Below are 60,948 nucleotides of genomic sequence, written 5' to 3'. Positions count from 1 at the left end.
ACCGGACTCACATGCCCGACGCAAACCAACCCGAGATTGATCCGCGTTACGGTGTTGAGAAACGCCTCGTTCCAACCGGTCCAAACCCATTGCACCATTAACGAGGTTCACATATTTTTTTTTTTTCTTTTTATTCTTCACCGTCATATATATTGTAATTTTTATGTATTCATAAAGGAGAATTTGTCTAGTTCGGGTAAAAAAAAAATTGTTATATATACATATTTTCCGCTCTTCATAAACTCGTTATTATTTATATTATATCTTTTTGTGTACATGTGTGCGATGAATATTATTATATATATATCATTCATATATAAATGTATACTTCTCTGATCTGTTCATGTTTTTAATTTAGAATTTGCGCCATGATTGATCCAACGAGAAGCATTAATTTTGGAACTATATAGTTAGGTTTTGATGTCCTAAAGCAGCATACTAGATACATCGATATCGAGATGCTTAAATATTATGCGATATTGATAGAAGAAATAAAAAAATACTATATTCATATTCATTGGTAGTGGTTGCGACGGCACGGCACATCAAGGAAGAAGAAATTTACAATGTATCGGAAAAGAAATGCATTTTAATATTGGTGTTAGTTATGATAATAAGGGTGTTTGAAAAAAAAAATACATGTGATCGTGCAGGGATGTTAGAAAAGGGTTGACTTTAAAGTTCTTATACATGATAGTCATTTTACCATAAAATTCACAGTTTTTAGGGCTCAATGTCACATTCCATCATTTTCTATAGTATTTTATTTTGCTCTTTCTAATTTCAACTGGGTGGGTATTAGATTGAAGAAGTTTAACCACTTCATTTTGATCCCCACAATTTCCATGTGAGCTTTAAAGCTGAATGGTTGAGCGATTGGAAGGACAGTGAAATTAGGCCTCTTTTTGGTCTGTTTGGTGGAGTGGTTAATTGTGGTATTATTGTGCTCTTATTGTGCCTGGGGACCTCTCTCCTTTCTTTTTTTTCATTCACCCTCTCAAAACCCTTTCAAATTTTGTTACTTCAAATAATATATTCAAATTAAACAAAGTTTTAATATATAATTTTTATGCAAATTAGTGTGATAAACTTTTCTTCTTCTCGCAATGTACGATTCTTGTTTTACACATAAATAAATGATATGAAATAAAATATAACTTAATCACCAATAACATCAATTTTTTGTCTTGTAAAAAAGTAACGTCAAAAGTTGAGAGAGTTGGGATTCAAAATATGCATTTGACCCTCCAAGAATGGAGACTCCACTTTTGGGTTTTGATATATTTTTTCTTAATGTTTTTATGATTTTATTACTATCACTTTACTGTGCCTCGTGTCTTGAAGCTTTAGATGTTGAGCTAACCCATTTTCATAGATTAATTGGACTAGTTTTAAGTTATATAGTTAAAAAAATTAAGCATACTTATAGGCCCAAGTCAACACGTAAACATGTAACACAAATAATTACCAATTTTATCTTTTTCAATTATTTAATGTATTATAAAAATAATAATTGAATGGAGGAATAAATACCAGACATGTCAAAGTAAGCTAATCTGACTCACCACCACGATCTGCTTTGAAAATGAGAGAACTTAATCCGGCTCACTTTATAGTGAGTTGGAAATTTTGTAACCTAACTCAACCCATCACGGATTGATATGGGTTAAGTAGGTTGACTCACCAATTCAATAAAAAAATATTTATTTATTTATTTTTAAGTATTCAAATATTTAAATAATTTTTTAAGCAACTCATGAGATGATAATCACAATAAAATCACTAATCAATGTCTTAACTATACTCACCACTAATATATGATGAATTATTTCCAAAACAAATGTTCATAAAGTTCAAGAAAACATACTAATATTACATATTTTCTGTCATATTAATATATCAACAAAATATTACATATTTTATTTATATCAACAAAATATAAATAAAAGAACTACACATTTTTGTCATGCTACTTTAAAAAAATTGTTTATAAGACGATTGCTTGAGTAATTTATTATAAAAATTATTGTTAGAGATTAAAATATCAACGTATATAACTTGTCAATCAAATTAATTAAACATTCAAACTATTCAAATATTATTGAACAACATTCTAGCATTTAAAAATATGAATTTGTAAACTTATAAAATTAGGAGTAGTAAATAACTATTAAAAAAAATAAAAAATAAAAAATGTAAAAAAATATTGGTGGGTTTAAAGAGTCAACCCACTTTCAACTCGACTCGAACCCGTGGGTTAATTGAGCTGGGTTGAGTTCAACCCACTTTTGAAAAAACTAAAGTTTTCTAAATCCAACCCAACTTAAACTCATAGTGAGCCGGTTTGGCTTACGGGTTGAAACTCATTTTCACATCTCTAATAAATACATAAAATATTTAATAATATGTTCAATTACTAGATCAATTATCTTAAAAAGATATAATTATGTACAGAGAATAATTAAGTTATTCTTTTTTAGTAATTTAAAGAGTGTTGTTTTTCATCTTCACCATCAATGTTCTTAAAATCTAATGGTTTTAGTAAGTAATATTGATTTATATAGAACTTTAAGGTAAATTTATACATCTAGTCATTACAGTTAGTGGTATTAGTTGATTTTTATTTATTTTTATACATTTTCTCTCTATTTAAGATTGATGTAGGTAACTAATTCATTAGTTACATCCCTAAAGTTGAGGTGTTTCCCGTTTTCCTTATTTTTTCACGTTATTATAATAACTTATTCTCTGTGTAACCTTTGGTAAATTACAATAACGACTCCACTTCTAGAATCCAATAAAAGTAACTATTGGGTGAATAACACTTTATATTTATAAGATAAATTATACACTTTTATGTGTGAGATTTCATAAACTTATAGGTAATTATGTTATTTTTAGTATTTTAATCTATCATTTTTACTTATTACTAGTGAGATATGATTTTATACGTATAAATTAAAAAAATGTGAATATTTATTTATTTTAATTTCTAGAGTGTTACATCACGTTTTAATTCAGATTATGTAAACAGGCGTTAGTTTTAGTTATTGCTGTTCAAATAATTTGAACACATACGAGAATGATTGTTTTTTTCAGACACCATTAATGTAAAGATTCTTACATTGTTAATACTGTTGTTAACAAATGTAAAGGAAGTTTATAAATAAGTGAAATGTATCTTGCATTTATTTACAAAAGGCTTTATTGATCATACTCATTTAATTTTTTTTTAAGTATCATTTAAGCTTTTTTTAAAAAATCAGTAAATAAATAAGTTATTTTCAATAAAACATTTATAAAATAATTTTTAATCTTTATTTAAATATCACAATATATCAAGTAGTTAAAAATTAAATAAAAATAAAAAAACAGTTCAAATTGTCTTGAATTTTAAAAATCACTTTGAAAAACGTCAAAGAGTAACACAGTTGGACTACACAGAAACTCATGCACGAACTCATTAAATGTTGGATAACATCTCAAGTCCATGAATTAATACGTGACATAAAACAAATACGTAATGTTTTATGGGTTTTAATATAAAATTGTATTATATTTCCTCTTTCAGTAATTATTTACGGAGAGTGTTGGACACATTTTAAAATTAAAAATTCAAAATAGCGCTTAAATGCCCTTTTAGAATGGAATTCACTTAAAAAAATTAAAGTTTTAACCTGGTTTGTGAATCTTTTTCAGCAAATTAATTTGGAACGTGATAAGAATTTTTTTCAAAATTAAGTTATCATAAAAATACATATTACATATCTAATATTTCCAAATAAATATGTTCATATGTGGTGCAATTAGTTAAATCCAAAAGGTTTGAAGAAACCTCAAACAGTGGCAATCTTTAGTCAACAAAGAATTAGGATTGTCAAAACGGGCCAGATCCGACAGATCGGTCCGTTGGTTCGCAAAAAAACTGGGTCGGGTTAAGAAATAGAATCCGTCAATCCGTATCAATCTAGCTTGTTAACCCGACCGGCCAATCCACGGGTCAAAACGGACCAACCCGCAGGCCATCTAAGTTTTGAAAAAAGTACATATACAACATGTGGTTCAAGGTGAGAAAAAACACCATCTGCTAAAGTGCAAAAAATGTCATAAATATTCATTTACGCCAATTAAATCTAGGAATAAATTTCATTTTGAGTTATATATGTACACAACTACAACATTCAGATCAAGTATAAGTTTTTTAGTATTTTATCTACACTAACCAACAATCATAACAAAAGTTTTGTTTTGTTTTGTTTTTTGTTTTTGCAGGTATGAATCTTCTTAAATTTTACATATTTATTAAATGATTCTAATATTTTTCCTACACTAAATATTGGGTAAAACTATTTTCATTTTTTTTATTTTTGCGATAAACATTTCCATATGTAAAAGCATGTAGGTCTATCTGTATTACTATATCAGATTTTGTCATTACATTAATTAAAATCAACATTGTTAACACAAATAATTGATGAAAAAAAATGATTTGATAAAGAATAAGACAACAATTTTTAGACCTCCAATTTTTTTCTATAAAATAGTCAAAACTGGTATGCAGGCTAGCCCGCCAATTCACAAACTAAATTGAATAAACGAATCTAATTTTCATTTACGGATCAGTCTGACCCGATCCATTTATAATGGACCAAAAATAGATCGCGTCAAAACGGGCCCGTGGCCAGTCCTACAAAGAACAACAATAAGCCTCATGAAATAATATAATGATAGGAGGCAATTTCTTATTGCCCCTCCGTATGTTTTCTTCCCCCTTCATATAAAAAACTTTACATTTTATCTTTTTTGAATTGTATAATTAGAAGTCAGAAATAGTTTCTAAAAATTGAAAGCTATTTTTAACTTATGGATTATATAATTCAAAAGGGTAAAATGGGAATTTTCTTAAGGAGATGTCTTTTTGCACCAGGTATTTTCCTTGTACACTGCACCAGGTATTTTCCTTGTACACTCCATAAATATATAATTTTTCACTTTGTTCTTAGAACAGATAACTTTTGATTTTACAATTCCGAAGATATTTTTTTAAAATATTTTCTTTTTCTAAGTTAGATAATTCAAAAAAAATTATTATTCAATGTTTCTACGTACTTTTGACTTCTAGACTTTATAATCTAAAAATTAACTTTTTGTATGAAAAAAACTTATGGATTATAAAATCTAGAAGTTTTTTTATGAAGAATAATAATTTTGGATTGTATTGTTCAAAAATAAATTTTTATAGCAAAAAAACTTTCAAATTATGTAATTTGAAATTGTATTCTATATTTTGCACAATTTAAAAATCATTATTTTACTTCTTAATCAAGAATCCAAAAGTGTCTTGCATATTACACAATATACAAGTTTTTTTTTATGTAAAAAAATAATTTTTGAATTATACACTTCAACATGTTTTCTTCCTTAAGTTCATCCAAAACATAACACACAAATAAATAAGGCTGACGTGACAGTGACGATAAAGGAAGAATAATTAAAAGTGGGTGGTGAAGGCAAGGGAGCGATAATGACAGTGGTTCGAAGTTTGGTCTCTTAACCATTCTCACGAGATGCACATGAAACTATGGGGTGCAGAAAGAAATGGCTCCGACTCAACTATCTTATTGGGTTAAAAATATGGGCTTAACTGAGTTTTGAGAGCTGGGTATAAAAATATTCAAGTCCATAACTAATACTAAGTCGGAGTTGCTTTTTGCACCCTCAAATTTTCTTTTTCCTTCAGTTTGTTTTTTTTTTATCATTCATATTGGCCATTCCGAAGTAGAATTTTAATGGAACAAATAAATTCCAAAGATAACAAATTCTTCATTAACGTGAGGAGAATTTTATTAAATATAAAAGACAACTACCTACTACATGTCAATTTAAAAAAATAAAAAAACATTTGATTGTGATCGTATTTTTCCAATACAATAACTAAGTTATCCATAAAAGTAACACTGTATCATAATCTCTTTTTACAAACTACTTATTAGGGTTTTCAAAGATACATGGTGGAACAGGACTTCCAATGCAAATTTATTCTAACTTTTATCCTTTTGCATTATCACGTTAAATAGTTATGAACATCACTTAATAATGCTGCATGCGAAGTTTAGTAATACTAGAGGAGATGAGTGAAATAAACAGAGCATAGAAAACCAATAGAAAAGCGTGACTAGAGTTTAGATTTTGTGGATGAATGGAATGAGAAAGAGGAGAAAAAAAATTCAAATAAAATCATGTTATATATTGTTATGAAGTTTGACATCTTAATTATCGTGTCATTATAAAATTCATCGATTACTTGTCATCATGTAAAAAATTATTAATAAAAAATAATAATATAATATAAAATATGAGATATCACATCAAATTCATAATAAGAATTATATTTCTCAAAACATAAATAAATTATACATATTATAAAAAAAGTCAATTAAAAAAATCAGTTCCTCATTTATTTATTAAAAGGGAGACGAAAAAAATAAATGAAATGTAAAAAGGGAAAATGTTATTTTTATAAGACAAAAAATCCTTTACGTGTACATTGATTTCATACTTAGTTATAGTTTTCTTTAATGCTATTTTATATTGATTTTTTTCCTTTGACTTTATTTCAAAATCAAACATAAAGAAAAAAAACTTTTTTATTTTTTTATTTCCTTTCTTATCAAACAGTTTACAGAATTATATATCATTTTCTAACTTCTTTTTTATTTTTTTTCTTTTCACTTACATTTATTTATTTATTTTTAAATACCATTCAGATTTTAGACATTAATCTTGTAAAACAAAAAAATATATGAAGGGACAAATTGTATATTATTGTTTGTCTAGAAAATGTTACAAAAGATGTGTTATAACACACAAATCTTGAAGTCACAAGTAAATGAACCTAAAATATGAATCTATGCTAACACCTCTCAAACTAACAATGTTACAATTAGATGCATTGAGAATTTGTCAAGTAAAAAAATGAAAACTTGAAATGGAGTGCAGCTTATATGCAATGGCGAACCATTGTTGTGACAGAGGGAGTCGTGGCTCTCCCAAAAAAAATTTTTTTTTTTATATATGTTATATATATTTTAAAATTATATTATATATTATGATTTTATTTATATTAAATTTAATAAAAACATTTATTATATCACTTATTTTATTTATATATTAATATATATATATATATATATATATATATTTATTGTTTAAAAAATAAAATAAAAACCAACTTGATGGACATTGGTTAATAAAACTTAGTACGATTTTGTCACAAGATAGGGTTCTTTTACAATAAATCATTAAGAAGTAATGAGAGTAGAAAAAAGGTAAAGAGATAGATTAGGAAACAAAAGATTGAAAAAACACAATATTTCTCATGAATCGAGGTTAGTATCTCATTATGAGTGTGTTTATGATTCTCTTATTACGATGTTTTCTCAAATTAAGTTTTTTCCAATCTAGTATGCCTAATTATGATTGTAGGGATTCTTTTATGAAATTGGCACAAACTCTAATTATATTTTTCCCAAAATTAGTATAACCTAAATTATGAAATTTAGAAATTTTTTATTTTTTCGTTGCATATGGTAAGATTTGTAAAATGTTATGGATGTATCTTGGGTTGCACTACAAATTTTGTTGTATATAATGAATTAATTGAATAACCTTGAATTGGAGTAGAAATTAGAATGCGCAGGTTACATTAATTCAATAAATTAGAAAGAATTTCAAGTCATTTTATTTAATTAGAAAAAATAATTTATATATAAAAATCTAATTTGGCACCCCTAAACTTCTTTTGTCCAAGTTTCGTCACCACATATATGCAATTCGTAGACCCGAAGGAACAAATAGTAACCAATGCAGCCAAATAATCTCATAGGTAGTCAAAGTCATGATGCGATACTAAGTTTTTGTGGACGATCCAAATTTAACATCTTGTTTATTACTCTTACAAGGTACAAGTGAATTACCAAGAAAAAATACACCACCTAGTAGTGGATTTCTGATCATTAGGATCACCATTCCAATATGCATCATAATAGACACGCAAGTCTAAAGACGACGTAAAAGAAAAATAAAAGATTGAAACTAAGTGCCCCAAAGATACCTGAGAATATGAAGATATGAACAACATATGCAATATTTGGACGAATTACACTAAAATAAACCAGACTCCCAACAATAGTTCGATATAAAGTAAAACCAATCAAATGAACATCATCTGATAGGAAATATTGTACACTCATCTCAAGAGAAGTATCAACACTCTTATTATCAATAAGTTAAACACGTTTAAATAGGTCAACAATAGTTGGACTGTAACAAAAGATAATCTTTGACAAAAGAAACAACCTCAACCCCAAAAAATAATGCACTATACCTAAATCTTTCATAACAAAATAATGAAATAATGCAGATTTCAAATATACAATTACATCATATTTTATATATATATATATATATATATATATATATATATATATATATATATATATATATATATATATATATAAAATGAACACTAAGTTCTTTCGGCCTATTCACAACAAAAATATTTTGTACAAATTTATATAATAAATCATTCTACTGCCATCTACATTAGAAAAATTGTTGTTATCGCCACCTGTCTTCTAACTTTTTTCTAATATTTAAACAAACATGCAACTTACACGTTTTAGTTTCATTTAGTTGTCGTAAAACTGTGATAATAAGATTTCGATTTTCTAATATTAAATAACTCATTCTATTTACATTAAGTTAATTCCTATATTTATACTAAGAATGTATTTCTCTTTTTAGCTTTTCAATTTTTTATTGGTTTATAATAGGGACATATGCGACCAGCTTTGACCTTGGATAATAAGTAATTTTTTCCATGCAAAGAAACAAAGTAAGAAATAGACAAAAGGTCCAATGATCATATAACAATCGAATGAAGGGTTAATCAAGTTATTTAACATACTAAAAATGATGAAGCATGAATCAGGTTATTTAAGTACGCGACATTTTTTGAGATTAGAAATTTGAAAGATGGCAAATTAGATATATAATAACATTGACAATACACATACCCAAAACAACATAACTACCATTATTATGAGTGAAGTCATAATCTTGGTTTGTTTTTTATCTTCTTGTTTTAGTCTTATTCTTTCTTATCATTATTATTTGAATTTTCATATGTAATTTTCAAAAATAGTATAAAAATATTATGCCAATTAAAATTTTAAAATAACATTTAAATACTATTATTTTAAAATTTATGTTCCATCGATTATAAATAAGATGAATTTATCATATACAAGTGAATACAAATATTGTTTTAAAAGTCGAATTTGTAAAGTTGAATTAGACTTAAAACTCACCTCTTGATATGTTATACGACTCATTCCAAGATTATCATAACAATATTTGCCGTTTGTTAGGTCTATCATGTTACTTACTATTGGGCCACTATCATACCACCCTTTAATATTTAGTCTCACGCTCAAGATATATATGTTTCGACACAAGAGAAATGTGTTGAACATTTTAATCGATTATATATAAGAAAAAATTATAATATATAAGTTGGTGCAAACTTTACCTTACAATTGAATTTTGTAAGATTGAGAAAACTTAAAAGTTCATTTCTTAAGAATATATAACATTAATAAAGTTAGTGTAAAAATAGAACTTTAAGAATGAGTGGTATTGTATAATGATTCATACAAGTGTAAGGTTGTATTTCCTTTAGGGAGTTGATTTGAGGGAGATCAACCAAATAGATATGAGGGAGAATAGAGAATAAATTGAAGTTGTTTGTTTTAAGGAATTTAAAAGTGAAAGAGAAGATATTTGAAGAAAACATTTGTGAATAATTTAATTGGTGGGACAAATAAAAAAATGTTTTAATAAATTAAGGGTTAAGACTACATATTTTCTCTTATGCTTAAAACTATTAGAAAATGAAATGTAATTAGTTAAAATTATTTTAAAATAAAACTTGGATGATTTGTTTATATAAAAAAAACTTATAGGTGTAATTACTTTAAAATATAAAATAAAATTTGATTGGTTACAAAGAGTTTTAATTAAATGTTAAATTATAAAATAATAGTATTATTAATTAATTATTTTATCATTATAACTTTTATTAGTATTTTATTTATTTGTTGTATTATTTCTACATTAATATTATTCTTAAATGCTTTATACTTCACTATTATTAAATTATTATTTTTTTTGTTATTATGATTATTATTTATCATATATTTATTATTTTTGTTATTATGATTATTATTTATCATATATAAATGACTGTAAATTTCATAAAAAGTCAATGACTAATTTGGTAATTATATTTTTCATCCATTTGAATCATCTCAATATAGATTTGCCTTAAATACTTTTCCTCATTTACCCATTGCTCGAAAGAAACATACATTAAATTCTTACTCATTATCTCAAAAAGAGTAAATCCATGAAAGGAATACACCTTAAAAGATTAAATATGATTAGATAAAGTTAAGTAATTAATTCAAAATTGTTCTAGCCAAAAGGTAAAAAATTTAATCATTTAAAACATTCAAAGTATGATCTTTCTTTTTGTCATTTTCAAGAGTCTCTTTCATTTTCCTATATTCCGACCCTCTAAATTCTTATCATATCTAGTATTCCAAAAACTCCTCATTTATTACAATAAAATACTTTTATGCTATGTTTTTTTGAGATGAAGGATCGGAGGGAGAGGAAGAAATTGGAAGGATTATAGGTGAAGTTGGTGTTGTTTCTTTTAAGGGATTCAGAGATATTTTAGAGAGTAAAGTTTGTGTATGAATTGACTTATGTGACATATTAAAAAAAAATTAATAAAAAAAGTAGATTATCAAAATGTACCTATTGTTATACATAATATAAAATTATATATAAATAATTTGAAATTATTTTATAAATTTTATTGAGTGATTGAAAATATAAAAAAAATATTTATAAAAAAATGAATAATATAATATATTTTGTATGAAAATAAATTTAATATATAAGGTGAAAAATAAATTATGTACATGGAAACTTTTTTTTCTTTTTAATAGTAATTTTGAATTAATAAATTTTTATTATAACCATAATAAATTATTGTTACAGTTAACATAGAATTAAAAAAGTGGATTGAAACCACCTATATTGATTTTAACAACTAAACCACATGCATCAAAAATTAAATAATGAAGGGGTAATTTGGTAAATCCAATTGTATCACCCTCTAATCTCACTATGGATAGTGGGATTGAATTTTCAGTGAATCTCCCTAATCATCTTGTCCCATCACCTTGTATTAGCTCTAAAAGAATATGCTACTCACTCCCTAGTCATTGTTTCCCATTTCTTGTGAATAGTAAATTCACCCAAAAGAACAATATTAATGTATCTCTTCTATTATTTAGTCATTTATCTTATATGTATAACCACCCTACTGATTATAATCTAATCGACATTTTACTTATCATTGACCCAATCTAGGTTTATTGACCCAATCGACATTAGACATAACACCACACAATCTCCTTAGCCAACCCCCTTAGCCTTAGCATCGTAAACTAAAATTTTTTAGGTGAATTACCCAAGAGCCATATTGGATCAACTAGAACAAGAACAATTTGTTCATCAAGCGAATTAAGGCCACCAACTAAAATGTTTGGCTCATCATTAGATTGAATTATTGCATTTATATGCTTCATTCTCCAATTCTTAGTAAGATGATCAATGTGGTGTAGTAGAAGTGTAGTTCGTCTTCTTCCTAATGATATTTTATCATCTTTTTTTTTTTCTGATTAGATGGATCTTTCCGCTTTAGGATGATATTTGGTCATCTTGTTGTTGATCACATGATTTTTAATCACCATTTAGAATGATACTTAATCATTTTTCTCCTTTAGGTTGATACTCAATAATCTTTTTACTAATATGATGTTACTTGTTCATCTTTGTTTTTATCGGACAATTCATAATCGACTTTTGTAGTTTGTAAGTTGAAACTCTTGTAGCTTGTAAGTTGATGTTGTAATTTCCCATTTGTACATGTCTCATTGAAATCCTTTCACAAAAACTTTGTAAGTAAAATAATACATACATGGATATAAACAAAATATTATCAAATATACTAAAATAAAAATTGGTAACATTCCATATTAAAGGTTCTTGGGATGCCTCTTTCATTAGTATCTCTAATTGATAAGTCTCCCTTCCAAAACTTTGCGTTCTCAATAAAAGTTTCTATATTGATGATAACTAGTTGAATCATGAGTCCCTCCAATTTCTATTTGAACTTATTGACTCAATCGACATTATATCCAATATCAAAAAATAAAAATAAAACTAATGCGATTATGATTTAATGTTTGAGCCGCAAATAGTAATTTATTTATCCTATGATTCGTTGACCATGTTGTGTGTACATAAGGAAGGCAACATGTGAAGAAGGAGAGAGGTGTTGATGAATGATTATGACATGATGCTGAATTCAAATGATCCCTACAAATGCTCCTTTGGAATCATTAAAAGGGTAGGTCGGAGTCCATGGACCCAATTAAACTTGCGTATGCAAAAGGGTTTACTTTCTTCTTCATTTAAATATTATTTATTAGTAATTGATTTGGCAAAAGTTGAACCATGCATGACGATGACAGGGATGGTGGGATTCTAGTGGAACAAACAACACACTTCTCTTTGACCAAATCAATAACTCATCTAATATTCCTTGCAATTGGAAGCTAACCTACCAATCAATACCTAAGACTCTTCACTTTATCTCATCATCCTCTAATACCAAATCAAATTTCAATTTCTTTACTTTACATAAAATAATATTAATACATGCTCATACACTCAATAAAAGTTTTAGTTCCCAAAAACCAAAAAAATAATTAAAATTTATAAGAAAGTTAAAATTTAATTGTCTAATATAAAATTTTAAAAAGTCTAAAGTCAACCATCCTGCTTCAGTGAGCAACTTGTTTCCACCTCCCCGTTGATTCCACAACTTGTTTTAACTTTCGCACACTGAATGGCTTCGATGCTGACATGGCCAAATCATAATCTCAGTTTTGGATTCACTAACAAACTTGCTTTTAATAATTAACATTTTCATTTTGTTTTTAGATGTCAATTATATACTGTAAATAAGTATTTTAAGAATCATGTCCGATGATTATAGTAAGAAATTATGCTCTATTTCTTTTTTTCAATTTTCATTTGGTTTCTAAACTTTTTAATTTGGTATACGTTACATAGACATAATAGAAGGTGTCAAAAATTTAAGTGTGAGTCTAAATTTTATATTGGCTAAAAATGAGAAAGTAGAGTATTATACAAAGATAAAGATCCATAAACTCATTATCTTAAGATTTTGGGTTGAGAATGATGTTAATGCCTTATGTGATTAAATTCAGGTATCATTGATATTATATCTCTAAAATAAAATCCCCTAAAGCTGACATAAGCTCACCTAAAAAAAAGAGACCGAAATTTTTATCTTTATAAAGAGTAAATAAAGTTACTAATGAAAGACAAGAAAATATTAGCTTACACAATGAGATGCACTTTCAATAATTTTCTTTCTTTTCTGTATTTCACTTACTAGCCTATCATCAATTCATACTTTCATAAAATATTTTGTTGTTTACTCAATTTTTTGCTATAACTTACTTTTATACTTGAAAACACTATATTTTTTGTATATTAAAATAATACATAAAAAATTTAAAAATAATATGTATAAAAACTAAAAAATGTTTTCGAATTGAAAAAAAAAAACTTTTTGCGGTTATAGTGATCAAATGACTAATAATGTTTTTTTTATATATATGTTTTGAAATTGGATTAATTGTCCTATTTTATAAAAACTTAAGAAAATAGGTTTGACTAATTCACAGCGTAAAAGTAAAAGTGAACAAACAGAAACAAAAACCTGTAAACTTAAATGATACCACCACTACCAACCCTATTTAACTATATATTAATTTTAAATTAACGTAAATTTAAACAAATTAAACGGGGTCGATTTAATCTATCTAAATATTTAAATTAATTGTAAGTAACTTCCGATAAAAATATAAATATATCAAACGTGTGCATATATCTATCTATCTATCTATATATATATATATATATATATATATATATATATATATATATATATATATATATATATATATAGTAATGATGAAATTAAGTAAAATAGATACATGAGATGAGATGACATTGTAATCAGGTTATAGTTACGATATTTAGTAAATTAATTCATTAAGAAAAAAATATATCTTAATTATAGTGTTGAAAATCGAATAATTCAAAAAATAACTAAAATCATTCCAAAGTATAAACAAATCAGTCAAAATTGATTTTTAGCTTTTCTAGATCAAATAAATAGTTTGAATAAAAATGGAAAACAGAAATAAATAAATAATTTATTACATTTAAATATAATGTTATATATTCAATGTTAATTAACAACTAATTATATATATATATATATATATATATATATATATATATATATATATGTATGTATAATATGTATTTGATATTATTTTACAATTTTCTCTTATTTTATTTAAAATATATTTATATTTGTAAAATGATAAATCTGTATCACAATATTTAATTGTATATTATATGATGTATTTATACATGCGATAAAATTAAAACTATTTATATAATAATATCAATCATATAAAAAGATTCATAACATATTTTATTCTACTTGACAAATTTTAATCATAAAATGTTTAATAATTTCTATTAAAAAAAGTTTACAAATTCTTGAAAATGTTTAATAAACGCGAATCATTTTTCTTTATATTTTCTAAAAATGACTATTAAAATAATAATATCAAACTGGGTTGCAAACATATGTAATTGTTCAAATAAAGAAAACTATAAAACTTGCTAACATGACAGTCTTATCTTTAAAATACCATAACAATTTAATTATTGATTAATTCAAAGTAATTTATTATTTACTTTTCAAAGAAAGGTAACTAATTAGTGTTGGTTAAAAAAACTAATTAATTATTCATTAACTAAAAAAATTCATCAATAAAAAAAATTAAAACTAACTCAAAAGTCCAAACATTTATTCCTTTAAAAAAAGTCCAAATATTTATCAATTTGTTCTTAAATACGTCTTCAAATTCATTTCTTGTTTACCCAAAACAAACCACATTTGGTAATAAGAAACCTACATATGTCATTGTCATGTAATTAGCAGACGAAATCCTAAGAATGGCGTGCATTGTGCATCATGCAGTATTTTAAAATATATCTACAAAAAAAAATTGAGATCATTATTCATCAAACAAATCAATAAAGTATTTACATTTTTATTTTTATTTTTTATAACATTAATTACCATTTCTCGAACATCTAATATATCTTTTCATTCAAAACCTGAAAAAAAAATCTAAAAACCTGATGGATAAGATAGTGCATATATTTGTTTATTTATTTATTCTTACGATATAAAAAAAAAAGTTAAGAAAAAGAATAGTGTTTAACAAAATCCCCTGAGTAATAGTAATTTAATAGGAATAAGAAAAGAGAGAGCGAGTCAACTCAAACAATGATGGACTCTCTCGTGGTTCGAATTCCACTTGCACTCAGACACCTATATATAACACAACCAATCCTCACTCAAACAATGAGTGTAAGAGAAACAAAAACGCCATGGTTGAGGAAGCTGCTACCTCGAACTCGCCGAAGCGCCAAAACCACGGCTTCATCGTAGCCATCTCAGCGATCCTAGCGCTGTTGACGAAGCGCGGCGGCCGCAAGCCCAAGCAGAACAAGGACGATGATTGGAAAATGGATCCAAAGTCGCAGAAATCGAAGCCTAAGAAGCTTCTCAGCAACATAAGCAACAAAGCGCTTTTTCACAACCACAAGAAGTGTAACAACAAGCAAAGCAGCATGGAGGAAGAGAACGACGGAGGGTGGGGAAACGGCGGCGTTTGGCAGAAGGAGATTCTCATGGGTGGCAAGTGCGAGCCGTTAGATTTCTCCGGCGTTATTTACTACGACGGAAACGGGAAACAGCTCAGCGAAATCCCGCTCAGGTCGCCACGCGCCAGCCCCTTGCCCGGTTACCTCACGCGCCTCACCCCGCAACGTACCCGCTGAATTTTCCTTCATCGCCACCACGCGGCGCGTCGCTCTTATTTTAGATTTTTAATTTTCACATCACTGTTTGTTTTGCTAGCGTTGTAGTCGTAGGTGGTTGCTTTGTTTTGGTTGGTGAAAACATTTGTACAGGGTTTTTGCACGCAGCCTCCTTCTGCTTAATCGTGTGAGATATGAAATTACAACTTCTTAGGTTTCATTTTACCATCAAGCTTCACTTAGTACTCAACAGATTTTATTTAAAATTGAAAATATTTCTAAATTTAAAAAGAATTAGTCTCTGCCTATCTTTTTTACAAAATATCTGTTTACTTTGTGCCTAAAGTTCGTATATTTAAAAAAAAAAACAAGTTAAATTATAGTATATATATTCATCTCCTCTGAATTTTATCCTCGATTTTAGTCCTCTAATTTTAGAGAATGATCAAATTCTCAATGTTATATATAGTCATTGTTGATTAAAAAATAGTTTAATTAACAAAGGGAGCGAAAAATACAATTTGGAGAAACGGCGCAGCTTATGAGATGATGATGGGTAAAAAACAAACAGAGAATTTTTGTATGAACTTTATATTTGACAAGGATGGAAGAGGAATTACAAACAATTATTAAGTGTTTATTTGAAAAATAAAATAGAGATAATATAATGAAACATAAGTTTAAGAAAATGAATGGATCAGAGAAGACGGTTTTATTTAATTATAGATTTGGTGATTCCCTTGCGAGTAAGATATGCATAAAAAAAATGCAACAGTGTATTTGATTAAGTCTAATCCGAATTTGGTTTGATCACAGTGACAATGGCATGAAGTGATATTTAAAGATTCAGTAAGAGAAATGGAAGATTTGTCAAATTGGTGTTTGGTCGGGTACAAGTACTACCCATTATGTCATTCAATAATGTCCTTATATGGAAACAAAATAAAGATAGCTAACAAAGTAATAGTATACAATTTATATGGATTAAAAACATTATATTGTATAATTTATTAGTTTTATGTTTTCATTAATTGTTAATAATTGTTATGCCTTTATTCTTTTTTTATTTATTCATATTATGTATCTATTCAACTGTTCTAATTAATATATCCATTCCATATTTGAATCTTCTAAATTGTTAGTTTTCTTTTATTCTGTGAAATCTCTGTTTTTAATTAATTCATTTATTTTCTTAGACCAATAGTTATTACTCCATTCAATTGTTACATAAATGTATGATTTAATATTAATTGACTAATTTTCTATTTTATTAATTGTATCATCCCTGATTAATGAATTTCACCTTTTTATATGTGTCTAAAAGCAACTAATTGTTATAGTTTTGTCGATTGGTCTGTACAGATTTTTAGCTAGTGTTTTCATTGTTGCAAAAGAAAACTATTTTTATTCATTAATTCAGAGTAATATCTATTGTTCTGTTCATTTTTTTTCTCGTATGAAATATTTAAAAGAGTCATTTGATTATAATTATGTTTATTGAATGTAGTAACAGATTTGACTGATAATCTTAAAGATACAAGTCCGCAGATATAATAAGGTATAAAAAAATGATAAACAACATAGAAGAAAAATGTAGTTAACAAATTACGTATATGACAAATGGCATATAAATTTGTGAACGTGATCTACAATCATAAAATAAAAGCATGTAAAGATAAACATTAATAAATATGAATATGAAAAACGATAGTTGACTTCAAATCATGTCTGACCCATTCAGCGATAATACATAAGTCAAATGTTCAAAACTTTGACACTACTGTATGTGTTGTGAATATCGCTTTTAGATTCGGTGAATAATAATAATAATAATAATAATAAATAATAATAATAATAATAATAATAATAATAATAATAATAATAATAATGATAATAATAATAATAATAATAATAATAATATATAACAATATATAAAGAGGACGTCTTTTTTGTGTCTTTTGTCTCTACATTTCAAAATATCAATTTTACCCTTTAAAATATAATTATTTATTGAAATTTTAAAAATTGACCGTTATTTTTAATTTTTTTTTTCTGTTTATCAATAATTATTCTTTTATCTTTTCTTATATATTTCACTTTATTTTTAATAAATATAATTTTATTTTATATATTAACTTAATAATATTATATTATCATCACTTATTAATATAATATCATACATATTTAAAAGATGCGTACACACATGCACAGTGTGTACGAAGTCATATCAGAGTTGAGAGAATTGATCCATCGATAAGAAATTGCAAGGAAAAAATTTACCTTTCACAAGCTAAGCCTTTGTATTATTTTTGAAAAATAGAAAGACATCATCACATTTACAATCAAAGAAATTATGGTAGAAACGTGAGTTTGATCCCATGACTACTACTACTAATAATAATAATAATAATAATAATAATAATAATAATAATAATAATGTTATTCTTATGACTACGGCTATAAAAAAATAAACATTATCACTTTTAAATATGAAAATAACTGTATCACATTATGTTAATAGGTATTATTATTATTATTCATCTCAAATTGAATAGTTGAATATTTTGATAAAAATTTGATAATTTTTATGTGTTCAAATTTTACTTAATCAACTCATTTAATCCGGTAAGTTTTACGTTATTTTTATACATAAAATATCAATAAAGATACATGATATTTAGATTATTTATAAATAAAATATATTTTTTTACTATTCTTTTAAATAGAATAAATTATTTTTTCATTTAGATAAATTAATTAATTTTCTTTTTAAGATAGAATTTCATTTTTAAAATATGTATTTTAAAATTATAATTTACAAAAATATTATTCAAATAATATTCAATAATTTTTTAATATTTATGTGAGTATAACATATAAAGAAAGAGTGATTAATCGTGAAATATAATTTTTTTAATAGATTCCAAATTTTATTTAAATTAACTCATTTAAAACACACAACCCATCTAATTAAATGTTCATGTCTCATGGGAGTAAATGGTCTCAACACCTTTAAAGCTTATAACTTTAATAAATTAAGTTGACCTGTTTCCACACCGCATTCAAGTTAATAGGACAATGGATCCCGTACTAAAAGGAAAAAAAAAATTATACTTTTTTTTTGTATACATTTTTTTTTATTTTCATCTTTTAGATAACTACTTTTAAAATTAAAATAATTATTTTATTCAGTTAAAATAACCGTTTTCTAAAATTTATTCACTTTTTATTTCACTGTTTTAAATTTAAAACAACTATCGATAGTACAACTCTAAAAAATATTTATATTTATTTTTATAATGATAAAAAAAATTTATTGTTTTTATCAACACACATACACAATGGATGTGTTTTCACTATAATTAATATATATATATATATATATATATATATATATATATATATATATATATATATATATATATATATATATATATATATATATTCGTTTATATTTTTTAATTTAAAATTTTGTTTTAAAATTTTATTTTTTAGTTTTAATTTTTTTAATACATTATATTAAAAATACTTAAGAAATAAATTAAATTAAAAATACTTAAACTTTATATTAAAAAAATATTAATTCTGTTTTAACTAAATTTTAATTTTATTTAAAGTTTATGTTTTCTAAATTTTAAATGTTTTTTTTAGTTTATTTATTTTTTATGTTTTTATATTTTTTAATATATGTTTGAAAAATAAAATAAAATATCAATATCTATATATAAAATTTTATTTTTATTTAATGTATTGAAAAAATAAATATAAATATAAAAATAAATAAAACAAAAATATTATTAAACTTTAAATAAAAAAAATGAAAAATAATTTTTTTTAATTTAATTTTGAGTTGTGGAAGTCAACATATATATTAAATTTTGGAAGTCGATTTCGGGTAATATATATTGAATTTCGGAAGTCAACTTTCGGTAATATGTTTTGACTCTCGAAAGTTGACTTTCAGTAATATATTTTGACTTTCCGAGAGTTAATTTTCGGTTATATATTTTAACTTTCAGAAGTAATTTTCATCCCAAGTCGACATTCAAAAGTAAATTTAGGGTGTGATGTTCGTGACTTAAATGATTAAAATGTATTTTTGTGATTGAAACTTTTGTTTTAAAGGAGTAGAAGATGCGTTGGAGGTGCAGAAAGAAAGAACCCATATTTATTTAGTCAGACCGAATGTTAAGTTAAGGAATGATTTGAATCCCGTTTTTTGTTTCCACCACCCCACAGTATCAGGACAAAAACTTCAACAACCTTCATCATTATCCCCAGAAGGATATTTTAAAATACTTGTTTGGAAAGATATTATATTAAATACACTTAAAAAAAAAGTTAATTTTTGAAATTATATTCTGAAAAATCTTATATCAGAATACAAAAGTATTCTGAATGTTCTGTTCCGAAAATCTCGTTTTAGAAATCTTATTTTAAAAATTTAGAAAAATTTATTTTAGAAAGTTCCCACAACATGTAATTGGAAAGTTACTTTCGTAGAAGATAAAATGGTTATTTTGAAAACTTAGGTGGTGCACGGAGAAATTGTGGGGATATGGAGGTGCGTGAAGTAAAAAAACCTTTCTTAAAAGAATGTACTTTTAAAACTTAAATTATATCAATGATTTTGTTAAAATTTTAAATATAATGATTTTATACATAAATTATAATACATACGTATGATCTAATAAAATATTTTTATAACCAGAAATCAGCTAATCTTATGTTAAAATATCAAATAAAAATAATTTTATTCAATATAAATTATAAGAGTTTTCATCTAACTTAAAACTGTTTTACGAATTATTTTAGTTAATAGACAAACATTTTGACAGTTGTGGTAATTATTGCGATAACTATTTATATTTACGTAATATAATATCTATCAGTGAGAATGAACCACATCAAATATAACCTGACTCATTTAAAGTCTTAATTTTCTTATTTAATAAAAAAGTTCTAGGCTTAGACTATATAAAAATACCTGTTTAATTACACTAAGCCTAAACTTAAAAAATACATATGAATCCAGATGGGGTGATTTGTTTATTTATTTATTGAAATTTATATGCATATTACATTTTGTTAACTTTACGCTTTAGAACTATATTAACCTAGATATGTTGTAATCAGAAAAAGATTTGTACATAAACTAATAAGTCGTCAGATTTTTTAAAATGCCAAATCAGAAAGGAAAAAACATTAACTAATTAATCAAATCAGACATTAAATTTTTATACTATATTTATTTATGTTAAGTCTAAGATATTCTCATACTTGAGCATGTGCTCCACTCTGATGTATGTGTTTTGTGTTAGTTAATAATATTATAACAAGTTTTTTTTTTTTCTGACATTCAAGTTTGGAATGAGAAAATTTAGATGCACTTGTTCGACATATCATCTTTTTTAAATAATATTTTTCTGCACTTTCATTATCTTGCTTCCTCTTTCTATTTCTCAAGTTTTTTATTGAATAATAATTAGCTCGAGCTAACTAATTAATTATTATAAATTCATCGAAATACATAGAATAGAAGTGCCGTTTTATGGTAACCATGGGAAAGAAACTTGTCATCATGCACATTTCTTCCATTTCATTTCTGCATTATTTCACTTTTCATGGTTTTCATGAGTAAAAAAAAAAAAAGCAAACCAAGTTTATATAACTGACAACTACATTTTGCATTGAGAAATCTAAAAAAACATAAGGAGAGGGATAACCGACAGAGACAGACGAAGCAGACACACAGACACGTGGCACGTGATTCTGACTCAGACGAAGCTAAAGATACACGTGGAGGGAATAATTAAGCATATCACAAACAGCATCATAATAACAATAACAGGAAGTTAAGATAATGGAGTTACAGAGTTACATCGGGTGGGTGGTTCAGGCGCCGGGCGCTGCATCCTTGACCTTGCTCTGCAAATAGCCACCGTATTCTCTGGCGTAGTCTTTGACGTGGCTGGCGGTGTCGTATATGCGGCTGCGGGCATAGTCGACCCGGTCGGAACCGGGTGGGTGGAGGCCTCTGAAGTAGCGGTACATCCAGGACAAGGCGGCGACGAGGGAAACCGCGAATCCACAGACGGAGAAGAAGCCCGCGGTGACGACGAACAAGATGATGGTGGCTGGGACCCAGACGGGGCTTGAGACGATGATGAGAGGCGTGAAAAAGATGAGGCCGAGAATGGCGCCTGTGAGGGTGAGGCCCGCGAGGAGGAGAAAGACGGAGGCGGTTACGAGAAGGGTGAGGATGCCGCCGAGGTGGGCAGAGTTGGGGGCCCGGTCTTGGAGCTTTTGGAGGAACGCCGCGGAGAGGGAGGGTGTCTGGGCCTGGGCTTGGGCCGGGGTTGGATATTGGTCCGCCATGGGTGAAGGTTTGAACGTGTTGTGTTGTGTTGTGTGTGTGGATGCGTGAGAGAGAGAGAAGGAAGAGTGATTGAGGGAAAAGAGAGGTAATGAAGGAGAGTTGTGGTGTGAGATTGAGAGGGTTATTATGGTGACATGCAAGAGGATACGTGTTGGATCACTGCATTACATTCAGACTTTTTCTTTTCTACTTTTTCTCCTACATCCATCTTCGCTTCCTCCCTCTTCCCTCTTTCTAATACTACTATATTCATTTTTAGATGACATGACAAACAATTTTAAATTCCTACACATTACAAGGAATTAATTCCCAACTTATATATGCTCTAATTAATTCCTACTCATATGTACTAATTAATTCCTACATATGGATATGCAACTAATTAATTTTTTTATTCAACCACTTCAGACATAGTTAAGGTAACATCCCTCAAAATAGTACATATGCATGTAATATTCGTACTAATATATATGTTCAAGATTTTTTTTCCCTCTGCTGACTTTATTTGTTTTCATATCATATGCTCGTATTATATAAATTACTATAAAATGTAATTTATCTCCTGAACTAAATGTATAAAATATACCATTGTATATCAAATATACAATTAAGTATATATATATATATATATTGTTGTAAATTTTATATTAATTGAATAGGTAAATTTTCAATATATAAATAGGGTAATTTTTATCTTAAAAAATGTATTCTAAAGAGTTCATTTGTAAGGTTCAATTCAATTTAAATTCATACCAATTATGCTTACTATAAGACTTAGGGATGGCAACGGGTCGGGTCAGGCACAGATAGTATGATACCCGTACCCGACCCGCTAAAAAAAAATCCGCCTGTTACCCGTCCGTTTATCCGTTGGGTATCCGTTTAAAAAATACTCGCGGATATTTTTAAAACCCGCGGGTACCCGTGGATATCCGATACCCGCAAATATTTAAAAAAATATGAATTTTATAAATTTTTTAATATAAAATTATAAAAATAAAATATAAATTAAATTAAATTATAATTATAATTATAATTATAATTAAATTTGACATAATAAAATATACTGTTACTTCTAATTTTAATTAAATTTAACTTAATAAAATATAAATTAAATATTAATTTTAATTTTTTGCGTGTAACGGGTATCCGCGGGTACAGATAGTATGATACCCGTACCCAACCCGTTTATAACCGGGTATTAAAATACCCGTTACCCGCTACCCGTGGGTAATAAATACCCGCGGGTAGTAACTATCCGTCGCGGATTTTATCCGCGGATATCTGCGGACACGGGTATTTTTGCCATCCCTAATAAGACTTAAACTTATTTTGATTTCTAATAATTTCTTTTCAAATCTCACATATTCTTTACAATTATAATAGAAAATTATACTTAAATATGAGACTTAAAATTATAATTGAATTTTTAACAAGCAAAAAGACAAATATTTCCCTTCAAACAAAAATACTTTTAATCAAAACTTTTGATACATGGACCATCGACTCCAATATTATCGATAAGTCTTTTCTAATGGAAGAATCATGATGAAAATTACAAATGAGACACAAATCAAATTCATACATGAAATTGACAATATTTTCAATTCAATTCTTAAGTAATTCCTAAGTATAATGAATCTGTAAATTCTTTTGCATATTACTCAATTTTATCATTTGTATTTTTAATGTGAAACTTATACTTATTCAAATTTTTGGATTATATATATATATATATATATATATATATATATATATATATATATATATATATATATATATATATATATATATATATATTCAGTGTGTTATTAATCCTGTTGTGACATATGGTACGAGTGAACCAGGACAACGAAACCATTAGTATTTTATTCTACTTACTATAAAGCTTATGCTCAAGACTCACATATCTTAGGTTTTTTTATAGAAGATATTTTGTAGAATCATTATATATATTTTTTTAACATTTATCATCAACTCCAGCTCTAAGAAGCTTAATATGTTTTATTTCTTATTTTCATTTTTATTTTAGTTTGGTGTATTAATGATTAGAATTTGCAACCAACTTTGTTATGTATCTTTCTTTAAACTATTATAATTTATAATATTTAAATATTTGAAAGAATATTATTTGGTTGGTTTGTATTTTTAAAACTTATCTTCCCATTTTAGGTGAGAAAGAGTTGAATATACAATACTAAGAGAGCAAAACATAAAGAAACATTTGGTATGGAATATTGCCTTTTTTGTGTAATTTGTCAACAGTAGATGTGTTTGGCAAAATTGGCTGAAAACAGAGACCTAGTCATTTTGGGAATTCAATCAAATAATGAAATAGATTGAAAAATTTAATGAAAACAAATACTTAAGACCTTCTCTGATTGAGAAATTTATGGAAACAGATACTTAGTACTTTTTGACAGTTTATAATGGTAAAGAAATGATATATTTTGATGTGATTTTTATTGTCTGTAATATATTTTGTGATAGTTTTTAATTATTAAAATATAATATATTTTGTGATGATCTTTATTTGTTAAAATATAATAAAATATTATTAAATTAAAGTATATTCTGTAACAGTTTTTTATTGTTATTATATATTTTTTCTGACGATGATTAAAATATTTTTGTCAAACATTTTTTATATGTGTAATTATGATCGTTATTTTAATAGTAGAAAATTTTATTAATGATCGCTAAATTTATAATTTTAACTTTCATAAATATAAATATTATTTTAAATAATTTATTTCTCTTTAATATTATAATAATATTATTATTATTATTATTATAAGAAATTAATAATGTAATTAGAAACATGTAATGTAAGACCCACTTTAATTTTGTCCTAAAATTTAAGGACCTCTCTTAGTCAGTTGGGCCTAAGGTTGGCCCATAAGGCATCCCAAAACCCCTAAACCAGCCTAACCCTCTCATGTTCTGCCCATTTTGCAAAAATCAGTCATTTTACTCCTCTTTTCCCCTCAAACAGTGCTCTGCTAGGGCTCGAAGCTCATTCAGATTCAAGTAAGCTCAATCTCATTCTCTGATCCACCTCTTGAGTATGCTCCTAAAGCTGTTGGGTTCGTTGTCGTAGGTGCCTGTGCTTTCCACTAGCATCTATCCAGGTGAGGGAAGCTAGGATTTTTCATGCTTTTATAAATAATGTGTCTTTTTGTTTCTGTTGGGTGCTCTTGATAATTTGATGTACTTTTGATAGTGTGAAAATAATTTGTGTATTGTTTCTGGATGGATTTTTGGCTTTGCATGCGTGAGAGCAGGTGAGATCTGTTATGCTCGCCTAAGCGAGTTGTTTCTCGCCCAAACGGGAAGCTCTCGCCTAAGCGAGGAGCTCTTACCTAAGCGAGAATGACAGTAACTCGCACCCTTTTATTTTCGAGTGCTCGCCTGAGCGAAGGCCTCTCGCTTGAGCGAGATGAGCTAGCTTGAGCGAGAACTCGAAGTACTCTTTGTTTTCAATCTCGCTCAAGCGAAACTCGCTTGAGCGAGAGACCTTGTATGCTCCCATAATTGATTTGTTTACTCTTTTAAAGCATGAAATATGATGCCAACGTTTTATACAGCGTGATTGTGTTTTCTTAAATTTTTTTTATGTTTGGGATTTTGTGTTTTTACATGTTGAAATCATTAAAAAGCTGTCAGTTTAGCTTAAGCGAGGAATTTTAGCTTAAGCGAGAATTTCTAGCTTAAGCGAGATCAGTCTAGCTTAAGCGAGAATTTCTAGCTTAAGCGAGACCAGTCTAGCTTAAGCGAGACCAGTCTAGCTTAAGCGAGAATTGCTGCAGAATTTTAATTCCTTACTTGAACTTGTGGATTGATTCAATTACTTTTAAAAGCATGAATTGGGCGAATGGGTATGAGTAGAATGGTTTAAGGTCTGTGATTGATAAGTTTAACATGACCTTGGCATGTGACTTGTATGAGATGGTTGGTAATCAAAGTGGCATAGTGTCGGTATGAATTACATTTCTATATTCATGAATTGGGAAGGATGATTTGGAATGGATTCAACATGGAGCATGTATAAGGATGGATTATAAAGGTTGGCATGAGATTTATAAGCATGATAAATATTACTGTTTGTTTGAATATGTATAGTTTGTGGTCAGTACGTAATTCCTTGGAATTTCTAGGTGAGATTTCAGGGTTGTGTTTCAGTGGTCGGGACGTAATTCCATGGCCCCTGTTAGTGGGTGTCCATGGTGGTGCCCCATCTATATAATTTGGTAAGGATTCAAGGTAAGGATTGCATCCTGAGACTCTAAAGAGTCAGTTAGTCTCACTTAGAGCGGACTGACTCTTGTGGTGAGAGTAGCAGGATGCCTGAAACTCATTAAGGGCTAACCTTGTGTGTGGGGGATTGATTCATTGTAACACTTGTAACACATAGCTCGGGGGTGAGCAGAGGTATCCACCACAAGTGCAAGCATCCGTTGAATCCGACCAGGTTATATGTATCCGGATGAGTCAAGTCGAGTCTTAGTGTATTGATTGGAAGGTCATAACATGCTTGGATGATTGTATGCATATTGGACTGTGAAAGTATATCTGATTGCATGATAAAATCTTTTTGGCTCTAGCTTACCCTTGCTTGTTTGATTGCCTTGTATGTTGTTCTTCTACCTTTGCGATGATCATCAATGTATTGATGAGAGCAGATGCGAGAGGTACTCGAGGTCAACAGGAAGGGATGATTCTGCTACACAGTCTACCTGGGCTGGACTTCATGTTTTATTTGGACTTTTCTTTAGGGCTAAGGTCCGTGTATTGTATTACCCCCAAGGCTTTATTTCGAATATCGACTATCTCTTACTCCTTTTGGGTTGTAGGCTTTGTAATGAGCTTTAATATTTCCTTTTAAGTACCTTGGGATGTTACATGTAACATGTTGATATTTTTTATATAAATATTTAATAATAAATATAAGTAGTTTTCATTTCTATATTTATATTAGAAGTGTAAATGTCTCGATGATATTGGATAACACAAAAACAAAATTAGAAAGAGATGTTATATTTTGGTAAAGCAAATATGAATTTTAATTAAGTTGGGAGGTAAGGTTAACAAAACAAAATACTAATATATTTAAAAATAAAAAAGCATCTAAACAAAAACAACAAAGAATTGATATTTCATAATTCATAATTTGAAACTAAAAAATAAATTATTTATTATATAAACTACACTGTCAAATAATAATATTTTTAGAATACTTTTAAAATTATTATATTATAAAGTAACTTTTTTATAAATGATATTTTATTGACATAATTTTTTTATTAAACTGATATAGAATGCACTTTAATTAAATTTAAATTTATTCCATTTTAAAATAATAATATATTTGCTTTATATTTTTTATCTAATTATAAATTATCATGTGCAATTATTCTATTAATTTCAAATGACATCATGTTAATCATAATTATCAACTTTGTCATCATATCTATACTAATACTTCAAAACTCGTCCATCATTTAACATCACAAACAATTTTATTAAAATAAATAAAAATAAAAGAATATAAGTCATGAAAAAATTATATTAAATTCATAATAAAATTTGCACCTCACAATATTATTAAAAAAATCTATTAATTCATATAATGATTACCTTAAAAATGTACTTGAAAAATTCCTCATTAATTTATACTTTAAAACTATTAAATTCATATTTTATTTTAGTAATTTTGTCCTTCTTGATTTTATGATTGTAGGAAAATGATCTTATTTCAAGAATAAGATAAAAATTATTATATTTCTTATGTCTTGTCTGATAAATTATAATAATAATAATAATAATAATAATTAATAAGTTAAGTAGTTAATATGTAAAATTTGGATTCCCGCCTCTAGGGCAATGGAATAACGGCCAGAAACAGAACGTAATGACAACGCAACTCTAGTGGGAAAAAATCCTTCAATCTCAAATGAACAACACAAACCCTAATTTTCCTTTTCTGTAACAAACTTCAAATCTTCAGTTAACTGAAACACACGTTGCCTCTTTCATCCTCACATGGATTCAACTCGTGTCTCTCATAGTCTTGGGGATCCCAAAATTCGTCAAGTTGGTTTCTTTGTTCCTGAATCCTCCACTACCGATTCCCACAAGATTCTGTCGCCAAGTCATCTTTCTGTTCCGGAGATGCAGAATTCTTCCGTCCATGGCCAAGTGACATCTCGGAGCTACGATTATTCGGAGAATCGAAACCTTGAAACTGACATTGGTACACACGGAATTCTCATTTATTGTTTTATTGTTCAATGTCACTGTTGTTATGCATATATGATTAATGAATTATATCTATTTTTTCTTTCATGTATTAGAAAAGAAGGGAGAGGAAGAGAAAGAGGCTATAAAATCAAGGTCAAAGCCACTGAAAGAAAAAACTACCAAAGCGGAGAGACGAGCCTTGCAAGAAGCACAGAGAGCTGCTAAAGGTTTATTAGGGTTTTTTGTGTTAATTACAATTTGTTTTCTCCCTTGTACTTTGATCATGACTAAATTTGTGACTATAATTGATTAAATCATCGTCTGTAGTTTGAAGTTCAGATGGTATTTGTTGATTGATTACTTATCTGCATACAATTTTTTCTAAACTATACATTTAACGTGTTAGATTGGATTATTCTTGTTTTCTTACTGGAATTTTAGAGTGATGTTGGATTATGAATCCTTTGTTACAATGAAACTCATGTAATTTTAGTTCGTGCCAGAGTGGTTTCTAATTTTGGTTGCACATATTTGAGGTTGTCACCTTTTTTTTTTTTTTTTTTTTATCTCTTTTACTTTGTTTTCTGAAAGTATTTGATGAAATTCTATAAATTTATATTAAGTTTGCATTATGTCCTTTGTTTGGCCTTGGCCATGGAAGAGAGATGGAATTCTGCGTTATATAGTGCAGTTGCAGTACTCAAGAAGAACTTTAATTACTTTGCATCCTTTTATATAGTTTGTGTACTTGTGCTTATGCTTTTGGTCATTTTTCTTACAGCTGAGGGAAGTAAGGCTGTTGCTGGAACTGGTAGGGCTGCCATGGGTAAAAGTACAAAGCAGTCTTCACAAAAGAAAACTGGTCCTTCTTCTCCGGTGGCTGCTGATAAAAACCCAGGAGATCGTCCATTGGATAAAGACAGGAAAAAGGATGCTCCTCATCCACGAAAGCAAGTTGATGATGAAACCCGAATGGAAAAGGCTAGAAGACGTGCAGTAGGCAATCCAACTGAATCTAGAACCAGAGTTGAATTATTTCAGCATTTGCCTCAATATGAACATAGGACTAAGCTTTCTAATCTTGAATCAAAGTTTTTCCACCTTGGTTTAGTGCACCCTTCTGTATTTGAGGTACTCTTTTGGAATTAATTCACATGAGGTCTACTTGTAGACCAGGACAGTTACAATTGTGATCTAAAAAATAAATTCTGACCACTGTTTATTCATTGATAGTTCATTATTTATGGTTGCATATATTTGCTCTGTTGTCCACTTGTCTCTTAATTATTCTCATTTCATATTGAATCTTACTACTTTTAATGCATTGTGGTTTATTTTTAAGACCTTGATGCTATCGAGTGTTTAACTCAAACTGTATGTCCTTTGTTTGCATGCTTCAAATATGTATGTTAACCAATGTAAATATACACGGTGTGCTGGGCATTCACCCTTCTTTCTTTGGATGAAAATTCTCACCAAAATGCTCATTCAAACCATTTAATTTAAATTAATTTATTTTTTGAGTTTCTGTAGCCAGTGGTTTGTATACTATCATGACTTGTTAGTATGTATGAGTCAGATTTGACGTGAAATTGTTTTTGGAGCTTTGAACAGCATAGGTAGTTCTTCAATTTAAATGAGCTTTTTGTACGTATGAAAGTAAAGTCAAAACATAAATAGCAATTCAGGCACGGTGGTCATTTTTGTCTTATTTAATTTTCAGGCAGGACTTCGTTATTCGACAGGAGAAATATCAGGGGGTAATGCTCGTTGTATAGCAATGCTGAGAGCCCTTCAAGATGCCATTAGAGATTACTGCACAGATCATGAAAAGGCCCTTGTTAGGGATTTAACTGCAAAAATCAACAGTTATGTTTCATTCTTTGCTGAATGCAGACCACTTTCAATGAGCATGGGAAATGCAATTAGGTTTGTAAAGAGTCGTATTGTCAAGCTGTCTTTAAATTATTCTGAGTTTGAGGCAAAAACAACCCTGTGTTCAGATATTGACCGGTTTATAAATGAAAAAATAATTCTTGCTGATAAGGTGATTGTGCGACATGCTTTTACAAAGATTAAGGATGGGGATGTGCTTCTCACATATGGATTGTCATGTGTTGTTGAGATGATTCTTTTATATGCCCATGAACTGGGTAAAAAGTTTCGTGTTGTCGTGGTAGATTCCCAGCCAAGGTTAGAAGGTCAGGCCTTGCTTCGTAGGCTAGTGGCCAAGGGTCTGAGATGCACATATACTCATATAAATGCTGTTTCTTATATCATGCATGAGGTCACACGAGTTCTTCTGGGAGCTTCTGCAGTTTTGTCTAATGGAACTGTATATTCAAGGGTTGGGACTTCTTGTGTTGCAATGGTGGCTCATGAACTTCGTGTTCCTGTATTGATCTGTTGTGAAGCATATAAATTTCATGAAAGGGTGCTACTGGATTCAATATGTTCTAACGAACTAGGTATATTTTGTGGTACCAGCTTGTAATATATGTTGCATTTTGACTTTGGTATAAACTGTCTTTATGTTTCAAGAAGGGGGATTAGGATGGACTTTTTCTTTTGCAGCAAGTATTGTTAATGCAAAAAAACAAAAATGGGTAAAGGAGTTGGAAGTTGTCTGTTGATAAACTTCAATTGCTTGCAGGTGATCCAGATGCTATTGCCAGGGTTCCTGGACGAATGGATGTCAATTATCTGGATAATTGGGCCAGTGAAGACAATTTGAGGCTTTTGAATTTGATGTAAGCTTAAGATATTTTCTTTGTATGAACACCCAATCCCCCAAGAAAAGAACGAAAGATTACCACTGATTTATTTTTCCTGACAGGTATGATGCTACTCCTTCAGATTATGTGTCGGTTATTGTAACAGATTATGGCATGGTAAGTTAATTGTTGATGCTAGTGTTGGGTGAGACTGGGTCCATCAGTCGTCACTTGGTACATTATATTTAGCTTTCCAAATCTATTTGCATATTTTGTTAACTGCTTCATACACATATTTTTAAATCAATCAATTTTTAGAATTCTGAGTACTTGTTGGCAAAACTTTAAGAATTATGTTTACTTTTTTATGGATCTTTGGTTTCTATACTTTGTGAACTTAAATTCTGTTATCTTTTCCGTTTGCAAGAACGGGTTGAAAGAGGAATAGAGCCATGCTGGTGTTTTTGAAAAAAAATTAGTTTTCTTCTCCTACATACACTTCAAGACACCTGTATTATGCTTCTTTTCACATGAATAAACTCTTACATCATAAATTTGAGTTCTCATTTTTAAAATGAATTGTCATGCTCACCCTTTTCTTTTCTTTTCACGATGGCTTCGCTATTATATTTATTACTTTTTTATATTTTTAAAAATCCTCAAGTTATTAATTTCTTGCTACGAAAAAGTTAATTGATTTCAATTTTTTCCTTCTAATTTTAGAATTCTCTATTTTTTTCCTCTTAAATTATGCATTAAAGTTTTTTCCTTTTTTGTTTCAATCTCAACCACATGTTGTATCGGATATGAATTTTTTTACCTAAATTAGTTGCTTATACTTTATTTATTTGAATTAATTATACATAATTTTTTATAATTTCAAATATTTTAGAATATTCAGACGATGATACACATGATACTCTTCTTGTTTCTGTTACAGCTTCCTCCTACAAGCGTGCCTGTAATAGTACGTGAATATCGAGAGCATTTACTGATGTAGATATAGAAAAGTCAGAAAGTGGTGTTAACAGCATTCGATTCCGATTAATGGAAATTTTTTATATATAATTTTAGTAAATTGTTAGACTTTCAATTCCTAGCATCAGCAATTTCGGAGATGCATTTATTTTCAATTATATAATTATTTATACTCTGCGTTGTAATCATAATGATGTTCCAAAGAATAACAGGATCTTAGTTAAGGCCATTGTGCATCATCTTGTGCTATTGCGTCATATTTGTACAACCCATTAGTTAGTTTCCTATGTTTTTATAAGCACTTGGCAACATGCCGAAGCTGAGATAATGTATCACAATGTCAAGTCTGAAGACGGACATATGACTCGTGGGATAACTGTTCATTATTATAATAATAAAATATTGTTATGAATTAATGGTCGTCCATTGATTTATACAATTACTCATATGATTGATAATCATATTATTCATTACTCTTTATGATGTAATATTTTGTATTTACTATTTGATTTTATATCCTTTCTGGGTTACCATATTGTACCTATAAATAGGACTCGTCCTATCAGTAATTAGACACACATAAAAACAGAAGTTGCTCCCTACTCTCTCATTCTCTATTCTTCCTCTCCTTTGTCTCTCTTATTACCTTTATTTTATAACACGTTATCAGCACGAGGGTTATCCAACTGAGCGTGAAGGCATATTTTTTTTTTCTTTTTTTTCTCCCTAAGAACAACGCTCTATATTCCTTAACCGAGGTTCTTTCTAATCTTTTTCTCATTCACAAACTTTATCTCATTTTCTTTTTTTTGTGTAATGATAATTGTTTGATTTATTTTTCTCTGTCATATTATTATTATTATTATTATTTGATTTTAATAATTTCATACATGAAATTTGATTATATTAATATTTTATGTGCTAGTTTTAAACACGCGAAACGTTGCAAAATTCTCTGTCATAATATTTTTATTATGACGATGATTATTATTAATATTATTATTTTGATGATGATGATTATTATTAATATTATTATTTTATGTGTTAGTTTTAAACACGCGAAACGTTGCAAAATTTGGATTTGTGACCCTTGATATTGTAAGGAAGAATTCCTTATATTGGATTTTAAATGTTGAAATATATTTAGATGCAATGGATATTGGGATACCATTAAATAAAGAAATAAAGCAACTAATTTGCTCATAACAAAAATATTGTGAAAAGAGACTTCACAAATATTGTGAATTTATTTCATGCCTATGCATGGCTGGCTGGACAAAGCAATAAAGCTTTTGATGAAAAATCATGAGATCCGCCTAATCTGCTCCATTCCCAGAAGTGAATGGAGCAATCAATATTATGAATTGATTTCATGCCTTCTTGTGGCTGAACAAAATAATGAGCTCTTGATGAAAAATCATGAGGCCCGACCAACTGGTTCTGCTCCATTCCCAGAAGTGAATGCAGCAACATCTGATCCATATAATCATGGACGAGGTCAAGACCATAATAATAATCGTGGTCGTAATTTTGGCCGTGGTCGTAGCCATGGTCGTGGTCGTGGTCGTGCTATTAATCATGGTCGTGGACATGGTTATAAAGGAAATTTTCAAAGAGAAACTTCATCAACAGAAGTGGAACAAGAATGCGAAAAAGGAAAAAGAAAGGGGTGAAAATAATGGCAAAAAGGCTGAAAATATATGTTACCGTTGTGGTAGTAAAGGTCATTGGACCCGTGCCTGTTATACACCAAAGCATCTTGTTGAACTCTACCAAGAATCACTTAAAAAGAAGAATGTAGAAACACACTTTGCTTATGAAGATGGTGATTCTGATTATGGTCATATGGATACTACTCATCTTGATATTGGTGATTTCTTTTCTAAACCCGATGGAAGCATTGATCACCTTATTGGTGATGGGAGTGTTAGAAAATAATTTTATTTTATGATTAATTTTTAAGACAATGTTTTATATTTAATTCATGTTGCTTTTATATGTACAAGTTTTTATGTTTTTATGAATAAAATCCTCTATTTTATTTTATTTTTTTTCTTTCTCTCCTCTTACAAAGTAATCTCTAATATTGATATTTATGTTTATATGAAGAATGAATATTGGCATTAACACCAATGATGAGGATCTGTGCCTTGCTGATAGTGCAACAACTCATACAATTCTCAAGAGTAATAAATTTTTCTCTACTTTGGTAATGCGAGAAGTCAATGTTAGTACTATTTCTGGTACTACAAATATAATTGAAGGCTCTGGAAGAGCTACAGTACTTCTGCCAAGAGGTACAAGATTGCATATTAAAAATGCATTTTATTCTCCTAAGTCCAATAGAAACTTATTAAGTTTCAAGGATATTCGTCTAAATGGATATCATATTGAGACAAATAATGAAGGAGATGTTGAATATCTTTATATCACTCAAATTGAGTCAAATAAAAAATGTGTATTGGAGAAATTATCAGCCTTCTCTTATGGCTTGTACTACACATATATTAATGCGATTGAGACGCATGTTATTGTAAGCCAGAAGCTTACAAATAAGAATGAATTTCTTGTTTGGCATGATCGGTTGGGTCATCCTGGATATATCATGATGCGAAAAATAGCTGAAAACTCATGTGGACATCCACTTAAAAGTCAAAAGCTTCTTCAGTCCAATGATTTCTCATGTACTGCATGTTCGCAGGGAAAATTGATAATAAGACCATCACCAGAAAAAATTAGAAATGAGTCAATCTCATTTTTAGAACGAATACAAGGTGATATTTGTGGTCCAATACACCCACCATGTGGATCATTTAGATATTTCATGGTATTAATTGATGCGTCCACTAGATGGTCACATATTTGTTTACTATCAACTCGAAATCAAGCATTTGCTAAGTTATTAGCACAATTGATCAAGTTAAGAGCCCACTTCCCAGATTATCCAATTAAGAAAATTCGTCTTGATAATGCTGGTGAATTTACATCTCATGCTTTTAATGAGTATTGTATGTCAATTGGAATTGAAGTTGAACATCCAGTAGCACATGTTCATACTCAAAATGGACTTGCAGAATCATTGATAAAACGTCTAAAATTGATTGCACGACCTTTACTTATGAAAGCTAATCTTCCAATGACTACTTGGGGATATGCAATTCTGCATGCTGCAGTATTGATTCGCATCAGACCAACAAGTTATCACAAATACTCTCCTTTACAGTTGGTTTTTGGTCAACAACCAAATATTTCTCATTTAAGAATTTTTGGGTGTGCTGTATATGTCCCAATTTCCCCACCAAAAAGGACTATGATGGGTCCTCAAAGACGTTTGGGAATATATGTTGGATATGATTCTCCATCGATAATAAAATATCTTGAACCATCAACAGGTGACTTATTTACAGCTCGATTTGCTGATAGTCATTTTGATGAATCAATTTTTCCAACGTTAGGGGGAGAAAGAAAGAAACTGGAAAAAGATATTGGTTGGAATGAATTATCATTATCTCATCTTGATCCTCGTACAAAAGAGTGTGAACTAGAAGTTCAACGGATAATTCATTTACAAAAATTGGCCAACCAATTACCAGATGCTTTTACTGACACAAAAAGGGTAACTAAGTCGCATATACCCGCTGCTAATACTCCAATCAGAATTGATATTCCTGTTGGACAATCTAATATAGCAAATGAATCTCAAACACGCCTAAAGCGTGGTAGGCCTTTGGGTTCCAAAGATAAAAATCCTCGTGTGAGAAAAAGGGAAAAAAGGCAAGATGGCCTAATCGAGGGGGTAAAAGTCCCAAAAGATTCTTTTGACATAATCAATGATTCGGTTCCAGAAGAACCTCAGGTACCTGAAATTGTTGAAAATGATGAGATCTCAATAAATTATGTCATGAATCATAAAATATGGAATCGAAATAAAGTCAATATTGACGAGGTTTTTGCATATAATGTAGCAAAGGATGTCATAAGTGACAATGATGATCAAGAACCAATGACAATTGAAGATTGTCGGCAAAGAAATGATTGGCCAAAATGGAAAGATGCAATCCAAGCAGAATTAGATTCGCTTGCTAAACGAAAGGTTTTTGGACCTGTAGTTCGCACACCTGAGGGTGTAAAACCTATTGGGTACAGATGGGTTTTTGTACAAAAACGAAATGAGAATGGTGAAATTGTTAGATACAAAGCACGGTTAGTTGCTCAAGGTTTTTCACAAAGACCTGGTATTGATTTTGAGGAGACATATTCTCCAGTATTGGATGCAACAACATTTAGATATTTAATTAGCCTTGTTGCACAAGAAGGTTTGAATCTGCACCTCATGGATGTTGTTACAGCCTATTTGTATGGCTCTTTGGAAAATGATATTTATATGAAACTCCCTGAAGGATTTAATGTGCCCAACAAAGCAAATTCTAAAAAGGATTATTCAATAAAATTGAATAAGTCCCTTTATGGATTGAAACAATCAGGACGTATGTGGTATAACCGTCTAAGTGAGTACTTATTAAAGGAAGGGTATAAAAATGACCCTATTTGTCCTTGTATTTATATGAAAAGATCCGAGAATGAATTTGCCATAATTGCTGTTTATGTAGATGACATAAACATAGTTGGAACTCCTAATGAGCTCACAAAGGCAATTGATTGTTTAAAGAAAGAATTTGAGATGAAGGATCTTGGAAGGACAAAGTTTTGTTTGGGATTACAAATTGAGTATTTAAACAAAGGTGTTCTTGTACATCAAGAAGCTTATATAACGAAAGTGCTTAAAAAGTTCTATATGGACAAATCACATTCACTATGCACTCCAATGGTGGTGAGGTCATTAGATGTTGATAAAGACCCTTTTAGACCTCAAGAAAAAGATGAAGAACTACTTGGTCCTGAAGTACCATATCTTAGTGCTATAGGAGCACTAATGTATCTTGCTAATTATACTCGACCCGATATAGCATTTGCTGTAAATTTGTTAGCAAGATATAGTTCTTCACCTACAAGAAGACATTGGAATGGAGTAAAACAAATACTCTGTTACCTTAAAGGCACTATGAATATGGGCTTGTTTTACCCAAATGATTCAAAATTAGATCTAATGGGTTATGCAGATGCAGGTTATTTATCAGATCCTCATAATGGTCGATCACAAACAGGATATTTGTTCACATGTGGTGGCACAGCGATTTCATGGCGATCTGTGAAACAAACAATAACAGCAACATCGTCAAATCATGCAGAAATTTTAGCATTACATGAGGCAAGTCGTGAATGCGTTTGGTTAAGGTCTATAATTCAACATGTGCGACAAACTTGTGGTTTATCCTTGGGAAAAATGAAACCAACAACGATATATGAAGACAATAGTGCATGCATTGCTCAATTGAAAGAAGGATATATTAAAGGAGACAGAACAAAACATATTCTTCCAAAATTCTTTTTCACTCATGATCTTCAAAGAAATGGTGATGTAGAGATCCAAAAGATTCGCTCATGTGAAAATCTAGCAGATTTATTTACAAAGTCTTTGCCAAGGAGAACTTTTGAGCAATTGGTTCATAGGATTGGACTCCGCCATCTTAATGATGTAAGTTTACATGAGGGGGAGAAATTAGAAGATGCAAAGAACAATATTATATAGAATGATGTACTCTTTTTCCTTCACTAGGTTTTTATCCCAAAGGGTTTTTCCTAGTAAGGTTTTAACGAGGCACATTCTTTTATCAATGGACACCCAAGGGGGAGTGTTATGAATTAATGGTCGTCCATTGATTTATACAATTACTCATATGATTGATAATCATATTATTCATTACTCTTTATGATGTAATATTTTGTATTTACTATTTGATTTTATATCCTTTCTGGGTTACCATATTGTACCTATAAATAGGACTCGTCCTATCAGTAATTAGACACACATAAAAACAGAAGTTGCTCCCTACTCTCTCATTCTCTATTCTTCCTCTCCTTTGTCTCTCTTATTACCTTTATTTTATAACAAATATCACTTTCTTACATAAATTTTGTTTTTCTTACTAATTTTACTGTCATTTTCACCGTGTAAAATATATAGTCTTTTCAGTCATGGTTCTGGATCCAAACAAACAACAGAATTGTTTAAGGGTCCCTATTTTTAATTTTTTTTTTGGTGATGTTTAATGATGTTTTCTGTGTGAAGTCAGAACACAAAAGTTGGCAGAAAGCGGTGAGTCGATCTACTTGATGCATATTTGATTTTTCTCTGCGTTAAGTAATTTCCAGAACTGTACATCATAATTATATATTAATATGATTATATGATACATCGAGAAGTACTTTATGAACAAAACACCCACCACTTACTTACCCCTTCTAAGTTGAAGTGGCAACGGGCCAAAGTCAACATATACTCTAACAGTGATGAAGCCCGATTAATTAATCAATTAATCTGTAGCGTTTCCATCTTCTATCACTATTTTGGCTTCTTATCAGAACTTGCAGGACTATTATCTGTTGCAGCGGCTGCAGCTGCCAATTCCATCAACCGCTCATAATCTATCTCAGTTGATTTAAACTTAAACTTGACGCCAACCTGAATCCATGACTTGATACAAAGAATGGCCTGTGTGCTGTCATGTGGCATACAGATTCGTTGTTTGTCAATTTCATCACCCTTGCCACAGAAAAGTTCTTCAGGCACAACTGAAGTTGCCTGCACAGCCAGGAAATCTCTAGCCATAACAGATAGTCGAGGGTAGCGTGTACTGTTGACCTTCCACCACTCTAGAACATCTGTTGGTATTGGAGCTGGAGCCTCTGATAGGTACTGTGTAAGCTCATCAGTAGCAGAGCTCATGGTTGTCCTTCGCTTCTTCCGTGCAATTTCCTCTGCAAAGGAAACACTTCCTCCTTCTTCAATCTCTTGAGCATTGTATCCAGAACTCATGGATGAGAAATGGCTGGTAGAATAATTTCTTATAAAATGGGATCTCGCTTCGTCCAAAAAGGTTTCCGAGTTTAAACTATCAGGGATCAGCTCTCCCTTTATTCGAGGATCTAGAATTGCTGTCATGTAAGTAAATATGTTGCAAACCTGATGGATGTAGTTTCTGGCCTTTTTAGCCATTTCTTCTGCAGCATTTTTTAGCCATTCTGGGCTGTGACGCGATTCTCTGCAGGAATTAATGGTTTCTGATATGTGATCCATGAAGAAAAGCACAAGCCCAACCGTTGGCACCTTACTTGTGCAGATGTTGTTTGTGGTTTTGTAGAATGGTTCAAGATATTGATGCATGATGCTAACCACACTTTTGTCAGAAGATCCCAGCAGCATCCTACTGCCTAGCATTTCTTCGTATTTTCGAATAACAGCATCCACTGATTTACCTGCCTGCACCATAAAATATACACCTTATTTTACTTTTGTTCCATTGTTCTGATTTCGATGGAAATCGCATGCATGAGATACATCACAAGACATCTTAATTCCTATGATTCAATTTACACGAGTGACGTGACATGCTACATTGTTGTTGTAAACAAATCGAAAAATATCAACATCAAGACACATGCTGAATTCATCACCAAACATAGAAAAATTCTTACAGTTATTAGACGGGAAAATATAGACACTTAATGCACGAAAAGCCGTTCCAAATCTATGTTTTGTCTTGAAAAACATTGGTACTAAAATGCAAGAATTTTCTTTTCCTTTTGATTCTTATGCGCAGTAACTGAAAACAGCTGAAAATATAATGGTCTACCTTTCGAACAAGATCAAGCATTTGATAGTTTCCACTCCACCTTGCTGAAATATCAAGAGGAAATTTCCAAATGCCTTCTTGATAAGCAGTGGATATTTGAATAAAATCCTCAGAGATCACTGGTGAGGCATTTAACTCTATTACAAACTCCCGTATCTTAGAAATTACTTGTTTTGCAGATCTCAATCCATCATCTATTATCACATTCAAAGTTCGAGCAGCACAGGGAATATAACAAAAAGGCCCTATTTTCTGGCCATCTAAGTCCTCTTTCAAAGTATGGCAAGCATGCATGGCACTTGTACTATTATCGTGGGTACAGGACAGAATTCTGGTTTCAATATTGTAAAATTTGAGAACTTTTACGAGGGAACGATATATCTCTGTACTCCCACATGGATAGGGTATTCGACAGATATCAAGAAGCAACTTCTGGAAGCACCAGTTTTCGTCGATCCATTGACATGTCACACTCATATAGTAAATCTGTTCAAAGGAGGTCCAGAAATCAAGTGTAATGGACAACTTCGAAGAAACCTGTTCCAACAATGCCCTTACATCTTCCCTCATGCTTCTGAAGACTTCATCAAGTACAGTTCTATACTTGTCACTTGGCCAGAGATGTATGGAAGGATTCAAAAACTTGTAGGAATTCACAAGCCACTTCTCTTCTAGAATTGAAGGAGGGAGAGCAGCTAGAACAAGCCACCTAACGAGCAACCAATTTAGATGATCATAATCCACCTGGTTTGCTTTTCCTTGAGGCTGTGACTTCTTCACCACAGTGATAGTCCTTGCAGCTGAATTGCTGACAGCGTCCCCCGACTTGTCGTAACCTGGATGGCGATTAGCAAGATGCCTTCCCAAATTGCCTTCATGAACAAAGGAACATTAGTGCATATACAAGTAAGAATCGTTTGAAAAAGTTATAGACTAGAAAAATAAAATTCATCACCAATGTTCCAATCTCGAGTTTGTTGCTGTCATTAAGGTCATTGCATTCTGAGAAACTGGTCATTTTGATGCTCAATGGTTCTGTTAAAGTTGGTTTTAAAAAGATGTCCTAGTAAACTAAGGAGAGAGTTTTCATAAATTACTCTTTGACTTCAACTCTCACTGAAACAAGCTCCCAAGCTCTTAGCATGAGTGTGAACGAACTTCAAACTTGGCCTTTTAATCATTTTAGACTTGAACTGGGCTCTAGGTTCAAACTTTACCTTAGTTGTTTTAGGCTCATACTTAGCTTTTGAATTGTTTCAGGCTTGTACTCAACATTTGAATTTCCAATCAACATAATTCTTCTGAATTCAATAAACATGCTTTAATATGTGAAAATTGTCTTCAAATGTTTGCAAAATTCTAAAGATGTGTTTTTGAACCTTTCATGCATATAAAATAACTATACAACCTTATACATTAAATGATGATCAAAATTATAAATTTACGTGTTAGTTATTGCCTAACACACCATATCACAATAAACGATAGAAGAAGTCTTTTTTTTTGTTTAACTCAGCATATGTTTTGGGTGCTAAAATTTAGATTTGACCGAACTTGAAACACTGAAATAAGAAAAATAAAAGAGAGAAGACGGAACTGTTACCCTCATGAGTTGACAAAATCTTATGTTAATCTTTACATAACAAAGTTCCATTGGTATGCATTATTGTTTAAGGTTTCGTGCCAAATTAACAATAGGTTAGGCTTGATTATTATATGTAAACCTAACCTAACTGATGAAAAGAGATACATGATCCTATTACAAAAGAAAGACACAAAGTAAAATAATGAGTAATGAAAGATAATGCAGAAAGTAACCTGTGGCAGTTGCAATGGAATAGCTCTGTCCACAAAACTTGCATCTGCGAGTCTTGCCATCAACAGCTGTCTCAAAGAACTTCAAATACACTGATGTCATTGTTTTCTTTCTGGGCTTCAGGGAAGTAACGGGACCTGGCTTATCTGAACAAGCCAGCCCAATATTTACAGGATCCATGTTTGAAATGAGTGCCACATCCATCACGGACTTTTGGTCATCCGCTAAAAAACAGAAACACAACTAAGCCACATATGGAATGCTGAAAACCAGGTCTATTTCTTTCAACTTTAATTTTATACCATCATTTAATGAAAAAACAGTTTATATACAGTATAACAAAATCCAATAAATTTATCATCCATAAACGTTAACAGTTGAACGAACAAAGATCCTTCACACTGTTTACTCATTTCTTTGATCACACATTAAGTTCGAAATATAGTTTACAAGTATCACTCGATTGATTCCTTAGTAAAACAAGCACACAATGAAGCAGTACACCAGAACCCCAAACACAGTTAGTCATTTTCAACAATAATATTACATGAACAAGTTCAAATTTTTTTGACAACCCAGTTGGTTATAGGCAGGAAACAGTTGAAATACCTTTGTAAGCAGTTCTGTAGTGGTTGTTAACGCCAGTCCAGTCCATGTAATTAGCATCACCAACCGTCACCTGTCTGATCAGCAAGAAACACAGCATAAGCATGTGATATATAATATTTATTGCTGTGAAAGTGTTAAGAGAGTAGTATCGTGGTGGCGTTAAAATGAAAATAGGGAATTGGGCATACCCGTGTGGGAGAGTTCATGAGACTCATAATTGAATTTTGGCGGAGAATTGAATTGCAATTGAAATCAGAGAGCGATGATTGAAGCTGATGAAGATCGGCGTGGAGTGGATCGGAGCCGAAGAGAGAGAAAGAGAGAGCGGCGTGGCTGAGGGTTCATGAGATCTGCATTTGTTAGCTTTAACACGGCTTCGCTGAAGCCTAAAACTATTTTCGGCAATTATTTATTCATTTATTTATTGTTACCAGAAAAATGAAAGAAAGAGAAAAAAAACACACACATAGCAATAGGAATAGTTATGAACGGAGTTTTGGAGTCGAGTTGGCTTTTTTAGCCATCAGCCAGCTTTCACATAAGCCCAAAGTCACTCGCATTAGTCACTCGGCTTCTTTTTTTGTTTTTTTTTTTAAATTTGGATTTGGACCCTCTTTTTACTTCCTAAGTCGATTTTCTAAATGCACCCCTCAAATTTTAAATTTTGGAAATAACCGCTTTGAAGTTTAGTATTTTTATTTTATTGCATTCTCTTGAAGTCTTTTATATATTGGATAATTTGAAATACTAACTTTGGATTTTATGTTATACGGAATACACTTTTTTAGGAGACAGATGTGTCCTTCTACAAAATGTAATTTGAAGTTATAATGAAAGTATTCCAAAATGCATTTTCTAGAAATAACACGCAATTAAAGTATTTTGGATAGTTTAATATGTACCATACTTCTAAAAGATAATCAATTCATGAGTTTCATATTACGTAGTTCAAAAATTAGATTGATAAATTATGGTTAGGGTAATTTGTAATGTAATTCTATTAGACCTTTAAAACTTAGAATGTTGTTCTAAGGTGATGTCCTCTCCCAAGTTATAAGTAATTATAAGGATTTTAATTTATGAATGTAATTACCATCGTCTTTCCTAAAATTGTAATCATTTATATTGGTTTCAGATTAAAAAAATTGTTATAGCAAAATGTAAAATATTAATACGTGTATAAAGGTTTGACAACATATGATGAATGCCTAGGGAAGAGCCAGATTTTTTTTGGTGCATTTAAAGAATATGATTAAGGTTTTTGTAATTGTTTGTTCATCAAAATTTATGTGTTTAGAAAATATAATAACTAATAAGTAATGTATGTATTATGGTTAATTTGTATGCTAAAATTATTTCTAATTGTATATTTAATTTGAAGGGTGAAAATTGCTTATTGAAACAGAATAATTTCTTAAATAATTTATATAACTGAATTTTGTAAATTCATTTTAATGTATGTGGTTATTTGAGATGGTAAACAAAGATGAAAAGTAAAACTTTCTAAATTTGATTGAGAAAATTATAAATAAGATTATTTGACTTTTTTTCACATTTATTTATTTATTTTCAAATAAACTGTTATAAATGTGGAATATAGAGTACATAGATGTGCAAAATGAAGGACACATACACAAATATATAAATGTTATGAAATAAAGCGAATAACATAGAGAATGATGACATATAATAGAGAAGAGAAGAAACAAGAGAGAATAGATAATGAGAGAATAGGGAACAACTCATCTGTGTATTATTATTGATAGGAAGAGTCTTATTTATAGATACAACATGTAATCCATAAAGGAAACAAATCAACTCAGTTAATACAAATATTTACATAAAGAGTCATACGAGTATCAATCATATGAGTAAATGTATCAAATCAATGGACAATCATTAATTCATAACACTCCCCCTTGAGTGTCCATTGATAAAAGAATGTGCCTCGTTAAAACCTTACTAGGAAAAACCATTTGGGATAAAAAGCCTAGTGAAGGAAAAAGAGTACAACATTCTGTATTCTTTAATACAATATTATTCATCACATATTCTATTTCCCCCCTCATATAAACTTACATCATTAAGGTGAGAGTCCGAACTTGTGAGTCATTTGCTCAAAAGTTCTTCTTGGCAAAAACTTTACAAATAGACCTGTCATATTTTTAGATGAATGAATTTTTGGATATCTATATCATCCTTTCAATTGAACCAATTGAACAATACACTATTGTCTTCATATATGGTTGTTGATTCCATCTTTATCGGGGATAGTCACAAATTTCTTGCACATGTTGAATTATAGATCTTAACCAAACATATTCACAACTTTTCTCGTAATTTTGTATGATTAGACGATGTTGTTACTATGGTTTGTTTCATATACCATCATGAAACCATTATGCTACCACATGTGAACAAACATCTTGTTGTGATCAACCATTGTGACATTGTGAGAATATGTAAAATAACATGCATATACATAACCCATTAGGTTTGATTCTGAATCATTTGGATGAAATAATCTCATATTCGTAGTACCCTTAAGGTAATGAAACATATGTTTTACTCCAAATCATTTTCTTCTTATAGTTGAAGAAATATATCTTGCTTAACAAATTTACAGCAAATGCAATATCATATCAAGTATAATTAGCAAGATACATTAGTGTTTCTATGACACTAAGATATGGTGCTTCTGGACCAAGAAGATCTTCATCATTTTCTTGAGGTCTAAGAAGAGCATTTATCAACATCTAACGACCTCACAACTATTAGAGTGCATAATGAATGTGACTTGTCCATTTAGAACATTTTACACACCTTAATTATACAAGCCTCTTTATGTATAAAAACATCTTTGTTTAAATACTTAATTTGTAATCTCAAAAAAAAAATTCTTTTTCAATATCCTTCATCTCAAATCCTTTCTTTAAGCAATCAATTGCCTTTGTAAGCTCATTAGGAGTTTCAACGATGTTTATGTCATTTACATAAACAATAATTATGGAAAATTCATTCTCGAATTTTTTCATATAAATACAAGGAGAAATAGGGTCATTTTTATACCCTTCCTTTAACAAGTACTCACTAAGATGATTATACCACATACGTCTTAATTGTTTCAATCCATAAAGGGACTTATTCAATTTTACTGAATAATCCTCTTTAAAATTTGCATTGTTAGGCACATAAAATCCTTCAGGGATTTTCATATAAATATGATTCTCAAAAGAACCGTACGAATAGGTTGTAACATAATCCATTAGATGTAAATGCAAACCTTGTTGTGCAACTAAGATAATCGAATATTGCAATGTTGTTGCATCCAATACTAGTGAATATGTTTTTTCATAAATCAATACAAGGTTTTGTGAACAACCTTGAGCAACCAATTGTGCTTTGTATCTAACAATTTTATCATTCTTAATTTGATTTTTGCGCAAAAATCCATATGTACCCAACGGGTTTCGCAACTTTAGGTGTGCGAACTATACGTCCAAAAACCTTTCATTTAGTAAGCAAATACAATTATGCTTCCTTGCATATTTTCATTTTGGCCAATCTTTTCTTCGCCAACAATCTTCAATGATCATTGCTTATTGATCTTCATTGTCATTCGTAGCATTCATCGCTATGTTATAAGTAAAAGTTTCGTTAATGTTAACTTCATTTTGGTTCCATATTATATGATTGATGACATAATTTATTAAGATCTCATCATTTTCAACCATTTCAGGTACTTGAGGTTCTTCTGGAACCGAACCATTAATTATGTCAAATGAATCTTTTTGGGATTTCAACCTTTTCGATTAGGTCATTTTGCATATTAGCTCCCTTTCTCATTCAAGATTTTTTATCTTTGGAACCAATAGGTCTACCACGCTTCAAACGTGTCCACATGAGTTTTTCAACCTTTTTTTTTTTCGCATCATAATAACTGATCATGTCAAACAAGGCAATCATTTTGATTTGTAAACTTCTAGTTTACCATGACATGCATTTCAATTGTACTAATAAACTTGTAGTACAAACTATAAGAGAATGTTGATAATTTCTCCAATACACTTTCTTTTTCAACTCAATCATAGAGATATAAAGATATTTCATATCTTTTTCATTGTTTGTCTCAATTTAATATCCATTTAAACAAATATCATTGAAACTTAATAAGTTTCTATTCAACTTCTTAGTAGAAGTATAATAGCTCTTCTAGAGTCTTCAAATATATTTGTAGTACTATCAATAATACTAACATCGATGTCTCATATTATCAAACAAGAGAAAAATTTATTAGGTTAAAATACTCTCTTGGTTCATGTTTTTGTTGAAAAATCTTAAATAGGTCCTAAGATTTTTTTTAGTCTCAATTAGGTCCATATTTTTGAAAATGTGTAACAATTAGGCTCATTCCGTTAGTATAGCGTTAACAGTGTTAAGGATATGCCACGTGTCAGCTCCACATTTTTTTGAATTTTTTTGAATTTTTTTTAAAATTTTTTAATTTTAATTTTTTTTTTAATTTTTTGAATTATTTTTTTGAAAATTATTCATGTCACGTGTCATGTCAGTATTGTGCCACGTGTCAAGTCAGTAAGGTGACACGTGTCAAATCATTATCTGAATCTCAATTTGGTCCATATATTTGTTATTTTTATTACATTTCAGTCCATTTTTAAAAAAAAAAATTTTAAATATATTTATTTTAACTTTTTACAAAATTATTTTAAAATTTTATATTTAAATTTATAAAATTGTTAATTTTAAACCAACTCTAACATTTGTATATAAATTATTTAAAACAATTTTGTAACAAGTTAAAATAAATATTTTAAAATTTTAAAACAAAATATAAAATAAACTTAATATTATTAAAATGTTTAATAAAAATATCATTATAAAATTTATAGAAAAGTTAAATTTGATCTCAATTTGGAAAGGATGAAATTGAAAATTAAAAAAAAATGGACTGAAATATAATTAAAATAACAAATATATGGACCAAATTGAGATTCAAACAATGACTTGACACGTGTCACCTTACTGACTTGACATGTGACACAATATTGATGTGACACGTGGCATGAATAATTTTCAAAAATAAATTTAAAAAATTCAAAAAAAAATTCAAAAAATTCAAAAAAAAATTCAAAAAAAATTCAAAAAATTCAAAAATTAAAAAAAAATGAGAAGCTGACATGTGGCATATCCTTAACACCGTTAACTCTATACTAACGGAATGGGCCTAATTGTTACACATTTTCAAAAACATGACCTAATTGAGACTAAAAAAAATCTTAGGACCTATTTGAGATTTTTCAACAAAAACATTGACCAAGGGAGTATTTTAACCAATTTATTACTCTCGAGAATTGTACAAGTTGTTGCACTATCAATAAGACACATATCTTTTGGTACTAGTGCAAACATTCGTAAATATCAATATGAGATTTTTTTTAACACTCTCATAATCAATTAGGTGATCAATGCTTTCATTTGCTTTAGCAAAGAAAATAACAATATCAAAATGAGTAGCATCCATATGGCCATAATCAGAATCACCATCTTCATAAGCAAATTGTGTTTTTATGTTCTTCTCATTATTTGTAGGATGCTTTGGTGTACAATAAGTACAACTCAAATGGCCTTTACCACCGTAATGATAATATATACTTTTATCTTTTTGTTAATATTTTCACATTTTCCTTTTCCTTTTTTTTCACATTATTATGCCACTTATGGTGACAAAACGTGTCTTTGAAATTTTCTTTATAACCATGTCCATAATCAAGATCACGATCACGATCATGAAAATATAAATAAAACGTTGCTGCATTCACTTCTGGGAATGGAGCAGAACCAATTTGGACAGGTTTCATGATTTTCTATCAAAAGCTCATTGTTTTTTTCAGCCATACAAAGTCATGAAATAAATTCATAATATTGATTGTTGCATTCACTTTTGGGAATGAAGCAGATTAGGCGGATCTCATAATTTTTCATCAACCATACATAAGCATGAAATAAATTCATAATATTTGTGAATCCTTTTTCTCAATATTTTTGTCGCATGAGCAAATTAGTTGCTTAGATGCTTATTTTTTTATTTAATGGTATCCAATTATCCATTGCATCTAAATGTATTTCAACATTTAAAATCCAATATAAGGAATTCTTCCTTGCAATATCAAGGGTCACAAATCCAAAATTTGCAACGTTTCGTGTGTTTAGAAGTAACACATAAAATAATAATAATATTAAAAATAATAATCATCATCAAAATAATAATATTAATAATAATCATCGTCATAATAAAAATAAATAATAAGACGGAGATGAAATTGATAAGGTCAAACAATTCTTATCACAAGAGGAAGAATATAAGGTAAAATTATAAATTGAGAAAAAATTAGAAAGAGTCTGGATTGAGAAACGCATAGCACTGTCCTTGGAAAGAAAAAACTTCCACTAGTCCTCAATTGGAGCATCGTGCTGATAACGTATAACGTGTTATGAAATAAAGCGAATAACATAGAGAATGACGACAGATAATAGAGAAGAGAAGAAACAAGAGAGAATAGAGAATGAGAGAATAGGGAGCAACTCATTTGTGTATTATTATTGATAGGAAGAGTCCTATTTATAGATACAACATGTAATCTATAAAAAAAACAAATCAACTTAGTTAGTACAAATATTTACATAAAGAGTAATGAATCATACAAATATCAATCATATGAGTAAATATATCAAATCAATGGACAATCATTAATTCATAACAATAAAAGTTTTTTACTTTAAACAACACAAGGCAGTAGTTGTCCCATATGTAAACATGACAGTAGTTATCTTTAGTTTCTTCTTTCACAAAGAATATTTTATGAAATGGTAATATTTTTTTAAAATTAGAAAATTGATGGTTTAGTATTTTTGAAATAAAATAAAGTGGAATAGAGTTTCGAAAATTTAATTCTATCTAGCTCTTAATTTTACTTATTATTTACAAATATGATTTTATTTTATTTTACATGGACATATTCAGATAAAATTCAAAGCAAACATTTTTAGAAGAAAAGGTTAAATAAATTTATCTGTATAAGTTAACTTGTAAAGAAAAATATATATGGTTTTCTAAATCCGTATAAATATTTAATAAGAAAAAAACTAATCCTAATGGACATTGGAGAATGATGGGTCATCATGGGTCACTTCTTTGGGTTTTTTATCAGTTTTATCTTATATAAATTTCTCAAATTTATTTACATTCCTTTTAGTAGTAATCTTAACTTATCTATACTCCATTTCAATGTCTATTTTGCCCACAAGTTTTCCTCATGGCAGATCAACTGTTTGTAGAATGTTCTATGACAGGTACACAAGCTTGGACTATTGCTTCTTTAATGTCACAGGTTGAGAATTCAAATGATACTATAGTCTCCCTTAGCATTACTTTGCCATTATTTTTTTTGTGGTTTTGTTATTCCAATCAATAAGATGAACATGAAATGGATTAATCAATTCGAATTTGCATTCATTGTCATGTTATGATAGGTTTGCTGAGTCCAAGACAATGTCACATTTTAATTTAACCTTAGACACACAACACTTGTAGTCTCATTATCCTTCTTCTTGCTATACTTCCATTTCACGATAAACTTTCTTCAATATATTACACACAAACTACACAAAAACAAAGCCGTCTAATTATCAAATAAGAAAACTGCACACAAAAGATGCAGTTCAATATGACAACAGCTTCTTGATTCCTGCTTTTTGTTCTGTTGTCAACTTTGCCGGAAATTTGATGTTGAATTTGATTCTAAGATTACCCTTCTTTGAAGGATCTTTTGAAATTGGCATCCCTTCCCTGGGGACAACCTCTTCATAGTTTGGATGAATCACATTGTTAATGGTAATGTTTAAGGCCCTACCATCCAGCGTTGTAAGATGAACAGTGTAACCCGTAAGAGCTTCAACAAGTGACACTTTTTGTGTCACCACCAAATCGTTACCATATCTAGTAAACACTGGGTGAGGTTTCTCATCAATAACAAACACAAGATCCGAAGCAATCATATTTGGCACCTCGTTTCCTTTCTCTGTGAATGTGATCTTTGTCCCCTTCTTCCACCCTGCTTTAATTTCCAAGGTCAATATTTCCTCCACAGGTAAAGTTTTCCTGCAAACAAGAAAAATGTAAAATGTTGGATGCATAACATGATGTTTTGGTTTGATTTCTCTTATTTTTAACTGATCTTGTGGTTAGATTATGATGATCATTACCTTGACTAGCCTTGAGAAGAACACACCCCACACAAATCCCATAACACATTTATCCATTAACTTTTTTAACATATACCAGACAAAATGAATCATATCAGAGATTCGTCACTAATTATTACTGCATTTGCAAATTGGAACAATACGTAAAGAAGAAGATTTACTTACCCACTTGCATCAGCAATCTCCCTTGAGATCTTCATTTTTTTGGTAGTGCCCTTATAGAGCTCTTCAAGGGTGCAAGGCAACCTCTTCTCTATAGGAGGTGCCTTGCGTGGACCCTGATTCATTGCCCTTCCTTCTGCAAATGGACCAAATATACCATCGCCAAAAACTCCACTGAAGGACCCACCCCTCACACCTCCACCACCAAATGGGTTTGGGCTTGGGCTTGAAAACCCGAAAAACTCAGAAAAAATGTCATTTGCATTTCTAGGATTGAACCTGAATGCTGTTGGACCATCCCCAGTTTGGAAGAACGTTGCCCCACCAGCATCTGGAGGTGGCACTTGCCCTTTAAGCCCTTCTTCTCCGTACTCATCATAAATTGCTCTCTTCTGGGGATCACTCAAAACCTTCACCAAACCAATACACCAACTTAGATTCTATATCAGAGAAAACCATTTTGCTGATATAAATATGAAAAGTGCAACTATATCAGACTGTGTTAGCTTATCCCTTAAAAAAAATCAATCCAAGACTGTGGATTTTCATAAACTAAGTTTAAGAATTCTTTTATGAAAGACAAAAATCACATCTAATCTAACACGTTTCAATGAACAATAGGGTAAGAAAAAGATACCTACTTTACAGTACAGAATATTTTTTAACCTAAATAAACAAATTAATCCACAATCCCTGTTTGAATAGGACAGACATCCATGTTCAAAAATTGAACAGAGGAAGTTTAAGGAAGGAAAATATAAGCAACCTCGTAGGCTTCAGATATCTGCTTGAACTTAGTCTCAGCTTCTTTCTTATTGGTTGCATTCTTGTCGGGGTGCCATTTCATGGCAAGCTTTCTGTAAGCTTTCTTCAAATCTTCATCCGTGGCATTCTTGTCCACCTGCAAAATCTTATAGTAGTCCACACCCATATTCCTTCACTCTGGAATTAATGGGGTTTAGGGAATGACCCTCAAGGTTCAAGCTTCTTAACTATCTTGTTAATGGAATCTGTTATAGGTATACTGTGCCAAATTTGGTTACATTGAATACAGTATATGAAGAAGATGAGAATGAAAAAGATTATTCTAGAAAGCACCAACAATACCAGATGAGTGTAGAATCTTCGAGCTTATAATCACGTGCCACCTGTAGTTTATTTTTTATGGGCCTACACCTATACTTGCTTATTTTAGTGGTATTAGCCCACTTTAATATGAATTTAATATCATTTCATAACAATATTTCGTAGTATTAATTAAATCAATAAATCCTATTATTAGTTAAATTTTAAGATTTAAAATAATATGTGATAAGGGATTGGGTTAAAATTAAATCGTCTACACATTACTCCAACTTGTTAAAACATCAAAGATCCAATTTTCTCCAATTCATGAAGTTTAGTTTTAGATCATATTAGTAAAATTGGATGTTTAAATAATATTATTATTAAACTTAAACAATGGTATTAAAGTACAAAACTTTACTTTGTTAATTCTTAATATAATTTTATTCTTAATACTGAGTAGATATTATTATCAGGGATTTAGGTGAATAGGAAGAACATAGTGGATGAATTATTGTAGTTTATATATATATTCTATTTGTACCTTTAATATTACTTTTTCTTAAATGAATCTATTAAAACTTTATGCAATATATGTTTGAGTTATTTTTGTTTTCAAAATATTGAAGTAAATGTTTTAGGGCCTGTTCGTTTGCAGGGATATTACTGTTAAAATGAATTAGGGAGCGCGGATCGTAAAATATATCGTGTTCCATTGAACGAATTGAAGCTGATTTGAGAGCGACGATTTAAGGGATTTGTGGATTTTTCCATCCACGCTTTGAGGAGAAGATTAGCGAATAAAGATGGTGCTTTACCCATTTTACCCTTCATTTTTCAGTCGCTTTTCGCATGCGCGCATGGCAATATTCGTTTTGCAGAAATGATTCCTAAACCTGAAAAGATTCCTGAAGTTGTTGTTCCTAAAATATTCTTCTCCCAGCACGATTTAAACTGGTGCACACAGCGAAGTCATGGAAGGATGTTTGGTTTGGCTGTTTGGTTTTGTGAAGAAGAGGTTCTGTGAAGCTCAGACAGGTGAGTTATTTGGGGTGTGGTGGTCGCGGGAGGGTGGTCAGCGGGGTGGTGGAGTGAGTGGTGTTTGGAGGTGGAGTGAGTGGTGATAATGGAAGACGGTGGTGAGGGAGGCACCGGTGCCCTCGTAGGTTGGAGTTTCTGAATGCACCGGTGTCGGCAGTGTTGGAGCAGCCTTGGGGTGGTGAGTGGATGGCACAGGTGAGGGTGGTGATTGAGGTTTTCTGTGGCGGTGCGGTTTGGTGGTGAGGTGTTCTGGTGTGGGGGTGGCACCGGTGGCACCGGTGTGGTGCTGTGTGCATGGGGTGATGGCACCGGTTACGTAACCGGTGCCTTGTTTCTTAAAGGGCGACACCGGTTACGACACCGGTGTCGAGGGGCATATATAATATTTTTTTTCATGTTTTGTGTTTTGTGCAGGTGGACGTGGTGGTGTTTGAAGTCGCCGGAGGCCGCGCCTGGCGGAGGAGCTGTCAGTGTGGAGGTGAAGGTGGGCGGTCGGACGTCCGTCGAGTTTGTTTGAAGGTGGAGGCGTCGGGAGTTGCGAGTTGCAGTGTGATAGAGGTGTTGGCCGGAGGTGAGGAGGCGCTGCGGGGAGTTCGCGTTCGCCAGTCAGTTTGTTGGTGATACAGTGTTGTTGGCCAGGAGTTGAGACACTGTTGGCCGGAGGTGAGGTGATAATTGTTGGCTGGAAAAATGACATATGATAGGGATTTATAGGGATGTGAAAATATAAGTAATTTTTTAGCCGAAAAAATTACATATTATAGGGATGTGAAAATATAAGTTATTTTTTATTGGTGATGGTTGATTTATATATAATGTTTTATTTGTATAATGTTTCACAGGCTTGGTATTGACTTGTTATTCAGTTACTTGCTCTGAATTGCGGTGTGGTCCTCTTCATTTTCATTGTGTTACCACTTGAGGTTTTGTTGAGGTAATTGTTTTACAATAATGTCAAATATTATCAGCATAGTATTGATAGTATTGATGTTTTAGTTAGTAACATTGATAAGGAAGTAGTATTGATGTTTTACGAAAATTAGTTTAGCTAATTTTTTTTAGTTACGATGGTAGTAATTTAAATTTATTTTTATAATTGGGTAATTTAGATGGATGAAGAATTAGATATGAGTTACTTGGACAGTGAAGATATTGTGGATGATGTAATGGGTGTGGACTTTAATGTAGTTACACATTTACGTCGTCAATTACAACTGCGTTCCGCCTTAGCTGCATTAACAATGCTATGCATTGTTGCACATGCATTGTATATACTAAATATGGCCATAGAAACAAGTAGTATTCATGAGTGCTTGTTAAACAAAGATCGTCGTAGAGAGCAGCTAATGTCATACTTAGTGCATACTAATCGCTGTCGTGACATTATCCGCATGGGACCCGAGGCATTTATTAACTTATGTAATCGTCTAAGATCAACCGGGTTAGTGAACGATGCGGTTAGGTCAACTGTGGAGGAACAAGTTGCCAAATTTCTCCACATTATCGGACATAATGTGAAGAATTGAAGTGTGGGATTCTTTTTCCATCGTTCTGGCTCGACAGTAAGCAGGCATTTTCACAATGTGTTGGATGCAATACTATCTTTGGAGTCTGAATTGTTAATTCAACCAAGTGGCGCTGAGGTTCATCCCCATGTTCAAGGCAGTAGTCGATTTTATCCATACTTTAAGGTAAATCTCTTCAAAGACGCATTCAATTCCAGCAATGAATCCATATTTAAACAATGTCTTAATATTTTGAATTTGTCAAATATTAGGATTGTTTAGGCGCAATTGACGGAACTCATGTTCGAGTCCGAGTCCCAAGAGCTGATGCTCCAAGGTTTCGAGGAAGAAAAGACTGGCCAACACAAAATGTCTTCGCGGCATGTGACTTTGATATGAAGTTCACGTATGTATTGGCTGGCTGGGAAGGAACAGCATCCGATTCAAGGATATTGAAAGATGCTCTCTCTAGAAATGATTCTTTAGTCATACCTGAAGGTTAGTCAATAATTTGTTTATTTTGACATGCAACATATTCAAGTCATAACCTATGTGTGCAAAATAATGTAGGAAAATATTACCTTGGGGATGCTGGGTTTATGGTTAAAAGATCAATTTTGACCCCCTACAGAGGTGTCAGATATCATCTTAAAGAGTATAGTCGGAGAGGACCACAAAATCCCCGAGAATTGTTCAATCATCGTCACTCGTCACTCAGAAATGTTATAGAAAGAACCTTTGGGTTGTTAAAAAAACGTTTCCCAATTATAGCCAGTGGAACCGAACCACATTACTCTCTTGAAATAATGACACATATTGTGTTGGCATGCTGCATCCTACACAACTTTCTGCGATCTGTCGATCATGATGCAAGCTTGCTTGATGAGGTAGATAGAGAGTTGGCTGAAGAACATCAAGATGGTGGCACCACACATCAAAGTGAGGATGATTATCGACTTGGATGTAATTTAAGGGATGAAATAGCTCATCGAATGTGGAATGATTATGACAACAATTAAGTTGATGTACTAATGTATGGTACTGCAATGCAAATATGAATGACTAATGTCTGTTATATAGTAATGGTTAGGTAATCTGTGAACTTAATTTTATGGATTAAATGTTATGTTTTAGTTTCCTTTGCTTGCAATAGGTACTAAATGAACAGGGGTAAAGGACTTGCTGTCTTTGTGGGCCGACGTGAATTCACTAAATGGACAGAGGACATGGACAACCGACTCCTGAATGCCATGTTAGATGAAGCTCGACTCGGTAACAGGGTGGATGGTAGTTGGACAACCCAAGCATACAATAACATGCTAAGCAATCTACATGAAGCAGGGTTTGTGAACCTTAACAAAAACAACGTTAAGAATAGACAAAAAGTGTTGAAGGAAAAGTGGCGTGAGGTGCATGACTTATTTTGTTCACTAAGTGGATTTGCGTGGAACAACATATCAAAGGTCTTTGAGGCTGAAGATGAAGTGTGGGCAGAGTTGTTGCAGGTAATGTGAAACGCTAAAAATATAATGTATGAATATCATGTTAACCGTGTAATGTATGAATATGTTTACATTTTCAGTCAAAGCCGCACGCAGCGAAGTGGCAAAGTACCCCTATAAGGCATTACGACCTGATGGAGGAATTATGTTCATCAGATCGTGCAACTGGTGAGGGGGTGAGAACTGCTTCACAAGCTAGTCGGATTCGCCAACAAAGGCGTTTAGAAGTTGATTTGAATGATGAAATGGAGTACACACCTGAGCCTCCAGGCTATGAACCACGCGAGAATGCTTACCCATCCTCACCACCATCCATGGATGAGTATAGCCCAGGCCCTACCCAAAGTGTTCCTTCTGTACCATCTGGTGGAACCTCATCATCTCGGGGATCTAAAAGAAAAGCACCCATGATTGACATTGTTGATTCTCAATTCGACAAGCTCACAACCAAGCTGGATGGATTCATGGAGGTTATGGGTGCCGGAAACTCACACTTTGAGAAGATGTCAAACATTGTCGAGAGACAAGTCATTGCCATTGAGAAACGTAACGACATTCTAAACGAGCAAGTTGGGATGATGAAGCGGAGCTCGACTTTCCAATATACAGAAAGTGATATTTGGGAAATGCTTGCAGGGATGAATATCCAAGAGGAAAGCCTTATGGAACAGTGCTATGATTACCTCTGCTCAAATCCGACTCATACGAAGCGACTAATGGGAATGCCACAACATCTAAGATTGAATAAGTTATATAGTATGATGGTTGGTCGTAGTGGATAGGGTTTGTACACAATGTGCTTTATGTGTGTATGTTTTATATGACTTGTTACTTTGTTGATTTGCGTGGTTTTAATTATCATGTTTTTGTAATGTTAAGATGTTATGTTCCCTGTATTATAAAGTGTTGTATGAACTGAACCTCTCACTTCCATAAGGCTTAGGCTGACGCACATATTTATGTTGACCATTAGTAATTTGGGAATGCCATTTCTGTGCCTAATGATTTTCATTTTTTTGATACAAGTCTGCTTTCTAATGGCTTCATCATCATCAAAGTATAGACCTAAAGTTCGTAAGGATAAATCAACAGCGATGGAAGATGAAGCACCCCTACAAAAAAGGCCAACCGTGGAAGACGTACTAGATCAAAAACGATACTTCAGCACTGTCAAACAAATGGAAAATTATGGGAATCACTTTTACCATAGACGAATAATAGAGCCAAAGATTATGAACTTGGAGTCATTTATGGATTCTGGGCTTTACTTCCATCAACATCTTTTGTTCCAAGGCCTTTCAAATTACGTCACATTATCGTATTCGTACTTTCCGGAACTAATTAAGGTGTTCTATGCAAATCTACAGATCTCCGGTAATGGTTATTTGATGAGTGAGGTCAACAAGAAGAAAATTAAACTGAAACCATCTGACTGGTTTCAAATATGTGGTCTGAAATATCAAGGTCGAAAGTTATCATTACCAGAGGTGCCACCTAACCTGAACTATAACCGGGACATGGCTTTAGCCTCCATGGTAAGATCAGGTGCCCGTTTTAAAGCAGTGAAGACGGTTGGTGTCCTACAGATAAATGATAGACTATTACAGTATGTTATAGTGTACTTTTTGACACCGAGGATGACTAATATCTCACATGTTTTACAAGACGACATTTTCATGATATGGGCTTTAAAGAATGACATCTTAATTAATTGGCCACATGTCATCATGCAAAACATGCTTAAGTGCAAGAGTACTGAGACAGGTCTTCCATATGGAATTTTGATAACTGCAATCATGCAATATGCTGGAGTGGATCTTTCGGTTGATACAACGACGACTGTATCTTTAAGACACCGCTTTTCAGTGCAGAATTTGAGGAAGATGAATATTGTTCATGTAAACGGTGAATGGCAACAACTTCGTGGCCGTTCTGATGATGCACCACAACGAAGAGAAGAAAGTCCCATGGATGAAGACAGTGATGACGGAGATAACGACCGTGAAGAAAATATGTTGGAACCTCCAACCCCAACAACAGAACAACTATTAACTCAAATATGGGGAGGAGTACAATCCATAGAAGCCAGGTTACAAACATTGACCATTGATGTTGACAGACGTTTCAATGAAGTCAATTCCACTGTCAACCAGATTTATGACCTTCTTAACGGGGATGAAGACTCAGATGAGTGACTTGTATTCTCCTATTCTTTCATGGAATTAAATTAATTCATTTATTTACTATTTAATATTTTATACAATAATTGTTATTCTTCACTGCTAACTCCAATTCATTATTGTGTGCTTAAGTAGATGGAACAGAGAATAATGGACCTCCTAGAGGAATCAAGTCAGCTTAATAGAAGAATGAATGTTGCAATAGATCGTCAAAGAGTTGCACTTCAAGCAAGAAACAACCTCATAACGGAATATAATCGTCTTACTCGTTGTCAGCCTGAATTTAAAGAAGACATATTTCAGATGTTATCAGCTATGAACATTGAAGATGTCAACCTATTCACACGGTGCTATGAATACCTTTGTTCCCACCCATTACATACAAGATGTATTATGGGCATGCCCATACATTTTCGGATGAATAGGTTACTTCGTTATATGAATGAAGGGGTTTGAACATAATGTTTATTCTGTGATGTATTTTCTTGTTATGTATGAACTTCATTACATGTGACACTTTTTTCATGTAACTTTATTTCGATGTCATTTGCCATGGACTAAATCGAATTTCCGTTATCACAATTTCTACTTTTTTACCGAATTTGGAAATTGATTTCGTAACTTCAATGCTTTACGGTATTTGGTATTGTCAATATCAAATTAATTTATTTAAAAAAATAAATCTAACAAATAATTTCAATTTTGTTGTACTATTTTTTGACATAAATCAAAATTCTTTTTTTCTAAGCTTTAAAAAAATTGATTTATTTATTATGACAAAAGATAACTCATTTCAAAATTTATTCAACAACATCATTTCAAAAATTAATCTTTTTTACAAAAGGGTATTATGGTAAAGTAATAAATATATCAATTTTAACATATAATTTTATCTATCACATCAATCAAATCTTTCACTAACTTTCATAAAAATTATCTCCAAATCCACTCACTTTACCCTCCAAATCCACTCAAAAAAACACAAATATCCATCTTCTTAAATCTACACAAATCCATCTTCACACTCTCCCCACATTCATCCATAAAAAGAAACACACCCTTAGGAGGCTATGAGTATGATGAATATTGCATGGCTATAAAAGAATAATTTATTAAAGCAACTTCAACTTATTGCTGATTTCATGGCGAGATCAACTCAAGTGGAGCCCACATGCGCCGAGGTTTGACCAAACTCCGAAGCTCATTGTCAACATCATGCTCATTTCAGGTCCCACAAGTCGCATGTTGCAGAGTGATTCCAGCAAGAATAAAATGACTATAATTCCAGAACTAGAATCCTTTTCCACGTGATAACTGAACAAGTTGTTGAAGACCGAAATCACCGATACATATCAGGTAGAAGATTATGACCTTTGATCACAACATTCAACTACACCAAGCTGAATTTAATGACAGATATATCCAACTTCAATGACAGATATTCAATTTTCTAAGCTTTAGTATCAGAACTATACGAGATCATACTAGTTTAAATGATCTTATCCAATTTGCAGATGGACAACAAAGAAGTAAATATTTGCATTCTTACATCATTACTATTGCAATCGTTTACTAGATTTTAGATTCAGAACGTTCAAGTTCACATTCATTGCCATAGGTTAGCAATGCGACACAAATATGCAGATACAAGGTGCCTTAAGCATCGGTCCAGGAAGATAGAAATTGGAAAAAAAAAAATATATTCAGAAATCAAATATGAGAAGTAAAGATGTATATCAAAATTTTCAAAATCATTTTTGTTTTCATCTCAACCAAGCTGATCAACGTAACTTCAAGAAACTGGACGTGAACTATACTAATGACAAACTCATTTAAACTAAATAAAAAAAATGAGCAAGGACATCGATAACTATCAATGACAGGTGAATCAAGGAAATCGATTTCATTTAGTGTACACAACAGCACTACAAAAAATGGCACTGCATTATTTTTCTTCAGAGCCCTTAGGCAACATACGCCTCTCTGTTACATTGTGGAGATTTTCTTCATGTTTAAATACTTGCTGTCGGTAGAAACCATGCATACGATCAAAAAGCCGCTTCTTCAATGACTCAAAGGCCAGATCGAATCTTTCTAGTTGCTCCATGGCATTTGCATTATACAAGAACAATCCATAGTACAGATCAAAACTATCTCCAGCAGTATTTTCCACCAAACTCAACAATGTCTCGTAACCCTTTGTGTCAATCGGCGTTGCCTCCAACTTTAGTTTTTCTAAAAATCTTCCAGTAGTATGAGTGATAAATTGTGATCCAGCAGCATGCCAATCATGTTCTGCACATGACATTTCAACCATTCGGCACCCTTCACCAGAAAAAATGTCCAGAAACCGATCACATCGTGAAGTTCTTGATTCATCTGTTCCTATTCTAACCTTATCATAAACAAAAGCAAGACCGTTCCACCCGTTTTTTCCACTCTCTGGCCCAAACATAGGATGCGTGCAGAGAATATCAAAATCATGTGACAAATGTTGAAGAAACAAATTTCTAGGAAATTCTTTGACAGAAAGCACATCCACAAATAAAGTATTTCTCTTCAATCTCTGCACAGGTAATG

At 30.8% G+C, this 60,948-nt stretch overlaps 7 protein-coding genes across 9 annotated transcripts in view; 3 read left to right on the top strand and 4 right to left on the bottom strand.

Annotated features, from left to right (window-relative positions):
* Window positions 1-15,664: 15,664 nt before the first annotated feature.
* On the top strand, window positions 15,665-16,372 carry LOC114179024. The gene has a single exon (XM_028065211.1). It carries the CDS (start codon window positions 15,709-15,711, stop codon window positions 16,159-16,161), a length of 453 nt encoding a protein of 150 aa, XP_027921012.1. The 5' UTR covers window positions 15,665-15,708; the 3' UTR covers window positions 16,162-16,372.
* Window positions 16,373-21,706: 5,334 nt separating this feature from the next.
* On the bottom strand, window positions 21,707-22,770 carry LOC114177114 (oleosin 1). The gene has a single exon (XM_028062363.1). The coding sequence runs from the start codon at window positions 22,516-22,518 to the stop codon at window positions 22,036-22,038; it is 483 nt and encodes a 160-aa protein (XP_027918164.1). The 5' UTR covers window positions 22,519-22,770; the 3' UTR covers window positions 21,707-22,035.
* Window positions 22,771-28,413: 5,643 nt separating this feature from the next.
* Window positions 28,414-32,675, top strand: LOC114176624 (translation initiation factor eIF-2B subunit delta-like). 2 transcript variants are annotated; one of them, XM_028061720.1, is made up of 7 exons: window positions 28,414-28,772; window positions 28,873-28,986; window positions 29,541-29,890; window positions 30,483-31,227; window positions 31,413-31,509; window positions 31,596-31,650; window positions 32,414-32,675. In XM_028061720.1, the coding sequence occupies exons 1-7, from the start codon at window positions 28,562-28,564 to the stop codon at window positions 32,471-32,473; spliced, it is 1,632 nt and encodes a 543-aa protein (XP_027917521.1). In that variant the 5' UTR covers window positions 28,414-28,561; the 3' UTR covers window positions 32,474-32,675. The 2 variants fall into 2 exon arrangements, with proteins under 2 accessions (XP_027917521.1, XP_027917523.1); XM_028061722.1 differs by having other exon boundaries at window positions 28,564-28,772; window positions 28,878-28,986.
* A 6,007-nt stretch (window positions 32,676-38,682) lies between these two features.
* On the bottom strand, window positions 38,683-43,077 carry LOC114178423 (zinc finger BED domain-containing protein DAYSLEEPER). 2 transcript variants are annotated; one of them, XM_028064315.1, is made up of 5 exons: window positions 42,819-43,077; window positions 42,631-42,704; window positions 42,024-42,245; window positions 40,206-41,077; window positions 38,683-39,832 (listed from the first exon to the last, which is right to left on the bottom strand). In XM_028064315.1, the coding sequence occupies exons 2-5, from the start codon at window positions 42,674-42,676 to the stop codon at window positions 38,915-38,917; spliced, it is 2,058 nt and encodes a 685-aa protein (XP_027920116.1). In that variant the 5' UTR covers window positions 42,677-42,704; window positions 42,819-43,077; the 3' UTR covers window positions 38,683-38,914. The 2 variants fall into 2 exon arrangements, with proteins under 2 accessions (XP_027920116.1, XP_027920115.1); XM_028064314.1 differs by having other exon boundaries at window positions 42,631-42,700; window positions 42,819-43,025.
* A 7,105-nt stretch (window positions 43,078-50,182) lies between these two features.
* LOC114176716 (dnaJ homolog subfamily B member 4-like) lies at window positions 50,183-52,166 on the bottom strand. Its single transcript, XM_028061843.1, has 3 exons — window positions 51,842-52,166; window positions 51,079-51,485; window positions 50,183-50,809 (listed from the first exon to the last, which is right to left on the bottom strand). Exons 1-3 carry the CDS (start codon window positions 52,004-52,006, stop codon window positions 50,371-50,373), a joined length of 1,011 nt encoding a protein of 336 aa, XP_027917644.1. The 5' UTR covers window positions 52,007-52,166; the 3' UTR covers window positions 50,183-50,370.
* Window positions 52,167-54,290: 2,124 nt separating this feature from the next.
* Window positions 54,291-55,705, top strand: LOC114175532 (putative nuclease HARBI1). Its single transcript, XM_028060288.1, has 4 exons — window positions 54,291-54,600; window positions 54,745-54,872; window positions 54,959-55,184; window positions 55,257-55,705. Exons 1-4 carry the CDS (start codon window positions 54,291-54,293, stop codon window positions 55,703-55,705), a joined length of 1,113 nt encoding a protein of 370 aa, XP_027916089.1.
* Window positions 55,706-60,245: 4,540 nt separating this feature from the next.
* The window catches only part of LOC114179044 (arogenate dehydrogenase 1, chloroplastic), a 3,233-nt gene continuing 2,530 nt past the window's right edge, over window positions 60,246-60,948 (bottom strand). The window contains exon 3 of the mRNA XM_028065240.1: window positions 60,246-60,948. This exon is cut by the window's right edge and continues 293 nt beyond it. Coding sequence (XP_027921041.1) covers window positions 60,314-60,948 — 635 coding nt within the window. The 3' untranslated portion in view covers window positions 60,246-60,313.

The sequence above is a fragment of the Vigna unguiculata genome, chromosome 3 (genome assembly GCF_004118075.2).
Source record: "Vigna unguiculata cultivar IT97K-499-35 chromosome 3, ASM411807v1, whole genome shotgun sequence".
NCBI lineage: Eukaryota > Viridiplantae > Streptophyta > Magnoliopsida > Fabales > Fabaceae > Vigna > Vigna unguiculata.
This window is presented reverse-complemented; position numbering and strand designations above follow the sequence as displayed.

What these genes read in the sequence shown, in the direction of transcription:
- LOC114178423 (XM_028064314.1), bottom strand. Translation starts at nt 42,845, where the DNA reads ATGAGTCTCATGAACTCTCCCACACGG. An exon ending in TCATGAACTCTCCCACACGG is followed by an intron (nt 42,701 to 42,818) that starts GTATGCCCAATT and finishes CTGATCAGACAG; the next exon opens with GTGACGGTTGGTGATGCTAA. An exon ending in TTCCATTGCAACTGCCACAG is followed by an intron (nt 41,078 to 42,023) that starts GTTACTTTCTGC and finishes TTGTTCATGAAG; the next exon opens with GCAATTTGGGAAGGCATCTT.
- LOC114175532 (XM_028060288.1), top strand. Translation starts at nt 54,291, where the DNA reads ATGGATGAAGAATTAGATATGAGTTACTTGGACAGTGAAGATATTGTG. An exon ending in GATTTTATCCATACTTTAAG is followed by an intron (nt 54,873 to 54,958) that starts GTAAATCTCTTC and finishes GTCAAATATTAG; the next exon opens with GATTGTTTAGGCGCAATTGA. An exon ending in TTCTTTAGTCATACCTGAAG is followed by an intron (nt 55,185 to 55,256) that starts GTTAGTCAATAA and finishes AAAATAATGTAG; the next exon opens with GAAAATATTACCTTGGGGAT.
- LOC114176624 (XM_028061720.1), top strand. Translation starts at nt 28,562, where the DNA reads ATGGATTCAACTCGTGTCTCTCATAGTCTTGGGGATCCCAAAATTCGT. An exon ending in AGCACAGAGAGCTGCTAAAG is followed by an intron (nt 28,987 to 29,540) that starts GTTTATTAGGGT and finishes TTTTTCTTACAG; the next exon opens with CTGAGGGAAGTAAGGCTGTT. An exon ending in TTGTAACAGATTATGGCATG is followed by an intron (nt 31,651 to 32,413) that starts GTAAGTTAATTG and finishes TTTCTGTTACAG; the next exon opens with CTTCCTCCTACAAGCGTGCC.
- LOC114177114 (XM_028062363.1), bottom strand. Translation starts at nt 22,518, where the DNA reads ATGGCGGACCAATATCCAACCCCGGCCCAAGCCCAGGCCCAGACACCC.
- LOC114176716 (XM_028061843.1), bottom strand. Translation starts at nt 52,006, where the DNA reads ATGGGTGTGGACTACTATAAGATTTTGCAGGTGGACAAGAATGCCACG. An exon ending in AGATATCTGAAGCCTACGAG is followed by an intron (nt 51,486 to 51,841) that starts GTTGCTTATATT and finishes GGTTTGGTGAAG; the next exon opens with GTTTTGAGTGATCCCCAGAA. An exon ending in GAGATTGCTGATGCAAGTGG is followed by an intron (nt 50,810 to 51,078) that starts GTAAGTAAATCT and finishes TCTTGTTTGCAG; the next exon opens with GAAAACTTTACCTGTGGAGG.
- LOC114179024 (XM_028065211.1), top strand. Translation starts at nt 15,709, where the DNA reads ATGGTTGAGGAAGCTGCTACCTCGAACTCGCCGAAGCGCCAAAACCAC.